The 72089-nt window shown below is 43.8% G+C and overlaps 1 protein-coding gene across 2 annotated transcripts; it reads left to right on the top strand.

The window, feature by feature from the left end:
* The first annotated feature begins 9255 nt into the window (after positions 1-9255).
* LOC142746664 (von Willebrand factor A domain-containing protein 5A-like) lies at positions 9256-53580 on the top strand. 2 transcript variants are annotated; one of them, XM_075854932.1, is made up of 18 exons: positions 9256-9668; positions 33415-33482; positions 34573-34775; positions 35263-35485; positions 36330-36499; positions 37866-37980; positions 38431-38600; positions 39218-39306; positions 40655-40799; positions 41266-41345; positions 41831-41945; positions 42562-42720; positions 43031-43134; positions 47896-48098; positions 48199-48369; positions 50654-50799; positions 52496-52622; positions 53245-53580. In XM_075854932.1, the coding sequence occupies exons 2-18, from the start codon at positions 33428-33430 to the stop codon at positions 53322-53324; spliced, it is 2355 nt and encodes a 784-aa protein (XP_075711047.1). In that variant the 5' UTR covers positions 9256-9668; positions 33415-33427; the 3' UTR covers positions 53325-53580. The 2 variants fall into 2 exon arrangements, with proteins under 2 accessions (XP_075711047.1, XP_075711046.1); XM_075854931.1 differs by lacking the exon at positions 9256-9668 and adding an exon at positions 15777-16034.
* Positions 53581-72089: the final 18509 nt, after the last annotated feature.

A 72089-nucleotide genomic window follows, 5' to 3' on the forward strand; every position in this document is an offset into this window, starting at 1 on the left:
GTGTGCGACCTGTGCATTTGCACAGGGCGCATCACTTGAGCAGGTGGAAGGGGACGCTGCGCTGGCTCCCTTCCCCTGCTTGTTTCAGAAGCGTCCGGGTCCGGCGACTCAGCAGCCTCCTTTCCGCCCGGGCGCTTCTTCACTCTGGCGGCTGCTAGCGTCGACACCGGGCATGAGGGTGCCCTCGCCGGGCCGCCCCATGGGCGGCGGCCAGTGGCGGATTAAGTAGACTATGGGCCCTGGGCTGTTACCCAAACTTGGGCCCCCCTTCTCCCCCGCCGAGCCGTAACACTACCTTTTTGTGCAAGCATTAACAGATGGGTGTTACGATTCCCCTTGTCAAAGGGCTGTGTCCCTACATACTGACAGTCTCCAACCATCGCTGACAGTATCACACTGTGCAGGGACACATCCTCCTAACAAGGAGAATGGTAACACATTTGTCTATCAGTCCTGGACTGCACAAAGACTTTTAGTGAAACACAAGGATTTCCTATAATAAGCATGTCAGGAGAGATGACAGATTCTCCAGAAATCTAGTGACTCACATGTGACGACTCCTCAGATTCTGGTAACTTTTTTCCTCTTTTCTTCTCCATCCGGTCCAGACTTCATGACGACTTCTCCCGGCCATGACCCATTTCTGCAGAATTTGCCACTTAGATGTCTTCTGTTGCTCACTTTTCCAACATTTCTACACCTATAAACGAAAACAAAATGATCATGGTGCCACACACTGTGCCTCTAAATATAATAGCACCAAACACTGCGCCCCTGAATATAATTGTGTCAAACACTGTATAGTAAAGTACCACGTGTACAAAGGCCCCTGTATATAGCGTCGCACACACATCCCCCTGTAAATAGCGTCACACACACATCCCCCTGTAGATAGCGTCACACATCCCCCTGTAGATAGCGTCACACACACAGCCCCCTGTAGATAGCGTCACACACACAGCCCCCTGTAGATAGCACCACACACACACACATCCCCTGTATATAGCGTCACACACATCCCTCTGTATATAGCGTCACACACACAGCCCCTGTATATAGCGTCACACACACAGCCCCCTGTATATAGCATCACACACACAGCCCCCTGTATATAGCGTCACACACACACACAGCCACTGTATATAGCATCACACACACAGCCCCCTTTATATAGCGTCACACACACAGCCCCCTGTATATAGCGTCACACACACACACAGCCCATGTATATAGCATCACACACACAGCCCCATGTATATAGCGTCCCACACACATCCCCCTGTATATAGCATCTGCAGCATCCCAGAAGATACCCTTCTGGTTCCCTGTTATTTGTATGTCATGCATTGTATGTGTTTTACATGTCTTTATTATTTTTCACACAGTGTGCTGTTCACCAGCTGAAGAGAAGGATGAAGGTATCAGTGGGGAGCCACTAGAGGGTGCATTGTACATCTAGCATTGTTTGAAAAGGGGGTGGAGCCTGGCGACTGCCCTAGAGCCTCACTCTGACTCTGTCTCACAGTCTACACAGAGGAGTCGGGTCGTGTCTGTGAGGAGACAGACATGTCTGCTAGCTGCTCTGACACAGCAGATTAATACAATCCTTTCAACTGGCAACAGGTCTCAGCACCTGCAGCCCAATGCAAGAGGAGGAACAGTAAGGAGATTGTAACCAGCATATCATCTCTATCATCACCACAGCAAGTATTATTTAGCTGAAAAGCTGTCTGTCTGTTTCTGAGGAGAAGTCTATATAATATTGGGCCTCAGAACTCCTGCTGGCGCTGTTACCGGTTCTGCCGCACGCCACAATTAATATAAGAAGTGTCTATCAAGTCACTCAACTACAACCCTCATCACTGAGAAAAGTGAGTTCATTTATTACACACGCTGCTGGAAAAGTGAATGATTTCTAGATATAGCTGGACAATTGAAACCCTCATTGGTCACCCACTGGTCCCTTCTTCCCCTCAACTGTTGAAGTGGACAGAAGATAACGTGCCTCCATTTTGGAAGACTGTATAAAGTTCTTCAGTAAACGTGAGTTATTCAAATCCCCTGTGTCGTCTGGTCCCTGCACTGCATAACATCAAGGGCACCCCACATACCACCTTGCCAGGCGCACACATACTACTACCACCATCACGGGAGTTGCTACGGGGGAAAAGACTATCACCACCATCATCCATAGTGCAGCCCCCCTGTCACTGTGCCAGCCCGAGAAGGAGCGAGGGAGGAGAGGTAGAGATTCCTACAGATACCTCAGGCCATACACCGTGCACTTCACTACTGCTCCCATCCTCCTGGGAAGCTCTTCCTCGTGGTTGCTGCATATGAACTTTGGCGTCACGAACAGGATACGTTTAAATCTCATGTGGGCCCCAAACCAGAGAGACTTTGTCCCAAAGCCCTGGTCCCCACCGTACAAAGCTGCAACCGCAGCTGCAAGAGACTATTTCAGCCCCAAAAGGGGTTAAAATCACTGTTTCCCGGCAGTTCCAGCCCAAAAGGGGTTAATCTGCCATTTTACCTCACAAACTGCTGCGTCACAGTTCCATTTACCCGCTCCAGACAGGTTAACCTGCGGCGCCAGTCTAGCGCCACCATCTGGATGATTATAGGAACTCACAATATCCAGCACAGGCAAGAGGGAACGGCCGAAAACTGCTAGGCGCCGCCATCTTGGATGAGTGAAGCCTCTGCACGGCACCTCCACCGCGGATCCCCTGCAACCAGCAACTCTCCCAAAAACATCACAGGAGAGCAACGGAACAGCCCGGTAACAAAGTACAGCCCAGAGGGAAGCAACAGCATACCATCGGTGAGTCCCGATTCAATTGGCCATCAAGTTAACCCCTGCTGTACCACCACCGGTGCCCAATAAAAAGCCCGGGAGCATCCTGGACATCACTCCGGACCCAATAAAAAGTCCGGGAGCACCTTTAACAAGACCCCCGACTCAGTTAAAAGTCCGGGAGCGCCAATAATAGACATTGGAAAAATTTAAAGGGACAGTAACAATGTCGGACTCAAGTGACACGGAAGAGCCCGGTCTCAGCACGGTCACTACACCGGCCATGACAGAAAGAACAACACCTGCTGCAGCACCCTGCATCATACAGCTGTCCATGCCCTACTATGCAGGGGCCCCATGGCTGCCCCACTACAAAGGTGAACCACACACCTTAAAAGACTTTAGAAAAAAGATGCTTGCCATGTTCCGCCTCTACCCCATTCCAGAAGAACAGAAGGTAGAGATTTTAATGGGACAACTACAAGATGTGGCCCTAAAAGAAGTGGAGTCCTGGCCACGTATCCAAAAGAAGGCTGTGGATCAGATCCTGGTCCAGCTACGTACCACCTTTGAGCCCAAATCCATCTCTGAGCTCAGGATGAGGTTCATGGACAGAGTTCAGCAACCAGGTGAGACACTCCGAAATTTTGCTCTTTCCTTACAGGAGACCATGAGGGCCATGATACAAGCCGACCCCCATGAGGCTGAAAAAGCAGACAGAATCCTGAGGGAGCAGTTCATTGAAGGAGTCGCCTCAGATTCCATGAGTCATCAACTACAAATGATGTCCGTCCAGAACCCTGACAGCACCTTCCATGAGTTTAAAGAACTGGCCATAGAGGTACTAGAAAGAAGGCCCAGAAGAAGAACAGTCAGGGCTACCACCCCTCTTAAAGAGGCAGAAGAGGAACCTGCCCCGGTAGCACCACATCCAACACCTTGCAAGCCCATCCCCTACCAGGCTACACAGGCTCAAATCACAGCTGGAGGAGATCAGTACCAAGATCAACTGAAACTCATTGCCAAAAGCCTGGAGCAAGTCTGCCAACGACTGGAGAATCTAGAAGCTAGCTCTCCAGTAAAATGGGAGCTGCCAACATCTAGAGACAGTTATCCAAATAGTCCTAGCAAGGGCTACCGCAATAGTCCCAACAAAACGTCGACAGATCGCTTTGATGAACATGGGAGACCTGCCTGCAGACACTGCCATAAGATAGGTCACCAAGAACGTCAATGCTGGGCGTTAAACGGACGTCTCCCGAGGCAGAGGACCATTCCTCGGGAGGAGAAATAATAGGTCCCAAAGATCTAAAATGGCTGCCACGGTTTGTCGGACCTCGTCCAGAAGTTACCATCCGCATCAATGGAGTACCATTTGCTGCCCTGCTGGATACGGGATCCCAAGTGACAACCATCCAGCAGGCCGCCTTTGAACAACACTGGAGTAGCGAGATCCTGATGCAACCTCCAGAAGCCTGGTTAGACGTCATCGCTACCAACGGCCAGTCCCTACCTCTGCACGGGTACTGGGAGCCTACTGTCCAAGTGGGAGGAGTGCACTTACCTCAGCAAGGAGTCCTCGTGATCAAAGTTAAAGATCAAGGACAACCCACAGTAATTCTGGGAATGAACATCCTAAAGCACTGCTATGGAGAAATGCTAGAGGCCCTACGACAATCCGTCCCCACGGCTTCCCAGGCTGCCCAGAAGGTAATACACAAGACCATCCGTGTACTGGCTGCCCAACGGCGATTCACCAATGCCAGAGGAGAGATCTGCAGAGCTCGCATCAAGGACCACCATCCAGTAACCCTAAAACCTGGCACAGAAACACTGCTATGGTGTCGGGCCCGTTCAGGCCTACAAGGACTTGACTACCAAGCCCTAGTGGAACCAATACCACTAGATGAACATCCAATGGTTATGGCTGCCCGAAGTTTAGTGACTGTGGTCGAAGGGAAAGTACCCATCCGTCTTCTCAACTTAGGAGACCATTCAGTAACCCTGAGGAAGTACTACCCTGTAGCACAGCTGTCCCAACTCAGTGTGCAAGACCTGGTGGACATTCCAACTGTCACCGCTAAACAGGCTGCACAGCAACTAAAGACGTCAGAAGAAGCACCAGTAACACCCTGGTGGGGAGAAATCCATGTGGGAACTGCAACAACACCTGCCTACCAGATCCAAGGAGTACTTGAATTGGCTCAGGATAACCATGAAGCCTTCAGTAAGCATCCTCTGGACCATGGGAGAGCAAAAGACATTGAGCACACTATTCCCACTGGTACTCATCCTCCCATTAAGGAAAGACACAGGCCTATACCACCTGCCCTATACCAAGACGTGAAGCAGATGGTCCACGACATGAAAGAGGCTAAAGTCATCCAAGAAAGTCACAGCCCCTGGGCTGCACCACTAGTTCTTGTCAGGAAGAAAGATGGCAACCTTCGCTTCTGTGTGGATTACAGAAAAATTAATAACATTACCCACAAGGATGCCTATCCTCTTCCAAGGATTGAAGAATCTCTGACAGCCCTGGGATCAGCTGCCTACTTCTCTACACTGGATCTCACAAGTGGTTACTGGCAAGTACCAATGTCTCCAGCTGATAGGGAGAAGACAGCCTTCACCACCTCAATGGGCTTATTCGAGTTCAATTGCATGCCCTTCGGACTGTGCAATGCTCCTGGAACATTCCAAAGGCTGATGGAAAGATGCCTAGGTCACAGGAACTTTGAGACTGTGCTCCTATACCTGGATGACGTCATAGTCTACTCCAAGTCCTATGAAGATCATCTCAAGCATCTAGCTGAAGTGTTCCAGGTCCTAACCAAAAATGGCTTAAAAATCAAACCCTCCAAGTGTCACCTCCTCCAACCTCAAGTCCAGTACTTGGGACATATAGTGAGCGCAGAAGGCATAAAGCCAGATCCTGAGAAGATAGCTGCTGTCCACAGTTGGCCTACACCTACCACTGTGAAGGAAGTAAGAAGCTTTCTCGGATTTGCCGGGTACTACAGGAGATTCATTCCTCATTTTGCCCGCATCGCTGAACCGCTACAAGAACTCTTGAGGGGGCACCCTAAAGAACACTTGAAGAGGAGAATTCCCATTAACTGGAAAGAAGAACAAGAAATTGCCTTCCAGTTACTAAAAAGATTATTGACTGAACCACCCATTCTGGGCTACCCAGATTACAGCCTGCCCTTCCATCTTTACACAGATGCAAGCAACCAAGGACTTGGTGCAGTGCTGGCCCAACAACAAGGAGACAAAGAAAGAGTGATCGCCTATGCAAGTAGAGCACTCAAAGGAGCTGAAAGAAACGATCAGAACTATAGTTCCTTCAAGCTGGAGTTCCTTGCATTGGTCTGGGCCGTCACAGAGAAGTTTAAGGACTACCTTGCCGCTTCTTCCTTCACTGTCTTCACAGATAACAACCCGCTAGCACACCTGAACACCGCAAGGCTGGGAGCCTTAGAACAGAGATGGGCTTCACGATTAGCAAATTACAACTTCGTGGTCAAATACAGAACAGGCAAGTCCAACATCAATGCGGATGCCTTGTCCCGCCTGCCTACAGGAGAAGACCCGGAGAATCCTGATGATGACAACCACAAAGAGGAAGTAGAGATGCCTGCATTCTACAACCGCTTTGCAGATCCTGATGCTATCAACAACAAAACCCAGGTACATTGTTCTTCCCAACAGGCCAAGAAGCAGTCACCAGAACAAGAACAATGGGCCCTGTTGCAAGCTGAGAGCAGAGTGATTGGAGATATCCTAGACTACCTGGATACCAAAAAAATACCCATTAGAATCCGCCAAGGCAACACAAACCCAGAACTACTTCGCCTTTGGAGACAAAGGAAACGTCTCTTTGAAGAGAATGGTCTGCTGCTGAGGAGAGTGCTGGATCCCATCACCAGTAATCGGCTGCACCAAATTGTCATCCCAAGGAGAGATGCCAAAGTTGTCCTTGAGGCATACCACAACAAGTCTGGACACTTTGGAGTTCAAAAGACAGAAGCTACAATTCGCAGAAGATTCTATTGGATCGGAATTAGAGGTGATGTCGAGAAATGGTGTCAAGAATGTACTGCTTGTGCCTTAGCAAGAGGAGAGAAGCCAAACCAAAAGGCCCCTCTGCATCCTATCGTGAGTCATCGACCGCTGGAGATCGTGGCCATCGACCATGTGAAAATGGAGCCAAGTAGAACAGGATACACCTATGCCATGACCATCATCGACCATTACACCAAATTCACAGTCGCAGTACCAGTAAAGGACTTGACAGCAAAGACCACCGCTGCAGTCTTCCTAAAAACTTTCCTTCTACCCTATGGCTGTCCTGAGAAGATCTTGACAGATAGAGGTTCTGCATTTGAATCCCAACTATTTCAGGAACTTTGTCAGCTGTACAACTGTAAGAAACTAAGAACAACCGCTTACCATCCCCAAGGAAATGGGTTGTGTGAGAAGATGAACCAGATTCTGATTGAGATGCTCAGAACTTTACCGCCTCATCAGAGAGCTGTCTGGCCAAATCATTTGCCTGAGTTGGTGTACATCTACAACAACACTATGCAAGCCTCCACAGGTTACACCCCATACTTCCTATTGTTCGGAAGACAAGGAAAGCTGCCTTCAGACATTTCATTGAATGTGTCCGTTCCAGATGACTTGAACCCTCTACCAACCACAGAGTGGGTGAGTGAACACCAAAGACGCATGGCTGATGCAAATGAAATTGTTGAAGCTAGGATGGAAGAAGCGAGAAAGAAGCAACAACATGATTATGACCAACATGCTAATGCTAAACCCTTTCAAGTTGGAGACCTTGTCTGGTTGAAAAACTTTCAAAGAACCAGCAAATTGGACACTAAGTGGGAAAGAATCCCTTATACCATCAAGGCTGTCCCATACCAAGGAACAGATATCTATGAGATCCAAAGAGATGGTAAACAACCGCAAATTGTCCACCGTAACAGGCTTAAACTGTGCCTACAAGATCAACAGTTGCCTACCATTGAACAGGAAATATCAATTGGAGAACCAGTTGCAATTGATCTACCAGAAGTAACTGAAGCTATTGAAGCAACAACTACTGAGTCCTCAACTCAAGAGCAACACTTGGACATAAAGAACCCACTGAGTTGGTGGTTTACCCCAATTTTGTCATTCCTTGCACCTGATCCTACACCTACAGTGTCTACAACTCACACAGAGGACAGATCACATCATGTACCTGCTGTTGTTGTACCTGAACCTGTCAGGAGATCAGAGAGAACCACTAAAGGAGTGAAACCAGTTCGCTATAGGGATTGAATATAATTGCAAGTAGGGAACAAGAAAGACTCTTATGTTCTAGAGCCCCTTCTTCATTTCTTCATTTATTCCTATCCAAGTTAGGCCGAAGCCTACCAACCCTTGTTACGTTCAAGAGGGAATATCCCCATAGACTCTGACGTACCAGAGCCCCTCATATCCTAAGTGCCATAAACTGTTGGACACTGCCGCTCATCTTGACTTGAGACTTCTGCCCCTCATCTTCCAACTGTTACAGAAGAAATCTTCGCCCCTATTCCCCCTTCGAGAGTCAAGAATACAGGAATACAATGTTATTAAGATGTTTGCATTTCATGTTAACCCTTTTTACATCTTTTAGGCTGTTTATATACAAGAAAACGACGAGGACGTCTTGTCTTAAGTCCGGGAGTATGCAGCATCCCAGAAGATACCCTTCTGGTTCCCTGTTATTTGTATGTCATGCATTGTATGTGTTTTACATGTCTTTATTATTTTTCACACAGTGTGCTGTTCACCAGCTGAAGAGAAGGATGAAGGTATCAGTGGGGAGCCACTAGAGGGTGCATTGTACATCTAGCATTGTTTGAAAAGGGGGTGGAGCCTGGCGACTGCCCTAGAGCCTCACTCTGACTCTGTCTCAGGGTATGTTCACACGGCCTATTTACGGACGTAATTCGGGCGTTTTGGCCCCGAATTACGTCTGAAAATAGCGCCTCAATAGCGCTGACAAACATCTGCCCATTGAAAGCAATGGGCAGACGTTTGTCTGTTCACACGAGGCGTATATTTACGCGCCGCTGTCAAATGACGGCGCGTAACTAGACGCCCGCGTCAAAGAAGTGACCTGTCACTTCTTTGGCCGTAATTGGAGCCGCTATTCATTGACTCCAATGAATAGCAGCGCTAATTACGGCCGTAATTGACGCGGCGTTCAAGCGCCTGCACATGCCGGTACGGCTGAAATTACGGGGATGTTTTCAGGCTGAAACATCCCCGTAATTTCAGCCGTTACGGACCCCCGCCGTGTGAACATACCCTCACAGTCTACACAGAGGAGTCGGGTCGTGTCTGTGAGGAGACAGACATGTCTGCTAGCTGCTCTGACACAGCAGATTAATACAATCCTTTCAACTGGCAACAGGTCTCAGCACCTGCAGCCCAATGCAAGAGGAGGAACAGTAAGGAGATTGTAACCAGCATATCATCTCTATCATCACCACAGCAAGTATTATTTAGCTGAAAAGCTGTCTGTCTGTTTCTGAGGAGAAGTCTATATAATATTGGGCCTCAGAACTCCTGCTGGCGCTGTTACCGGTTCTGCCGCACGCCACAATTAATATAAGAAGTGTCTATCAAGTCACTCAACTACAACCCTCATCACTGAGAAAAGTGAGTTCATTTATTACACACGCTGCTGGAAAAGTGAATGATTTCTAGATATAGCTGGACAATTGAAACCCTCATTGGTCACCCACTGGTCCCTTCTTCCCCTCAACTGTTGAAGTGGACAGAAGATAACGTGCCTCCATTTTGGAAGACTGTATAAAGTTCTTCAGTAAACGTGAGTTATTCAAATCCCCTGTGTCGTCTGGTCCCTGCACTGCATAACATCAAGGGCACCCCACATACCACCTTGCCAGGCGCACACATACTACTACCACCATCACGGGAGTTGCTACGGGGGAAAAGACTATCACCACCATCATCCATAGTGCAGCCCCCCTGTCACTGTGCCAGCCCGAGAAGGAGCGAGGGAGGAGAGGTAGAGATTCCTACAGATACCTCAGGCCATACACCGTGCACTTCACTACTGCTCCCATCCTCCTGGGAAGCTCTTCCTCGTGGTTTCTGCACATCCCACACACATCCCCCTGTATATAGCGTCCCACACACATCCCCCTGTATATAGCATCCCACACACATCCCCCTGTATATAGCATCACACACATCCCCCTGTATATAGCATCACACACACAGCCCCTGTAGATAGCATCACACACAGCAGTGATGAAGGGAGGGAGTGAGTTATGGAGGAATGAAGGGAGGGATGAACAGATGGAGGGAGTGAGTGATGAAGGGATGGGGGTTTGGAAAAGCACTCACCAGCCTGGAGCTCTGTGTAAAAACTTGACTGGTGGGCGGGCCTTCTTCCCTGCAGATATTCTGCTCCTTCACTGTGATAGACGGACCTGATTGGTGGGCGGGGTCACATGGGCACGACGTCATCAAAGGCCCTTTAGCCTTCAATTCGGAGCACATTTATGTAGAGAGGTAACTTTCACTATCCCGGCTAAGCCCGCCCCGAATTGGTCTGCCTGCACCTTCTCTCTGCAGTGACAGTTAGCAGCGCAAGTGCGCTGCATAGTTGCAATGGGCCCCCTGAGTGCCTCGGGCCCCAGGCGACCGCCCGAAAGGCCCATATGATGATCCGCCATTGGCGGCGGCGGCACCACAAGCAACCACTGTGGCTGCTACAGCAGTAGCGACGGCACTATAGTAAAGCATGGAGGTATCTCCCTGCTCGGCTATCTACTAGCGCCACTGTAGCTCCCTGAAGTAGCGGAATCCCTGTGTGGCCGGGGATTCCGCTCCTGGAGCGCTCCGCTTGATTTCTCTGTCCATATATGATCAGTGTAATCAGGGGAAACTCCTGTAGCGGAATCCCCGTCCACAGGGTTGCCGACTCTGTGACCAGGGATTCCACTCCAGGAGAAGTCAATGACGTCACTGTCCATAAATGGACACAGATGACAGGAGCTTCTCCTTGAGTGGAATCCCTGGTCACAATGTCGGCAATGCTGTGGACGGGGATTCTGCTTCAGGAGTTGCCCATAATGTCACTGTCCCATATATGGACAGAGACATCAAGCGGAGCGCTCCAGGAGCTGAATCCCCGGCCACACGGGGATTCCGCTCCTTCAGGGAGCTACAGTCGTGCTATGTACAGGAAGGGGTGGGGGTGCTATCTAGATGGGGGCTGTGTGGCACTACCTACAAGAGGGCTGTGGGCTGTATGGCATTACCAACAAGGGGGCTGTGGGCTGTGTGGCACTACCAACAAGGGGGCAGTGTGGCACTAGCTACAAGGGGGCTGTGTGGCACTACCTACCAGGGCGCTGTGTGGACCTACCTACAAGAGGGCAGTGTGGCACTACCTACCAGGGCGCTGTGTGGCACTACCTACCAGGGGGCTGTGTGGCACTACCTACCTGGGTGCGGTGTGGCACTACCTACAGGGGGCTGTGTGGCACTAACTACAGGGGGCTGTGTGGCACTAACTACAGGGGGCTGTGTGGCACTCCCTACAGGGGGCTGTGTGGCACTCCCTACTGGGGGCTATCTGGCAGTCTCTACTGGGGGCTGTGTGGCACTCCCTACAGGGGGCTGTGTGGCACTCCCTACAGGGGGCTGTGTGGCACTCCCTACCAGGGGGCTGTGTGGCACTATCTACAAGGGGCTGTGTGGCACTATCTACAAGGGGGCTGTGTGGCACTATCTACAAGAGGGCTGTGTGGCGCGGTCTACAAGGGGGCTGTGTGGCGCTGTCTACAAGGGAGCTGTGTGGCGCTATCTACAAGGGGGCTGTGTGGCGCTATCTACAAGGGGGCTATGTGGCGCTATCTACAAGGAGCTGTGTGGCGCTATCTACAAGGGGGCTGTGTGGCGCTATCTACAAGGGGGCTGTGTGTCTCTATCTACAAGGGGGCTGAGTGCCTCGGGCCCCGGGCGACCGCCCGAAAGGCCCATATGATGATCCGCCATTGGCGGCGGCGGCACCACAAGCAACCACTGTGGCTGCTACAGCAGTAGCGACGGCACTATAGTAAAGCATGGAGGTGTCTCCCTGCTCGGCTATCTACTAGCGCCACTGTAGCTCCCTGAAGTAGCGGAATCCCTGTGTGGCCGGGGATTCCGCTCCTGGAGCGCTCCGCTTGATTTCTCTGTCCATATATGATCAGTGTAATCAGGGGAAACTCCTGTAGCGGAATCCCCGTCCACAGGGTTGCCGACTCTGTGACCAGGGATTCCACTCCAGGAGAAGTCAATAACGTCACTGTCCATAAATGGACACAGACGACAGGAGCTTCTCCTTGAGTGGAATCCCTGGTCACAATGTCGGCAATGCTGTGGACGGGGATTCTGCTTCAGGAGTTGCCCATAATGTCACTGTCCCATATATGGACAGAGACATCAAGCGGAGCGCTCCAGGAGCTGAATCCCCGGCCACACGGGGATTCCGCTCCTTCAGGGAGCTACAGTCGTGCTATGTACAGGAAGGGGTGGGGGTGCTATCTAGATGGGGGCTGTGTGGCACTACCTACAAGGGGGCTGTGGGCTGTATGGCATTACCAACAAGGGGGCAGTGTGGCACTAGCTACAAGGGGGCTGTGTGGCACTACCTACCAGGGCGCTGTGTGGCACTACCTACAAGAGGGCAGTGTGGCACTACCTACCAGGGCGCTGTGTGGCACTACCTACCAGGGGGCTGTGTGGCACTACCTACCTGGATGCGGTGTGGCACTACCTACAGGGGGCTGTGTGGCACTAACTACAGGGGGCTGTGTGGCACTCCCTACAGGGGGCTGTGTGGCACTCCCTACAGGGGGCTATCTGGCAGTCTCTACTGGGGGCTGTGTGGCACTCCCTACAGGGGGCTGTGTGGCACTCCCTACCAGGGGGCTGTGTGGCACTATCTACAAGGGGCTGTGTGGCACTATCTACAAGGGGGCTGTGTGGCACTATCTACAAGAGGGCTGTGTGGCGCGGTCTACAAGGGGGCTGTGTGGCGCTGTCTACAAGGGAGCTGTGTGGCGCTATCTACAAGGGGGCTGTGTGGCGCTATCTACAAGGGGGCTATGTGGCGCTATCTACAAGGAGCTGTGTGGCGCTATCTACAAGGGGGCTGTGTGGCGCTATCTACAAGGGGGCTGTGTGTCTCTATCTACAAGGGGGCTGTGTGGCGCTATCTACAAGGGGGCTGTGTGGCACTATCTACAAGGGGGCTTTGTGGCGCTATGTATAAGGGGGCTGTGTGGAACTATCCACAAGGGGGCCATGGGGCACTACCTAGAAGGGGCTGTGTGGCACTATCTACAGGGAATCTGTGAGTGGTGGGCTGATGGTCATTTTACTGTGAGTGGGGGGCTGATGGTAATTTTACTGTGAGGGGGGCTGATGGTCATTTTACTGTGAGTGGCGGGCTGATGGTCATTTTACTGTGAGTGGGGGGCTGATGGTTATATTACTGTGAGTGGGGGGCTGATGATCATTTTACTGTAAGTGGGGGGCTGATGGTTTTCAAGTGGTTTACACCTCTCACCTCCAATTGAAAACGCTGTGTGAACATAGTGTTTGTAGTGCTTGTTTTTAGCCGTTTTATGAATTTCTCTAAACAATTTTTGGTATGGGTGCCCTGAGGAAATTTTATTTTTCCAGTGCTGCCTCGAGTCCGAAAAGTTTGGGAAACTCTGTACTAGGCTACAGGATCACGCTGGCCTACGCAAGGATCCCATGGCGGAGCAGCTCAGTTCGTCGTGGGAACGGGCCTAGGCGAGTACAATTTTTGTTTTTGTTTGGGGGCACTGTCTACAAGGGGGATGTGGGGGGGGGCTGTATGGCACGATCTACAAGGAGGAGGTGGGGAATTATGGCACTGTCTACAGGGAGGCTCTATGGCAAAATCTACAGGGGGCACTATACTCTGTGGGGGCCACTAAGTGGACATTCTAATGTGTAGGGGTACTACAGAGGGCATAATATTGTGGGCACAATTAGAGGTCAAAATACTGTGTCCTTGAAAGTGCTGTAATATATTATATTATTAAATATTATTATTATACTGTATGGGGGCACTAAAGGGGCATTATAAAAAATTTTAAGGGGTATTTTTTTTTTAATGATGGCGATGGGGTGCCGAAAGATCATTTTGCACCGGGCGCCATCTATCCTAAGGCCGGCCCTGAGTATAATGCCCCCACACAGAGGCATATTAATTATTTATTTCTGTTACAGCACCAACATATTCCACAGTATGTTCTTGGGAGGAAACCCACACAAACACGGGGAGAACATACAAACTCCATGCAGATGTTGTCTTTGGTTGGATTTGAACCTGGGAACCCAAATACAGTTCACATGCTGCTGATCAAAAAATTGCACCGTATGTCAATTTCTGAGCGTTTTTTCCGCTTATTATTTACGCAGCGTGTGAATGAGATTTGTTCCAATCTCATCTACTTTCCTGCTACTGTACTATGCTGCGGATTTTCCGCTACAAAATCTGTTGTGGAAAATCTGCAGTATTTACGCTACGTGTGAATTTACCCTTAGGCCTCATGCACACTAATGTGTTTTTGCGGCCGCAACTCACCCGCAAATCTGCAGGTGAATTGCGGACCCATTCATTTCTAAGGGCCCATGCTCACGACCGTGGTTTCCATGGTCCGTGCATTGGCCCGGAGCCCGTCCCGATAGGACATGTCATTATACGGGCCGCATTTGCAGTCCGGGCTCATTGAAATCAATGTGTGCACAGTCCGTGATTTGCGGGCGGCCCGCGAATAACACTCTGTGGCCGTCCGTGCCGCAATTACAGGCCGTGCACAAGGCTATGTTCGAGTGTATGAGGCCTTAAGCTACAGCTGCAGTCCGAATAAATACATTGATTTGCGTACAATCTTGTGCACTGCAGCTGTCACTCAAGAGCTCAAATAAATCAGTAGCTACAAAAATTCTAGGTGTAGCCTGGACTTTAGGCCTTGTTCGCACGGTGTAGATTTGCTGCATATTCGGATGAATTTTTTAAGCCAAAACTAGAATTGGATCCACAAGAGAACAGACCCTTTAAGGCTTTCCTTTAGGCCTTATTCACACGAACGTATAATACGTCCGTGCTACGCGCGTGGAATTCACGCGCGTCGCACGGACCTATGTTACTGAATGGGGCCGTTCAGACTGTCAGTAAATTTCACGCAGTGTATGTCCGCTGCATTAAACGCATGACATGTCCTATCTTTGGCCGTGTTTCGCTCTGCACACACCCATTGAAGTCAATGAGTGCATGCAAATCGCGCTCGGCACGCGGAAGCACTTCCGGGTGCCGCGCGTGATTCGCTCAACAGCAGTAAAACAATGAATGAAAACAGAAAAGCACCACATGCTTTTCTGTTTGTAAACATAAAACCAGAGTGTCATCATGATGCCGGCTGCATGAAAATCACGCAGCCATGCACCATATGCTGATGACACACGGACCTTTTGCGCGCGCAAAACACAGCGTTTTTTGCACGTGCAAAACAGACACGTCTGTGTGAATAAGGCCTTAGATATAGATTTCTTCTCTTCAGGTTCCGTTACTGGTTTTGGCTTAAAAAAATACATGCAAAATCTGCACTGTGTGAACAAGGCATTATGGCTCCTTTTTAATACTAATGTCTTGTTCACACAGTGAAGGGTTTACATGTATTTTTTTTTCAAGTCAAAACTATTATTAGATCCAGGAGAGCAGACCTATAAGTCCTTCCTTTACACATTTCTTATCTTTAGGTTCCATTCCTGATTTTGGCTTCATAAAAATACATGCAAAATCTGCACTGTGTGTACAAGGCCTAAATCTGCTCCAGTGTATTCCGTTCGACTGCAGCTTGATAGTTAAAATTGGAAAATCTCTACAAAAGTCTGTGTGTTGCTCTGGCCTGGACTTCCTTCTGGATTACAACCAGCTGAGTGCAAGGGAATAATTACAAGACAAGAAGAAGATCCTTTTTAACCACTTAATGCCTGAAGCAGTATAATAAGTGCTGCGACTCCCAGACACACCCAGCTCTGTGATCAGCTGCATTGTACACACCCGCCTTCCAGCATATGACCTTATATACTGTGCGGACATCTATCCTCTCCCAGCAGAGCAGATCCTGAGCAGCACAAGGTAAGGATAGAGGCAGGAGATAGATCTTGTATGTCAATCATGCTTGTCTGTCTTTATAGTCACAAAATATCCTTTACAGACATAGCAGAGCTGAATTTGTCTTTGAATTGTTTCTTTTATGCATTGTGATGGTCTAATGTAAGTAATGTTACAGAAAAACTGCTAAGTCTGTGTACAGATAATGTAGTAGTTACCTGCAGTCCCATGTAAAATCACAAAATGCAGTAGGTGTTCTATACATGTTATCACAGGCCGTATTTAATCCTAGAGACGTCCACATACAGAGCTAGACCCCTTGGGTGATGTGGTCCCGTGCCTTAGGGACAGGATGTTCTTGCACCTTTTTGGCTGTGTTTGAGTATATGGGTTTTACACCTGAGGGCCCAGTGCAGAAGTTAATACAATCATGTACCAATATTATTTAGGGGGTAAGGTGTGTTTTAGGCAAAGGAAATCTATTCCTGCAAAATCACTTTAAATAGGAGTTTGCACCAGTTTTGGGAGTGTGCTGGTTTTCCTAAATGAGGCCTTATTGCCCAAGCAGCAGTGTCAAACCGTGTTTAAATAAGTGGGCCATAAATTGTATGTATGACAGAGAAAATAGTGCCGACATACTGCCCTATAGTTAGGGCTTATTCAGATGAACGTATAATATGTCCGTGCAACGTGTGATTTTTCACGCGCCTCGCACGGACCTATGTTAGTCAATGGGGCAGTTCAGACTTTCCGTGATTTTCATGCAGCGTATGTCTGCGGCGTAAAACTCAGGACATGTCCTATATTTGCCTGTTTTTCACGCACTCATTGAAGTCAATGGGTGCATGAAAACCGCACACGGCACATGGAAGCACTTGTGTGCCGTGCGTGATGCGCGCTACAGTAGTCAAAACTATGAATGAAAACAGAAAAGCACCACGTGCTTTTCTGTTTACAAACATAAAAACAGTGTCATAATGGCGGCTGCGTGAAAATCACGCAGCCACGCATCATATACTGCTGACACACGGAGCTGTAATGGACTTTTTGCGTGCGCAAAACTCACACGCTCGTGTGAATCCGGCCTTAATGTTATGTCGCTATTGGGAGGTGTGAGTGGAGATCCACACGCATACTAACCGTTACAACGTAGGGTGTGCTGCTGCTGCGTAACTACTTGGCCCCAATTTAAAATCTAGAACCGGGCCCCCAACCATCAAGTCTTTAACCCCAGTTCTTGGCCCAAAGAATGGATTCTCACACTGCGTGTTTTTTTTTTGTTTTTTTGTTTTTTAATGAGACTTTAAATGCATTTAAAAAAATAGCATGTGGTGGAGGCCTAAAGAGGAGCAGCCTGCGCTCTTGTGTAGTATAGAGCGGACTCTGGTAGGAGCATGACTAAGAGAACATGCACTGTCCCTCCACGCTGCCTCTGGAGAATGCCAAGCTGCTGAATGCCGTATGCTGCCCAGCATGCACCTTCTGCCGGCGGGGTTAGCTAGCCTGTCTGGGCCCTGGCATACCTCAGCTATGCTCTGTCTTCTCCTGCGTCTAGGACGGTGGCTGTAAGCAAACTTTGTATGTTTTTTTTTTTTTTTTTTTTTTAAATCCTGTCTTGTGCTCTGTAGAATGGCAGTATGCATTTACTTGTTTCAATGGATGCCTGATCTCTAGGCCGTATTCACATGATGAGCGTGTTCAGTCTGTGATACACTGACCGTATGCTGGTAGTATTTCCCGGACTGAACCACTGCAGGGAGCCGGGCTCCTAGCGTCATAGTTATCTATGATTATCTAGAAAGGCACTCACTGAAAGCTGTGTAAAGTCCTTTTTATTGTGATCTTAGTAGGTATCAAAGCGGGAGGGAAAAACCGCAGGACTGCACACAAGTCAACAGCGAGCTTCATCGGCCTTGTCAAAAAGCTGTTATCTAATAGAGATGTCATTTTTACGTGCTGCTAGACTGTCAAACGTACTGCATAATGGCCAGCAGATTAGAATCTATCCTGATTTCTCACAAACTACTACCAAAAAAAAAAAAAAAAAAAAATTTAACAAAATCAAGGCTCACTTGAGAAGATCAGAAGCTAACCCCTTAAAGGGGTTGTCAACTACCGGGCAACTGATGATCTATCCACTGGATAAGTCATCCGTATATCATCGGTGCTTGTCCGACACCCATGACCCTGCACCGTTCGGTTGCTCCATTTGCCTGCGGGCACTGGATGTTGCACATCATGAGATGTACGGAGCCAGAAGCAGTTGGCTCTGTGCACTGCAGCTCGGCCACTATTCCGTGGCCGGAGCCAACTACTATTTTTTATTTTTTTTCTAAATCTGACATGTTAGGCTCTATTCACACGACAGGGTGTCTCGTGTCGGCCGATTAAAAACGGCAGTTTTGCATCCGTTCCGGGCAGTTTTTTTTTTTTGTTTTTTTTTTTTACCTGTTTTGCATCCATTTTTTTCCTGCCTGTTTTAAAATTGGATTAATTTCATTTGTACATTTTCTGCCACACACTGCCCTCTGTAGATAATGCTTCACCCTACCCTCTGTAGATAATGATGCACACTGCCCTCTATAGATAATGCCACTCAGCCCCCCCCCCCCTTGCAGGTAGTGCCACACAGCTGCCCCCCCCCCCCCCCTTGCAGGTAGTGCCACACAGGAACCTTTTACATAGCCCCCCCCCCCCCCCCCCCCATGTCAGGGACTTCTCCTGGAGCAGAAACACCCGGGGTCGGGGATTTCGCTTCAAAAGTGCCTGACGTCAATGTGTCCATATATGGACAGTATAATCTGACCTCTCCTGAAGCGGCATCCCCGGCCACAGCGTTGCCGAAGCAGTGGCTGGGGATTCCGCTCCTACAGGGAGCAAAAAAATACCCTCCTCCTCCTCACATGCACTTCGCACTGTGAGGAGGCGAGAGCGCGAGCGACGGAAGACACAGCCGCCACTCGGGACACATTCCAGTGATGGCCGTGTATTACCCAGCTCTATAGACTTCTATGGAAGAACGGCCGAAAATAGGGCATGTCCCATTTTTTTTGACAGCCGGGTTTCCCGGGCCATCAAAAAATCGGTAGTGTTAATAGCCCTATTTGGGGTCTATTGTTCCTACTGCAGCCGCGTGACGTTTGTTTTTTTGTTTTTTTTTTAACAGCCGTGTCACGGCTGGAAAACCCTGTCGTGTGAATAGGGCCTTAGTTTGTGGTAATAACTTTGGAATTATTTCATTTATCCAAGCGATTCTGAGATTGTACTTCATGTTAGTGGTAAAATTTTGTATATACATTGTTTGTGAAACACAAATTTAGAGACTGCAAAAATGTGCATTTTTCTAAATTTTAAATGTATCTGCTTGGAACCACACTGGTTGCTAGTTCACATTTCCCATATGTCCTAGTTTGTTTGCATAATTTTTTGACTATTTTTCCAGGACGTTACAAGGCTTAACTTCAGCAGCAATTTCTCACATTTTCAAGAGCATTTATAAACCTTTTTCTTGGGTTCTGTAGTGACTTTGTGGGGCCTATATATTAGAAAAGCTCCATAAATAACCCCCTTCTAAACTGCACCCCCTCTAAACAGCATTTAGAAAGTCTCAACCCTTTATGCGCTTCACAGGAATTAAAGAAAAGTAGAGGTGACCTGTACAATTTTTTTATTTTTTTTTTTTTTTTCTTTTACTGAAGAAACGTAACTCCTTATTTATTGCCCAGATTCTGCAGTTTTTAGAAATATCCCACATGTGACCCTAGTGACTGCAACACAGGCCTCAGGAGCAACTAGTGAATTTTGGGGTCTTTTTTATTAGGTTTTGTTTTAGGCATCACATCAGGTTTGGCGAGGTCTTGTGGTGCCAAAACCAAGGAAACCACTCCAAGAAGACCCCATTTTGGAGACTACAGTCCCAAGGCATTAATCTAGGGCTATAGTGAGCACTTTGACTCCGCAGGTTTTTTTTACTGAGATCATTGGAATTAAGCAGTGAAAATTTTTCATTTTCACAAGTGATAAAAGGGAAAAAAACTCCATCATTTTAGGTAATTTCTCCCACCCATTAAAAGGTATGTGGTCCTAAACTGCTGTTTGAGCACATGGCAGCGCTCAGAAGGGAAGGAATGCCATTTGGCCTCTGGAGCGCAGATTTTGCTGGATTGGTGTTGAGGCTCTATGTTAAATGTGCAAAACCCCTGAGGTACCAGACTACAGTGAAAAGCCCTGAAGTGACCCCCATTTTGGAAACTACACCCCTCGAGGCATTTATCACTTGCCAGGGCTTAGGAGTGAGTACCATGCACATTTGAGGTGTATTTTGGTGATGTTTTTTTTCATAACATTGGCACACTACTACATGGCTCTGAGGTCAAACAATAAAACAAACCCCCCCCCCCCCCCCATTTTGGTAACTACACACCTTAACCAGTTCAGGACCGGGCTATTTTGAGCCTTCAGGACCAGACATCGTTTAGCCCTTTGTAGCCCTCGTTAGTTAAATGGCTATAACTTTTTTATTTGTTGGGCTAACTACGTGATTTTTGCGACGTTTTTTCCGTAGACAATGCAGGTTTCATTTTTTTTTTATCGTTTTTATACACTTTTTTGCTATTTTAGAATTTTTATTCAAAGTTTGAAAATAATAGTAAAAAAATAAGCTTTTTTACGTTTCAGCTATTTTTTTTTGGTAACATAGTTTTACCCTAAAATAGAACTTTTATTTGTGATCGCCATTGTCTACCGTCAATTTTAATATATTGCATGTCTATATTAGAGTAATTGGATCAGCGCTAGCGTTACAACAATGATTGGCGGGGGGAACTGTTTTTTCTGGGTGGGTATTTTATGTGTATTTAATTTTTTTTTGCACTTTACTTTACTATTTTTTTATTACTATGGTCTGTCCCTCAAAGGTCAAAAGAGACCTTTGGGGAACTTTATATATTTTTTTTTTTCTTTTACACCATGTTTTTCCACTGTAACTGGAGCTGCACAGCAGCCCCAGTTACAGGGGAAATCAGCCCTCTCATAGTGACGATTGTCACTAATAGGGCTGTGCTGGGTCTTGTAAGACCCAGCAGCAGTCTGTAAGTAACGGCACCCGGCGATCATGTGACCAGTCACATGATCACCGGGAGGAATAGAGACAGCGGCGCGGCCGCTGCCTCTATTCCTATACACAGCGTTCATTGAGCGCTGTGTAAAAAGACATAAGCAGCTAAAGCTGCTTCTATCTTCTCCTCAGGGTCCCCGGCAGTCACTGACAGCCGGAGACCCGACATTCAGCTGCCCGATCGCGCGGGCAGCAAGTTAAAACCCGAGCCGTAAAAAGTCTATAGCTCGGGTTTTAAGGACCCTGACCGCAGGCCGTAAATATACAGCCAGCGGTCGGGAACCAGTTAAAGGGAACCGGTCACCAGCATTTCACCTATTAACCGGTTAAGAACTAGGCTGTTTTACAGCTAAATGACCAGAGCAAATGTCACAATTTTGCTATGCGCTTCTTTAGATGACTATAACTCTGCAGTTCATTTTTGAATTTTACACTCTTTATAAAGGACAGATAGGGCTTTGTTTTAGTGGCATTTGTCAGTATACATCATTTTATTTTTTATTTTTTTCCTCAAGTGGGCAAAATTGGGAAAAAAATGCAAGAATTTAGCAATTGCGTCAGTTTATGCTAGCATTTTTCACACACAGTATGGACCACGGCCAAAATTAATCTCCTTTCACAGTCTTCCACTTCTCCCGTGCATGGGGATACCAAATATGTGTGCCTTATTCACTGTGCGGGCATGTGCCAGGGCTTGGCATAAAAGGAGGCTTTTTGGTCCAGGAATCTTGCATTTGATTTTATAGCCGCATACTGTTTTCTGGGGGGTGTAATGCTGCTGAAAGATTAGAATCACCCCATAAATGACTTCATTCACACAAGTAGACCCCACAAGGTTTCCTTCAAGGGGTTTATCATATTTTTAGACCCAGTTTTCTTCTGAAAGTTTCTTGAATAAGATGGAACAAAATAAAATTAGCTTTTTTTTTTTTTTAGCAAATGCGTCAGTTTATGCTAGCTTTTTCACACACGGTATAGACCACGGACAAAATTAATCTCCTTTCACATTCTTCCACTTCTCCTGAGCATGGGGATACCAAATATGTGTGCCTTATTATCACATAGAGATGTAGGAGGGCGGACGATAGAAGAAGCTTATTTCACAAATCGTTTTTTTTTTCAAAGCTGGTTTTACAAAACTCAACAGAGTTTCTATAACACTTCCAAAATATCTGCTCTTGAAGCAGAAATCCCAAAATATTCATCTAGGGGTATAATGGGTTTTCTAAAATAAGAAATTGCAGGTTTATGCAAATGGAGCTCTCCAGCAGATGAACTTTAGAAAATAAGCAAACATGACATCCACCCCCCCCCCCCCCCCCACCCATTCCCTCCCTCACCCTTGGAGTAAAATCAGGGGAAAAATAAAAAAGTAATGTAGGGCAAATATATTTAACAAATTAACTAAAATCTAATAATGAGGGACAGAAATATCGGGAATCTTTGCGGTGCCCGTATTTTCTGCAGACGCGGCACTTTTTCTGGGGGTTGCTTCTGGTTGGTGTTGGGGGAATCCGACTGAAGTGTCTTTCAGTCAGTCGCGTGACATCCTCAGACTGGGGGCATTCTCGGGTGTCCTGAACATCAAATATGAGGCCTTCAATAATTTTCTCCTGGAAATCCAGGTATGTGTCTCTGCCTCTGTTTTTTTTGTAGAGCACGAATGAGTTGTGGATGGCCACCTGTAACAAATAAATGGCCACTTTTTTGTACCAGGTTTTTGTTTTTCGCTTTACTAAATAGGGCTGTAAAACCTGGTCGCTTAAATCCACCCCCCCATGTACTTGTTATATTCGGACACGCTCACTGGTTTGTGCTTGTCCGATGTTGCCCCCCCTTCCCTCACTGCCACTGTTCCTGCGGTATGAATCGTTCTTAGCACATACACGTCTTTGCGATCCCTGAACTTGACCGCCAGCAATTCCTCAGATGCATAAGCACAGGAGTCCCCCTTTACCATGCGCTTCCCCACTAATTGCTGTGGAAAACCAATTCTGTTTTTGCGCATGGTACCACATGCCCCAGTCCTTGCAGCATGCAAATGCCTAAACAGGGGCACACTAGAATAAAAATTGTCGCAGTACAGGTGGTACCCCTTGTGAAGCAGAGGCTGCATTATCTCCCACACGATCTTACTGCTGGTGGAAAGATCAGGGGGGCATCCAGGAACATTTATTGTGCGGTCCCGTCCTTCATAAATCCTGAAGGCGGTGGTATATCCTGACCCGCTTTCACACAATTTGTAGAGCTTAACGCCATATCTTGCCCTTTTGGAAGGTAGATATTGGCAAGAGCTAAGTCTGCCATGAAAGTTGAGGAGGGATTCGTCCCCACTTACATTCTGCTCAGGGGTGTAGAGTTGCAGAAATAAATTATTCAGGGAATTTATTAGCGGTCTAATTTTGAACAACCGATCCCGGTTTGCATCGGTACTTGGGGGGGGGGGGGGGCCTGTGCGTTGTCTTTGAAGTGGAGGAACCTCATTATTGTCTCATAACGAGACCTGGGCATTACTGCAGAATATACTGGGGTGGCTTGGGCGGGTCTTGTTGACCAGTAAGACCTAATGGAGGGCTTTTTGGCAATACCCATATTTAGGGTGAGCCCCAAATTTTTTTTTTTTTTTAAATTCCTGCAAATTGGTGGGCGTCCAATCTCTGGCATGGGTGGATGACGGTTTCTGCCTTATATATTGAGTGGCATATAAATTTGTTTCGTGGACAATCTGATTTAGGATGTCGTCCGTTATAAATAAATGGAAGTAATCCATTTGGACAAAATTTGTATTGTCCACGGTTATGCCAGGAGTGGCAGTAAATCTGTGGATTCTAGGCCCAAATGATGGGGCAGGTGCCCATACAAGAGCCTGGACTGGAGGGACCAGGCTGTCCCGTGCTACAGCGCTACTTGGCCCTGCGCTTTCATGTTCTGCAGTTTCAACTGCATCAGGGACAACGTCCCCTGAGGATGAACCTGAAGTGATGCTATCATCGTCACTGCCCAAAACCGGTTCCATCTCTGATGCGGTCTCCGACTCAGACCACAGCATGGCGTATGCCTCCTCGGCGCTAAACAACTTCCTCGCCATAACGTCACTAACACTAACTAAACAAATGTAATTTTTTTTTATATTTTTTTTTTTTTATGAAACACACAAACTAACTGGTATATATATCTACACTACCGCTAACAAAAATAAACCGCTATTGATATATATATATATTATATACTCCCTACCTGCCTATTCTAATAGAATAAAAGAAAGGTAGATGGATGGATAGATTGTATAGATAGATAGCAATCTATACAGAGAATGTTTTATAGTGTAACTATTTTTTTTCACTAATCTTCTGGCAGCAATTCTCTCGAGTCTATTCTCCTCAAACTGAAACAATGTTTGAGGAGAACAAAAGAGGCAGGACATTTACTGCCAGAAAAGTAAAAATAAAACAAATGTGGTCGCTGTGATAAGTTTTCACAGTGACATGTTCAGGGACCATCAGATTGGTCCCTGATACTCTGCCCAGTGCCCAGAGCTGTTGGTAACAGCGTGGACACAGGGCTGTGTGCATGCGATCGCGTGCGCACTGTTTTATACGTAGAAATGCATGTGATCGCTGTGATTGGTTGTCACAGCGATCACATGTTCAAGGGCCAAAAGATTGGCCCCTGACATTCTGCCCAGTGCCCATGGCTGTTAGCAACAGCCAGGGCATAGAGCTGTGTGCATGCGATCGCGCGTGCACAGTCTCTGAAGTGCCGCCGTAATTAGTCTATACGGCGGACTTCAGAGACCCTGACCGCTGGCCGTATATATATATATATATATATATACACATACACATACGCATACACACACAGCCAGCGGTCGGGAACCTGTTAAACCATTTAATACCTGGTGATAGTGGGTGAAAAAAAAATTCTACATAGAATTTGTCTGCTTTATTGCTCATATGGGTTGGTGGCGGTCTGGTATGAGGTGGGAGGTGTACTACTTCCTCACTGCACAAAAGATGGCTAACAATTCAATTCCTGTTATGCACTCGCCCCTCTTGAAGAATACTATGCCGTGAACGCCCAGAAAAACAGCAGAAATTACGGAAGCAGAACGCCTCCAAACGTCTGCCTATTGACTTCAATGGGAAAAACTGCATTTCGTTTCAATGGGGTGTTTTTTTTTTGTTTTTTTTTCTTACAAAAACGGCACGTAAAAAAACGCCCCCTAAAAAGTGCGTGTCACTACTTGAGCCGTTTTCATTGGGTCAATAGAAAAACGCATCAAAAGACACTTGATGCTGAAAATCAGAGGCTGTCTTCCCTTGAAAACCGCTCTGTATTTTACAGCCGTTCTTTGTTTTAGCATGTGAACATAGCCTAATAGTGTCTTGTTTGAGCAGAATGTATTGGGGTATGTTCACACGACGTAATTCAGGTGTTTTTACGCCTGAAAAGATGGCTCCATTACACCTGCAAACATCTGCCCATTGCTTGCAATGGGCCTTACGATGTTCTGTGCAGACGAGCTGTCATTTTATGCGTCGCTGTCAAAATACAGCGCGTAAAATGACAGCTCATCAAGAGGTGCAGGACACTACTTGCGACGTTTTCTCATAGACTATTGAAAACACCTCCAAAAACGGCCGTGAAAAACGCGAGTTGCTCAAACGTCTGAAAATCAGGAGCTGTTTTCCCTTGAAAACCTCTCCGTATTTTGAGACGTTTGACTCTGCGTGTGAACATACCCTAAGGGTTTGTCCATACAACTGAATTGCTGCAGAAAATTTCAGCAGCAATTCCGCAGAAACTAGCTGGAAAAACCACACCATCTTCTGTTTTTTTTTTTTTTTTTTCTCTCCAGAAAATAGTGCGGAATTTGCGGAGGAGAGTTTATGCCAACTATTTCTTGCCTAGTACAGTGTGCGTATCTCCATATGAGTTATTTTCACTTTGTTTTAACCCGTTAGTGACCGCCAATACACCTTTTAACGGCGGCCACTAACGGGCTTTATTCTGATGCATATGCCTTTTTACGCCACTGCCTCAGGATAAAGTAAACAGAGCAGGGAGCCGTCAAATCTCCCTGCTCTCAGCTGCTAGAGGCAGCTGAGGGCTGGGAGCGTCCCTGCTCTGCCAGGTGAGATCGATATTCGTATCGATCTCACCTGTTTAACCCTTCAGATGCGGTGCGCAATAGCGTGCACCGCATCTGAGTGGTTTTGGAGAGAGGGAGGGAGCTCCCTCTCTCTCCCGACACCCGGCGATACGATCGCCGAGTGTCTGTGTCTCTAATGGCAGCCGGGGGCCTAATAAAGGCCCCCAGGTCTGCCTGGAGTGAATGCCTGCTAGATCATGCCGCAGGCATGACCTAGCGGATGCCTGTCCGTTTTAAAACGGACAGGCAGTAATACACTAACACCGAAAAAGGCCATACTTACAAATGGACACAGCCAGGCCAGAAATGCTGATGAAAGGGCGAGCAGGTGCTTTAAATAATAATAGCCACTCCCACTAGTCTTGAGGGGAGTGGTGTGTGGTGCATGGGATGTGTAGTAAGAAATAATAAATGAATAGTGTGTGCAAGTGTAATACTCACTTGCACCCCATTATCCATTTATTTCTATTGAGGCACTTCATTTATTACTGCCCCCTATATTTCACTTATAGTATTACACTTGCACACACACTATTCATTTATTTCTTACTACACATCCCATGCACCACACACCACTCCCCTCAAGACTAGTGGGAGTGGCTATTATTATTTAAAGCACCTGCTCGCCCTTTCATCAGCATTTCTGGCCTGGCTGTGTCCATTTGTAAGTATGGCCTTTTTCGGTGTTTTTGTATATGTCCCTGTGTTTTTATCGGTTCTGTTTGTGCATCAGGAACGTTCTGTTCCAGTTTAGGAGTTAGGGACTCGCAAGTCTGGGGATCCTTGTCGTGGATTGCGAGCTTGCGTCCTTTTGGCCAAAATGATTACCAATACCCCAGGTATTTTTCATTATGTATATTCGCTTCTCTTGGACACAGCCGGGTCTCTGATGCTGGGAGAGCATGGTGGGTTGTTGTTTGGCATAGCAAGCAGGGTAGCCCGCTCTATGAATTATCAAGGCGTCACAAATAGGCTTCTACCTGGCTATACACGTTGTGCCTCATGACGTACACACTATCCCTCCATGTTTCACTCACTTGCACCCCATTATCCATTTATTTCTATTGAGGCACTTCATTTATTACTGCCCCCTATATTTCACTTATAGTATTACACTTGCACACACACTATTCATTTATTTCTTACTACACATCCCATGCACCACACACCACTCCCCTCAAGACTAGTGGGAGTGGCTATTATTATTTAAAGCACCTGCTCGCCCTTTCATCAGCATTTCTGGCCTGGCAGTAATACACTGCAATACAAAAGTATTGCAGTGTATTATAATAGCGATCGGAGAATCGCATATTATAGTCCCCTAGTGGGACTAGTAAAATAGTTTAATAAAGTTAATTAAAAAATATTTTTTTAAAAACCCAGCTTTTCCCCATACATAATGCTTTACTATTAAAACACCAAAATAAAGTAAAAAAGTTACACATATTTGGTATCGCCGCGTCCATAACGACCCCGACTATAAATCTATTACATTATTTAACCCGCACGGTGAACGCCATAAAAAATGTAATAAAAAACTATGGAAAAATTGCTGTTTTCTGTGAATCCTGACTTAAAAAAAATGTGATAAAAAGAGATCAAAAAGTCACATCTACTCAAAAATGGTACCAATAAAAACTACAAGTCTTCCCGCAAAAAAAAAGCCCTTATACGACCGCATCGGCGAAAAAATAAAAACTTTACGGCTCTTCAAATATGGAGACACAAAAACACATAATTTTGAAAAAAAAGCGTTTTAACTGTGTAAAAGTAGTAAATTATACAAAAACTATATAAATTTGGTATCGTTGCAATCGTAACAATCCGCTGAATAGTTATTGTGTTATTTATATCACACGGTAAACGCCGTTTATTTAAGACGCGAAAAAGTGTGGCGCAATTTCAGGTTTTTTTTCTATTCTCCCGCCCCCCCCCCCCAAAAAAAAAGTTAATAAAACGTAATCAATAAATATGTCCCCCAAAATGGTGCTATTAAAAAGTACAACTTGTCCCGCAAAAAACAAGACCTTATACGGCTATGTCGACGCAAAAATAAAAAGGTTATAGCTCTTGGAATGCGACGATGGAAAAACGTAAAAAATGGCTTGGTCATTAAGGTCTAAAATAGGCTGGTCATTAAGGGGTTAATTTAGCTTTCTTTGGAGCCTTCCGTATCAGCGAGCTGCTACCTTCTTTTTTAGAGGGCGGCAGGTGGTTTACAAGACTCAGATGTCATGGTAAATAACACAGCCCACATACGGGTACGTCGTTCAAAAACCTGACCGTTTTGGGTATGGGGTTTGGATACCTTTACGAGCAGTCCCGGGTACAGTTCATTCACTCATGGCCTATTGTCACATTCGCCCTCAACTCCTGCAATTTTTAATATGTCTAGATGGGACTAGAGCCATTTTTACACTATGCCTAGTGCTGTGTGTTGTGCCTCCAACAGTTTGGCACTCATTCACTTAGAATCGTGGCAGCCACTGAGGCAGGACTTACAGATGCCGAGGTTCAGCGAATAGGACTGGCGCTCGGCATGTTTTGCAAGATACATACGCCCTGATCTGTTATAATTTTATAACACTTATTTGTTCACTTCCTACCTGTTAATTGTTCACATTCAAGCGGTTATGCCTCGGTTCCTTTTATTTAGATCACCAAAAGCCCACGGTATGGATGCTTGGGTATTCCTATATATTTTGGGCGGCAAAGAGCCGAATGGAGGCCGTGTGTTTGGTTTCCGTGATGTTGGCGTTTCCTGGAGAGGAATCCAGGGTTTGAGGTGGTGTCAAGTGCTGCCTGAGGTCGTAAATCTCAGTAGAGGGGGTCACAGGCCCAGTCTTGGCGGTTTACAAGATGGTGTGGAGCAGGCACTCTTTTTGCTGGGTGGGGGGGGTCGGAACCCTGTGTAGGTGTACAAGGGCTCCTTCGTGGCGGTTTTTGAGATTTCGAAGGTGTGATGAGCTACGAGGGCGGACTTGCCAGTCGGGAATCCCGCGGCCGGCGTAACGCTTCATAGCTATACGTATAATACTGGTTTGCCGCTAAGCGGTTTTGTTGAGAAATGTAATTAAAGCTGTGGCCGATCACCATCCAGCAAAAAAATTAAGTGTGTTGTGGTAGTTATTTAGTAAATTGGGCAAAGATGCCCCTCAGTTAGATGTGCTAATACCATGTTTGCAGTCAGAAGCCTGACGCTAATGTGAACACGCCCTAAAGGACCTGCCAGCTCTCCTTGCTTCTGCTTTTGTAAATCCTTGTATTCATAAAATCATGCTGGAGCATCTTCTCTTAGAATTCTGTGTCGTGTTGTTCCTTTTATTCCTCCTGGAAGTAAAATATATTGTAAACGTACCCTTTGTCAATGTGGTGTGCCCTTATACATTTTGGCACTGATTGGACAGTATCAGACTGTATATTGACACAGCCCATTTACAAGTCGTATGGTAGGGTGCAGTCTTCCGTACATTTCCACATTGTATCTTTTTTTTTTTTTTTTTTTACCCACCTAGGGGGCCTACATTTGCTATGTCTCCTCCTTCTCCTTCCACATATTCTTTGGGGTACACATACCCCTGATGCAACACCCCCCCCCCCCCACCAGTTTTTATTGACCACCTCAAGGCTGTGAGCTCTTCCACACAAACTCCCCTCTTTCAATCCCCTCTGCCAGGGCCAAACTCCATAAGTCCATTCCCAACCTCATTTAAATGCCCACCTTCCTGTCTCCAAAAACAACCTTCCCCGGACTCCAGATCCCTGTGCCTAACAACCACTCCCCCGTTCCTTGCAACAAATGCAGAAATTGCCCTATTCACCTTAATTCGGGCCTTCGTAATCCTGTCAACAGAGCGTGCATAACACCATGTTTTTCTAGGCACTATTTCAGACAATACTGTGACTAAGCCGGGGTGCAAAGCCCATAAGCACAACAAGTTATGCTTCACGTCTCTCACTAAGTCATGAAATGGGCGCACCCCCAAATCGTTCTCACCCACATGCAGCACCAGGATCTCAGGAACCAGCTCCAGCTGCGCATAAATCTGAAATTCGGATAAAACCCTGTTCCAAACCTTACCTTGGTATCCAAAATTGACGACCATCAGGGCAGACATCGGCCCTCAGGGCACCCCAATGCACATAGGTATGCCCTAATATCCACACTAGACAAGGGCATGAACTGTTCTGAGAAAAACAGACACGCACTTGTTTGAGTTAAAATGCTTATGAGTGGTGCTTGCTTGGCTTGCAACAACCAGCCATGACTAACTGCATTAGATTAGATGCAGGCAAACATAAGTGCGGAACCTGTTAGACTCCCATTTCCCAATGCGCCGCACCCCAGTGTCATCCAACCCCCATCGAACAGCCTCTGTCGCCGCACCAATGCGGAAAGAATGTGAGGAGTAATCGTCAGGACACCCCAACCGCAGACAAACCTCTTTTAAACACCGCACTAAACAACCTAGAAAGAAGACCCATCCCCGTGACTAAGCAAAGGAAGTCCCGCTAAATCGACTTGTATCCCTAACTCGTTCATGCAATGAGCTGAACACATTGCCAACCCCACAAGAGCAAACCCTATTCGCTTACCCCGACCAGATTGATCCGTTTTCGACCGTCGCAAAACTAGCTCCACTCTATCGTCCAACACCTCCACGTCCTCTGTCCGAAGGCCGCCCGCACGCGACACACTCGGTGAAAAAAATTCGGCAGCTCGGCCGCAACACTGAGCCGCTCCACCAGCCCCTCAAACGACGCCATCACCGCAGAAGAAAACAGGTAAAAATGCGGCACTCGACTTGATTTAGCTGCTCTTCTTCCTGTGCAATGAGGAAAAAGCAGGAAGAACTGCCTACACCCCACTCCTCCCTCTACTCTAATACTCCCCTACCACAAGATTAACCCCCTCATCACCTCCCTCCTATACCTGTCATGGTGGCCGCCCCTTACTACATTTAGGGTGGCAGTGCGGCCTCTCCTATATGTTCTGACCAATGCTGGTAGTGTAAAAACCAGAAAAGATAGTGCCCCGGCTATTATAGCAAGAGTGCAGCTCTGTCATAACAACTCCTGGGGGTGATCGTGTGGGCACATCTTCTGTGCCAATGCGATCAAAACGATGTATCATGTCCTATTGGATGTAAAATGTAATTTGAATTGCTCCATTTGTGGGAAGGGGTTAATGGAACTGGTTACCTTAGATTCCATGTAGTGTGGTTTTTTTTTTATTCACAGGTTTCCCATTAAAATCAATCTGTCTGTAATGAACTTATAGACAGAAGTGTAATAAATAGCTGAGTGGTGTCATAGCAAAACTTGTAAGGCCGCCCCAATCTGCAGTGACCTGACCACCGTCAAGTATTCAAGACCTAAAAGGTTATAATGTCTTTATAGACTGCCACCCAAAGCCCAGCGGTCTCTTCATGTCTCTTACATTGTAACGAGCCCATAAGCAGTGTGGGTAGGAATGTTTCCATTCACTGAGAGCAAGGTGAAATAAGTTGTGCCACTTATCATTGTACCATTTATTTACATAAAATAGTGAGGACTGTTGTGAGTTTTGGGCCTTTTGATGTGGGGGTAAAGCTGCTTTTGTTTTCTGTACTTATTCCCAAAATCTATTGGGCGAACCTGGATTTTGGTGTACAAAGCTTGTCTGACAGGCGTCACTTTGCTGCAGGTTTGGCAGCCAATAATATCTCTCTAGCCCAGAAAAACCACAAGCCAGGACGATGTAAAGAGGGTGGGAAATGTCATGGTGATCAGGAGGAGCAAACAAATATCCATGCTTATACAAATCAGGTCATGTTGCAAGGTCTCGTATTATCCTCAAACACCCTCTAGACCAATAAAAAAAACTCCTACCGCAAAGCAGCCTCAGCTAAAATGGAAGACTTCTACCACTGCTTTAGGCCTTGTTCACACTGCACTAAAACTACTTGTAAACGCGTTTTTTTGGTAGCGTTTTTAGGACTCCCATTGCCTGAGAATTAGGCAAGTTTTACACACCAAGGATTGACCTGATGCTGTTTTTTACAAGCCACGTTTTTAAACACACAAAGTCTTATGCACTACAATGCGTTTTTCCATTGATGGCATGTCATTGTTACGGTCTGGATCTGCAGATTCCCCAATGCTGGTGAGTTGTGCGTGGTGGTTTTTTTTGTTACCTTTTCTTGCCACTCTTTCATAAAACCCCACTTTGTGGAGTGTATCTTCTAGTGGTCCCATGGGCAGATACTACTTCTATTACCAATGTAGATTTTTGGAGCTTCTTCAGCGTTCTCGTTGGTGCCTTTGCACCTCAGATGACCTCCTTGCTTGGTATGTGAGTCTTGGAGGGTGTTCTTCTCTTGTCAGGTTTGACATTGTGCCATATTTTCATTTTGTTATAATGGATTTAAGAGTGCACAGGGTTGGGTTGTTTAAAAAAATAAAAATTCTCCACAGCTTTTGTTTGACCTGTTTGGAGAGCTTGTTGCTTGCTTAGTGTTATTGTAGACTCAGGTCTTTCAGAATAGGTGTATTTATACTGACGTGACCGATCACGAGTCACTGACTACACACAGGGACCACGTTCAACTATTTGACTTCTGAAGCGAATTGGTTTGACCAGACCTCATTGAGGGCTTTCATAGCGAAGGGGGTGGATACATATGTAATTACAAAAAAATAAAAATAAAATGTACAGTATATTTATTTTATTGATTGTAACGATTTGGACTGTTTTTTTTTTAATAGTTTCATTAGAAGATACAATTGTATCTGGTCTAGGCAATGCTGAGATCCATACATAGTAGCAAACGATCACAGGTTCATGTTTCTGCTGTATTTATATCTGTATGGTTTGCAGCCTCTGAATGAAGTTTTTTAATTCAATGACTGCAAACTGGCTTTGAATTTCTCATAGATGTACAAATTTTAGTCGGTTACATTGTAGAAATTTTCATTTATTAACAAAAAAAAATCTGAAAGTTGCATGATGGTGTGAGCAGTGTCACCCACCAGAAGGTGGCAAAGACTACTCACATCATTATTGGAGGTAGACTTTAACATCAGATTGTGGCTTACCTTTCCGCTCCTGTGAAGGAACAAATGGATGTGTGATTTTATTCCATTTTACATTCTAGGTCTTCTGGAGCCATGCCGTCTGAGATCACGAATTGTTGTGGCCTCCTCACAAATGAGAAAATGCCAAGTGAGTCTGGTGATTTCTACCATGTATTGAATATATGGTCAATGTTCTAACCATGTTTCTGATATGGGGGCCTATGAGTTGGAACACTTGCCAACAGAATGAAGGGATACCAAACAGCTGTGTCCCTTATGGAGATCTCTGAAAACCAGATTAAGGATCCAATACGCATGGTGGTCTTCACCGTCCCATCCACTTTACTGCGAGCTAAAACACAAAAGGGAACAAATCTTCATGGTCACTTTACCTTCGATGCACTTACCTGCAGCACTAGTTACATCCGGAGTTAGTTAGGTTGATCAAGATGCAATATAAAGGATGAGTCAGAAATGAGCAAACATGGCTGTATTCAAGAAACATTCAGGATAGTTGACTGGGTAGCGTAGCCTAGATCAGCTACACCCGTTGGTCTAATATGCAATGAGATCAATCTAACAAAAAACATAAGTAACTTTGTAAATACATTACTTACTGTATACTGATTTTGTGTTACAACCTGTATTCTACTCTAGAACTGCAGTCACTACTCTGCAGGCTATTAGAAACAGTCAGCAAGTATGTGGACAGACACCCACCTCCACCCCCTAACAGCTGAGCTCCTATAATTGGGGGGGGGGGGGGGGCGTGCACTTTGTACAGCAGTTTGCTGTAGGAAGTGCTGTGCCTGGTGTAAAGCAGACTCTTTCCAGACTGAATCACCAGATCTGTGCAGATACTCACTGCATCAGACTGGGGTTCCTTGGGCCCACCAGAGGATTCTTTTGAGGGCCCACCGTCCATCTATATGGAACATGTCGTCTTTCATTTCATCATAATCCTTATCATTGTACACATAGGACATATCATCAATAAGGTCTAATAGGTACTTTGGGAATCATCCCATAATAAATAGACCCTAGTGGCAAGTGATAGCCTCAAATGTCACCTCCAAATGAGGTTGTCTTCTGCTGGACCTCTAAGGAGCATTATTGTGTTAGAACATGGGCCCCCTGGAGGTTTCTCTGATATACCAGTCCGACCCTAGGCACAGAATTGTCTGAGCACGACCTGCTTATTCTAAGTTCCTGTTGAAAATTCTTCTCCCGTTTTCCAGTTCCACTCCAGGGGATCTCGGTTGACATTCAGGTGAAGTGTTTTGTGGCTGATGTGTCTGCAACACTCAAGTACAAGAATAAGGAGGAGAAGGCGGTGGAGGCAATCTTTGTATTTCCCATGGATGAAGACTCTGCGGTCTACAGTTTTGAGGCCACAGTGGAGGGGAAGACCATTGTAGCCGATCTCCAAGAGAAGAAACAGGTAAGTGATATTGATGTGTCACTTCTCAACTCTGAGGACATGGGTGTGATATGTTCACTAGGAAAATTTCTCATACAGTGTGAGGATTCCAAAGTGTAGTCAGTCACCATAAATGTCACACTTCTTATTGAGCTCTATGGGCTGTCCATGTAATGTACAGATGTGCCAGGTCCTCCACGGTGGGTGAGAGGTGTGCTTTGTTGCCCCTTCAGCTAATTAATGGGGGTCCCAACAGGAGTTTCCTTGATTAACTCTATAATGGGATATAACTTTTTATACTTTAAAGCAGACCACCACCTTTAAGGTTAAAAGGCTATGGATTGAAAAAGCTGAAGCATAAAATCAGTTTGATCCCTTATGATTAACATTAATGGGAAAACAACATCTAATAATTTTTTTTGGGCCATATTGAGTTTAAAGGGAGTTTCCCCACTACTACAGCAGCCGCTCAGTCATGCTGATATATTGGTTTATCTGTAACCCTTAGGCTCACAAAACCTATGCTGAGGCAATTAGCCAAGGCCAGCAAGCCTTTCTCCTGGAGGAGGATGAGAGTTCTGGTGACATCTTCAGCTGCAGTGTGGGGAATCTTCTCCCTGGTCAGGAAGCTGATGTGACCCTGAGCTTTGTTCAAGAGCTGCAAGTCGAAGCAGATGGAGCTGTGCGTTTTGTCTTACCTGCTATTCTCAACCCTCGCTACACACCAGAAGGTGAAGCTAAACTTATCTTTATTAAAGTACCTAGTTAAAGTGTAGCTAAACGTTTGAGAAACTTCTGACCGGTCATAGACATGTCAGAAGTTTGGATTGGTGGGGGTCAGAGCACTGAGACCCCCCACCAATCGCTAGAACGAAGCAGCTGAAGTGCTCGTGTGAGCGCTCAGCCGCTTTGTGTCTGTCCGTCTTTTTCCGAAAATAAATGTATCTGTGTACGGACTCAATAGAAAGTCTATGAGCCCGTACTCCGATACATCAGCTTTCTGGAAAAAGCCGAACCAACACGAAGCGGCTGAGCGCTCACACAAGCACCGCTTCGTTCTAGCGATTGGTGGGGGTCTCCGTGCTCTGACCCCCACCAATCCAAACTTCTGACATATCAAACGTTTAGCTATACTTTAAATACAATACAAGATGAAGAGAATCTACAAACCTACGATAAGAATAGAACAGTGTAGCTCCCTGAGATGGTAACACTAATACTACACCCCAAGGGTGTACAATATTTATAATCTGAAAGTGCCGGGTGGCGTCTACTAATATAAAGTACAAGGATGTTCAGTGCATAGATAAATATAGCAGCAAATCTAGTGATCGTCCCGTGTTACGATGGGTATGTAATGCCTCTTTGAATTTTAATGAAATACAAAACCTGCATCCACCCAAACACAAACATGCATTTTGGCACTAACTGCCTTCGTCCAGGGGTGATGTTTGCATACTCAATATTTAGACACATGCTGACCAATCATCTGGTTGATGTCCAGGTGGTCATTTGTTAGCGTCTTGCTCTCATTATGTCCTGGTTATCTAATTTTATTTTTATTTTTCCCTATAGGACAAACGAAAAATGTGACTGCGACTCTACCAGAGCTGTCAATTAGTCAGATCCCATACACCCTGAGTCTGACAGCTAGATTTCAGTCTGCATACGGTATAATGAAGATTGAGTCTAGCTGTGACATCACACCTCTGAAATACACCAATGATGACAAAACTGAGGCTGAGGTGAGGTTATAATAAAGAACAAATCTCAACGGATATTGATAAAATAATGGCAGTGGCCTGTAGGCGGCTTTGTAATTCTTTTTTTTAATTTGGCTATTAATGTGTTGCCAATATTTTCCGCTTATCCTTGGCGTCTTCTTCCTTTATAAATGTTCATTTAAAGCACACTGCCACCCGAATGATAAAGAATAGGGCTTTTAAAGACTATGTACACCTCATACCTTATTTTATTTTTTGTCTGCAACTTTCTCATTTGAATTTTTTTTTTACTTTTTGAGCTACAGCTGCTCTATATACAGAACTGCTGTATCTAGCGCTGAAACCTGAATCTGTCAGGTCTGCGGCACTAACTGGTTCAGTGACAGCAGGCCCTGTGTGTCTCCAATACAATAGATGACCTCTTGATCCTGCGTTCAAAGTTCATAACTTGGATGTGATGGCTATCACTATGCCATCCATCCGGCTGACCTGACCGATTCAGGTTTCAGCGCAAGATACAGCTGCTCTGCATACAGGACACAAAGCAGCTGTATCTCAAAGCAAAAACTATTTTTCATAAAATCTCACTGATACACATTTCAAAGGTGTACATAGCCTTTAACTAGCGCTAAGTATTACCTGTGCTACAGAAGGCAGAGATATGGGGTTCTATATGCAGGGGCTTTGCCTTGAAAGACTGGTTATAGCTGTTCTTGTGCCACTCGTCACAACTTCATTTATTTCACTGGTTAACAATTTAATGACTCTACAGGACTAAAGATGTATTCACACACTGCAGTTTTTCTGCAGGCTTTTACCGTGCTGCAAATTGCACTAAAAAATCCATTTTTTTTTTTTTTACCTCAATTAGCAAGATCGCAGAAAAGGGGATGTGTTTTTTTATGCAGTTTTCGGCTGCACTGTGTGAATACACCCTAATGAAACATAAACAGAGTCCAACCAACCAGGAACAATGCATCGGCACTACAGATAATCCAAATCACACTGAACTGATTAAGATGTATGATGGCGGATAGGCTCACGCAGGTCTTGGCTGCTAATTACTGTGGAAATGGTGTTTATAATAGCCATAGCATAAGTGGAAGACACAACCCCTTTCTCATTGTCTGAAAGGTATTGCACAATTTGTAGCCTACATAAAAAATTTCGTTTTTATACTCTGTTGCCATGAGGTCAGAGATGGTACAAAAAAATATGAATAGTGCAAAATACAAGTGTAAAAATCAATAGGGTTATTAGCACATTGAGTTTGCTCCCGATCAGTCCTGCATACTAAAGTTTAGGGCTCCTATAACCTAAATACTAGAACATACATAATAATCTGTTTTCACGAACAAAACTCCTATCCCTGCTCCTTGTCCTGTAGGTGGCGCTTGCTAAAGGACATAAGTTTGACCGAGATGTCGAGCTTCTTGCCTACTTCTCTGAGGTGAACAAGCCAAGTGTTACTCTGGAGGAGAGCATTCCCGACTCTGAAACAGGTTAGCCAATCAGAATGCGATATCTGAGATATGAAGAGCGGTTTGCTGGACGCTCACTTTGTAGAGCTGCTTTAGCTGTCCCTGTACTGTATATGTAGAGGAAACATGGTGGACACAAGACTTCGTTTTTCCCTTGTTTAAATAGTGGTTCAATAGGATAAAAAAAGTTTTGGGCTAGAGTTCCCTCCAAGTTACTGACCACACAGGGATGGCTAAAGCCGCATTACCTTGCAAACTGCTCCTCCTATCTAAGGTTCCTGGACGCTTGTAAATTTGACCTGGAGGGTCATATTTGCAAAGATAGCAGCTTAAAAAAATGTGTATTTCCAAAACTTCAGTGACGCCATGAACGGTGGTGAACATGTGCTCCTCTTTATTTCCACATTAATTTGTGAAAATGTCTGTACCTCAAACCATGAAATGACTCATTACCTGGTTCTTTTCCTAAAGGTTCCTTCATGGGTGATGCCGCCGTTATGTTAAATTTCTATCCTGGATTCCCAGAGACCCAAGAACAGTCCTCCTGTGGAGAGTTTATCTTTGTGGTGGACCGGTCTGGGAGTATGGAGTGTCCAATGAATTCAGAGCCAAACGCCCCACAACGTATTCAGAGTGCTAAGGTCAGTGTGCGTGACTACCAACCATGATAGGAAAATATTTAAAATTCTCCCTGTTTTTGGGTTTTCTGCTAGCCATTGAATGGGAACATTAAGGTCATGTGCACACGTTCGGGATTTAGGTGTGGATTCCATGGCTAAATCCATTCTAAATATTCTGACCTTCCACATCCAATGCCAGTGGGTTTTTGTCACTACCTTCACATGCGCTGGGAAAAAAAAATCTAGGTTGAGTTTTTTTAAAATCTGCCGCATAATCATTCTAATCATGTTAATAGTTTGCAAAGGTTCCGCACGGAAAAGCTGTGGATTAGTCCCATTGATTTACAGTAGGGCTAATCTACACGCAGAGCCGCTGGCCCATGAAGTCCAAAAAAACAGATTTTAATGTCCGATCTGCTTATGCTGAAATCTGGTCCTTGCGTATTACGTCTCACAGCAGAGGGTTTGCTTCAATTGTATTAAGCCTGGACAATATTCTGTGAGCTAAACAGTATGGACTCCAGACTGGTCTAATTCTACCTGTACTGATGCAATGTAGCAAGCTTACAGAACAGGGAATTTTTTTTGTGCTGTCAATGTATTCACGAATTTTTCTTTATTTATTTGACCATCTCCAGGAGACCCTGGTTCTTTTATTGAAGAGTATGCCCCTTGGATGTTTCTTCAATATCTATGGTTTTGGATCCCAGTTTGAGTCTTTCTTCCCGTAAGTAAAGCTTTGATACAAGATCTTTCGGGTAATGCTTCGAGCTGAAGTCTTTACAGCCCGAGCAGGATACCAATATTATTTTCTGATCCCCTCCATCAGTAGGACTACCTTCGCCTTATTTTGTTGGGCTGCAATGTCCACACCCCTCTTCCACAAGTGCGAGAGTAGCACCAGAAATCAAATTCTGACTTTTGGGCCCTCTTGTGACTTTTCTACGCTAGAAAACTGGCATATAAAGGTAGATAAATTACCCCCTGTGTCTTTCATTGAAATCAAAAGGGTGGTGATTTTCAAACCTCAACTGGGTGAAAATGGGGTAGTGTGAGCAGAATCTAAGCAGGTACATGTTTAATCGGGGCCTATGCCACATGTGAGGATGGCAAAGCCATAGCAGCTAGTGTAGTCCACTCCAGGAGCACCTTCTGGACCTTACCAGTATATAAATGTTGTAGACACACGTGATATGACAAATCAATTCTGCCTCTCCAAGAGAAGTCCAGTTGCAGCAATGATTTGTTACACGTTTAGTCTTTGTCAATGGGAACTTTTTACACTGGTTGGGGTTGAAGACTACTCCCAGTCCCAACTTCAGTCTTGCACAGTAGGTCTGCTGAGTGGCTCCTGCCCTGCTTGGCAACTCTGCTTTCAACAGGCCTCAGCGGCTTCCAACCTACTTGGCACTGCTTATTTACGGGCAAAAAATCAGAAGCCGAACGTCTCCAAAAATCTGCCCATGGAAAAAACTGCATTCTGTTCAGACAGGGTGTCTTTGTTTTTTACACGGCAGTTTTGAAAAACGGCTGCTTAAAAGAGGCCCGTGAAAAACCATGTCACTACTGTCGTTTTTTTCATCTTCTCTATAGGAAAAACAGCTAAATGCGAGTTTGCTTAAACATCTGAAAATCGGGAGTGGTTTTCGCTTGAAAACAGCTCCATTTCCGGCTTTTTTTTTTTTTTTTTCTGACCATACCCTTACACTCAATCTGGGTGGTCAACTGCACCGATAATTAAACCCACATCTCCATAATCCCCCTACTGTAGCAAAAAAGCAGCCTAAGTATCTCTGATCACCAGTAAAACGTCCAACCATTGGCACCAATACTCATATTTTTTTTTATATACCATCTGTTAAGGCTCCACCCTCCAAGATGCACAACTCTTGAGGCTTCCCACAAAATGGCACCTGGTAATGACACTGCCCAAAGCCAGTAATACTTAATACCCATAGAGGTTACCTTACAATAACCATTTTTACCCCCAGAGAAAGCCCTCCCCATCCGCTCACACAATCACCTGTAATTACATGAACTTAATACAATTACACAAGCTTTGTTGTTCCCCCTAGGGAGAGCATGGAATACACACAACAGTCACTGGATGATGCTATTGAGAAGGTCACGCAAATGCAAGCAGACCTGGGAGGAACGGAGATCCTTGAGCCATTAAAAAAAATTTACGAAACTGCAGGAAGACCCAAACACCCCCGGCAGGTAATTGCATACCAGAATATGGCATCTAGAACTGCTTCCTAAAAGAAAGAAGCTGAAAGTAACTTCCTGTCCTAACATGCTGGCTACCTGCAGCCACCACTATTGGCAGGTTACTGTATGCAGAGGATTTGGAGCAGTGTTTCAGCATAGCTCAACTGCTGTAGAGATTTATTATATAATTGGCACAGAAGCTGCTACTATGGGGAAAAAATAAAAAACTGATTACAGGGAACACAACTGTTCATATTGCAACAAAAGGTGTTCTGTAATACAATGTCACCTGGCTTTCCTATAGTCCTGAACGGCAAACTAGCCTACGCTAGTTCTGATGTTATACACCAAATTGCTGTAAAACTAAGCGGCTGAATAGCAATTTTTACTAAAGCGAATGACTGAAAGATTCGAGTTTTATCAGGAGAAATACTCATTGCTACATTAGCAATCATTGCATATTCTGTTTCTACAGCTCTTTATCTTCACCGACGGAGAAGTTGGGAACACTAAAGAAGTGATATCCGAAGTTAAGCGAAATTCACACAGTCACAGGTAACGAATAATCAGAGTAGCCCGTATGCTGCAAATTATTATTTTTTCTTTTTCTAGCCGTTGTAAAACAAACTCCCATTGAGCCCTGTGAGTACCTGCTGGGAGTTTGTTTTTATAAGGCCTCATGCACATGGCCGTGCCCGTAATGACTGGAGCACGGCCTCTAAAACGCAAGAGAAAATGTTCTATCTTTTGCAGTACAGTTCTACCGTATGGACACCTATCTGTAGTGATAAGGGAAGGTGTCCGCGGCCAATAGAACCGGGTGGGTCCATAATTGCGGGCTGTATTACGGTCCAAGTACGGAGATTTTTTTTCTATGGTGTTCATGGGGCCTAACTGCTGGAGAGACGTTGGGGATCGCTGCTCTAGACCATTTCTTGGAGCGGTTATGTAATTTGTTGTGGTTAGTCCGTTTTATGCCTTGTATTAAGGATGAACCACATATATACGGATTTCCTTATTTTATTCTTCCTCTCGCTCAGGTGTTTCACATTCGGCATTGGAGAAGGAGCGTCCACTGCACTCATTAAAGGGGTTTCACAGGTGGCAAATGGAACATATGACTTCATCACTGGGAAAGACCGGCTGCAGCCCAAGGTAATTCTCTGGCATTCCCATGCCTGCGGGCACCTTTATAGTTATTGGCAGTATGCCAATCTGAGGAATTAGTATATACATACTGTGTCCAAGTGAATGCTACTAAACGCCAGGTATAATGCTGAAGTTGCAGAACCTCAAATTCTGACTTGTTTATAATTATCCTTGCGCTAATACAAATCCAATCTCCATGTACAGACTTTCTGCTGTGCTTGTGATTTATACACAGCAGACAATCTAAACAAGCCAAGCTGGAATGTAAAGCATGGGGGAGGTATGAGACAGCGGTCAGCCTCAGATGTGTTGTCTATTAGAGATAATTAAAATCCACCTGTAGTTTCATTAAAGCAGGATTTGATTATTGTGGCCTAATGGAGCAGCACTGCAGTATAAACCATGGGGAATGAGTAGAACAGCAGACAGTCTCTGAGAACAGCGGGTTGACTTAATTTTACTTCAAGATCCAATGGACAATGCAGTTGAGCTATAGTTCCTGAATGGTTGTACTCTAATGGAGCAGAACTAAAAGCAGCCAACCTCAACGATGAACTTGTGTGAGAAACTCGACCTCTACTCTAATGTGCAGTCTTACTATTCCTGTGTTCCTGCTTTCCAGGTTCTTAAAGCCTTAAAGTGTGCCTTACAGGCCACCGTGAATGATGTCTCTATAAGCTGGACCCTTCCTCCTGATGTGGAAGTGAATTTGATTTCTCAGACCCCCACTGCTATCTATCGAGGTCAGAGGTCTATCATCTATGCGGTGTTGAAGGGGAAGGTACGTAGGGTATATCTACTTAAGAGGTTTGAGCAGTGATGGGACTAGAAAAGCAGTTTATATTAAAATGAATGTATTGTGGCGGTGATGGTCCAAGGCCATTGAGTTAAACCTGAAGTTCCTCTTCTGGATGGAGCCATACACCTCGATTTCCCCCTCTGCTCCTACAATGCGTCATATGGGCCAGATTTGATCTGATCTAGTTTTGGAGAGGGGAGGGGCGGTGACTACAAGAGCTGCTCGGACACCTAACCTGAGCGTCTGAAATATTAGGAGATATAATAAAATATAATTTTTCTTCTACTTGAAGCTGAATGAGGAGACAGAAGGTGAAGTTTCTCTTCAGTACAAGTTTAAGGACGAGATCTTCACTAACCAATTAAAGTTCCCATTAAAAGCCACCGCCAAGGAAAGGTGAGTGCTGGATGGGGAAACTCTTACAGTAAAGATGCCTGGGTCTTGCAGTAGCATAATGGGTCCTTCATCATCACGCCTGTTAACACCAGGTCCATTGGGTGTCGGTTTTTCCCTTACACCTTTTCCATGACCCTTGGGACAATTATTCCCTTTGTTTGCTAACAAACGGCGCTCCTCTGTAGATTGGAGTCTGGCACATGTTAATGCTACCCCAAGGGCCCCATAGCTGTATGATCTGCCTCTATGATGTGTACACCCTTGATTTGTAGAATCTATATGGATTTCTATTTATTCGTTTTGCAATTTTCATTTTTTTAACAATTTGAGCCCAAAGAACTGGTAGCATTGCTAAATAAATTCATGTAGGTATCACAAATAGTCTTGGTTTGCAGTATGAATCTGTGCGGTCTATAGTCAGTCACGCCTCACTATACAAGAATTAAAGTGTAGCTAAATGTTCGACAAACTTCTTACATGTCAGAAGTTTGTATTGGTGGTGGTCCGAGCACTGAGACCCCCACCAATCGCTAGAACGAAGCAGCTGAGTTAGTGTGAGCGCTCAGCTGCTTCGTTTCTGTTCGGCTTTTTCCGGAAAGCCGATGTACCGGAGTACAGGCTCATACTTTCTATTGAGTCCGTACACTGATACATCTATTTCCGGATAAAGCGGAACAAATGAAGCAGCTGAACGCTCACACAAACTCTTCAGCTGCTTCGTTCTAGCGATTGGTGGGGGTCTCGGTGCTTGGACCACCACCAATACAAACTTCTGACATGTCCCTATGACATGTCAGAAGTTTCTCAAATGTTTAGCTACACTTTAAGCTTTATTTAAGTTCTGCCACATAATATACTTTGTTTGAATTCCTCACCGTTTTTAAGATTTCTGCTTGCTGTCAGTGAGTCGTGACATCAGCCTGCATCCCAGAATAGGGGAGAGATTAATGCTGCTGCATATAGCTCAGATCTCCACTAGTGCAATGTAACAAACCCTTCAGCTGTGTGAGCAAGACTAGGTCAAAAGCAGTCAAATTTAAAAACCAGAATGTCCTCATTCAACTATGGGTTCTTGGTCTTTGATTGTGAGCTATTAAAGGTTTTTTGTTTTTTTTAATTCCCCTTTGTTTTTCTAGGTCTGCTTGCTGTCAGTGAATGACCACGGGGTTTACATTAAGGCACATGACCGTAATTACAGGCACAGCCGGCCGCATTTATGGGTCGTGCTCCTATTCTAAAGTATGGGAGCACGGTCTGTATTATTCACTGTTCAATGGTAAATAAGTGGTTTTCCCTTGGATAAGGTGTTACATATATTTCACGGAGTGGATACCAATGGGAATTTATTAGTTACAACATAACCTTCAATATGAGATTTGTTTAAGGGCGGATTCAGACTAACGTGATTTTCGTCCGTGCAGCCCGCGTGGTATTCACGCGGGTCGCACGGACCTAAACAAGTATATGGGGCAGTGCAGACAGTCTGAGTTTTGCACAGCATGAGTCCGATGCGTAAAACTCACGACATGTTCTATATTTAGGCATTTTTCGCGCATCACGCACCCATTGAAGTCAATGGGTGCGTGAAAATCATGCATGCCCCACGGAAGCACTTCCGTGGGACGTGCGTTATTCGCGCAACAGCGCTAAGAGTGAATGTAAACAAAAGCACCACGTGCTTTTCTGTTTACAAACATCCAAACGGAGTGTCATAATGGCGGCTGCGCGAAAAGCACGCAGTCACACATCCATATGAACATGACACATGGAGCTGACGCTGCTGCCATGCGCGCAAAACGCCTGAATCCGCCCTAACTCTTCAGCAATTTATGATGTTACAATTGTATCTATATGGATACTTCACTAGTGCTTGCGCACTTTACATTGACACATGTAATAGGTTTGGATAGGGCAAGGATGCGTTAACATTTTAATGGTTAATACCATTGTAATTTTATTATGAGTTTTTTTTTGTTATGTACTTTTACTCGTATTTTAATTTTTATATTTTTATGATGAGTATTCTCTCCAAGTTGGGACAGGTAACCCCCCTTGTCAGGAAGCTAGCACTCTCCCTGTCGATCTACAACAGTTGTTTGTCGCTAGGCAGGGAGAGTTTTGATGGCACGAGGGTTACACAGGTAAAACTGCAGCAGCTGCTGACACCACATTCAGTACCTGGCAATCACGGTGCTCTGAAATAGTGCTAGCTTCTTGACAAGGGGTTTCCGGTCCCAACTTGGAGATAATAATAATCATAAAAATATAAATACACAACTCCAAATAAAAATATTACATTTTAATGGTTAATACCATCCCATTCTAATAACACATCCTTGCCCTATCCAAACCTATTACATGTGTATGTAAAGTGCGCAAGCACTAGTGAAGTATCTAAATAGATACAATTGTATCATCATAAATTGCTGAAGAGTTAAACAAATCCAATATTGAAGGTTACATTGTAACTAATAAATTCCCATTGGTATCCACTCTGTGAAATATATGGAGCAGTCTGCAAATAAATAAAAAAAAGTTTTTATATAACCGAAAAACACAGCATGGATCTGAATAGCCCAACAGAAGTACCCTGCGGCTGTCAGCAAGCAAGAAATTAATTGATGTAATATGAGCTAGATCCTGGGGCGTGTACCCACATAAGCATCCAAAACATAAATATATAACCTACAAAAGAAGATGCCTGAAGACTAGAAGTAAATGAAATTGAGAAAATACTTTATTGAAAAACAACATATAGACGTACAAGAATAAACGAATCCATAAACCAACAGGTTAAAAGGACATACAAGCCATGCAGCTCATGAGGTAAGTAATGTATGAATATATATGCATGAAAAAATGCCGGGTAATGGACACTATCGCTATAACACTTATCACTATGACAAATGAACTCCTACCCAACACAGTTAGTATCAACATAGAGTAAAGAAAAACATAATGAAATTATTATTTAAGCAGGTATGTGTGAACAAGGCAGAACACATAGCTAATGAATGAACGAATTGTGATGGGAGAACGTACCCATAATAAGTCCAGGACTGGATGCACAGCAGTATGTCCACCCCAACGCGCGTTTCGGCGCTAATGCCTTCGACGACCCCCCAGACGAAGGCATTAGCGCCGAAACGCGCGTTGGGGTGGACATACTGCTGTGCATCCAGTCCTGGACTTATTATGGGTACGTTCTCCCATCACAATTCGTTCATTCATTAGCTATGTGTTCTTTCTGCCTTGTTCACACATACCTGCTTAAATAATCATTTCATTATGTTTTTCTTTACTCTATGTTGATACTAACTGTGTTGGGTAGGAGTTCATTTGTCATAGTGATAAGTGTTATAGCGATAGTGTCCATTACCCGGCATTTTTTCATGCATATATATTCATACATTACTTACCTCATGAGCTGCATGGCTTGTATGTCCTTTTAACCTGTTGGTTTATGGATTCGTTTTTTATTCTTGTACGTCTATATGTTGTTTTTCAATAAAGTATTTTCTCAATTTCATTTACTTCTAGTCTTCAGGCATCTTCTTTTGTAGGTTATATAAAAAAAAGTTTTTTGTTTTTTTTTTTTTCCAGGAAAGTTTCTTTGGCACTGACACCTTCCCGTATGTATACGGGAAGGTGTCTGTCGGCCATAGAAATTAATGGGTCCATAATTACGGCGATTTTAGGATTGTGTGCATGGGGCCTTAGGGTATGTTCACACGCCCTATTTATGGATGTAATTCAGGTGTATTACGCCTGAAAAAAACTCCTCCAGTGTTGGCAAACATCTGCCCATTGAATTTAATGGGTCTTGCAGTGTTCTGTGCAGACGGGCTCTATTTTTTATTTTATTTTTTAAATATATATGCCGCTGTCAAAAGATGGCGCATAAAAAGAATGTAATTGGAGCTGTTTTTCATTGACTTCATTGAAAAACCGCTTCAATTACATCCGTAATGGACGCCGTGAAAAACGCGAGTACATGCAATTACGTCTGAAATTCAGGAGCTGTTTTTGCCTGAAAACCGCTCCATAATTTCAGACGTAATTGGTGTTGCCGTGTAAACATAACCTTACAGGCAGCAAACATGTACACTTCTATTCCTGCTCTCAGCTGAGAAGTGAATATACTGGTCTCTAGTTTAGGCGAAGCTCTAAGATAAATGCAGCAGCACATCTTTCTAGTAGCTTGTGAGGTAAACCACCTGGACTTCCGACTGATGCATTGTCTAGACTGAATAAAACTATCTGTTTCCCAGCTGAGGGCAGGGCTAGGTATGGACTGGTTTTCAGCCTGTGAATTTAAACACTCTTTCACTGATGGCGAATGGTAAGGCTTCAATTTGCCAACTGCTAGCAGAGATCTTGAAACTTGCAAATGGTAACTTCTTTGGGCTGTTTTGCTAGGAGAGCAACCTGGCCTCAGACAACATAGTCTGACAGATCTGCTTTAAGTGCAGGACAGGTGCGTGACAATCACATGATTTGTATTTATACCACTAGGATCTCTGTGATTTCTCCTTGCATCTTCTCACCAGTTGAAATGTGGACCACAAAACAGCATTGGTCCCTATTCGTTCCACTGCAGAAGACCTGTCATAGGAGCACTGCATGATGCATTGCAGTCATGTGTCAATATTGAAGTTTCCAAATCTTTTCCTATGGGCGCAGCTGACCTGTAACATAGGATAACACTACACTTCTTCTAGAGTTGTCACCTAGCCCATGCTCTTGTATTCCCTCCTTCAGACCCACCATCCACCGATTGGCAGCTAAGAACCTAATTTCCCAGCTGGAGAGGGAACTGGACTCTGAGGAGGTGAAGAAGAGAATCCTGGAGACCAGTCTACAGTCTGGAGTCATCTCTTCTCTTACAGCCTTTGTAGCTGTCAACAAGGACTCAAAGGCCCCTGTGGAAGGTCCTCCTGTGCAAAGATTCAGCCCTCCTGTTGGTAAGGGTCAAAAGCTTAGTGGTTTTCAGTCGCTGCACAGTACATGTGTCAATGGAGGATAAATCGGTGACGTGGGTTTCTTTTTCTGTTCCTTTTTCAGCAATGGCCTGCGGCATGGCTTGTCCAAAAATGATGACATGCTATTTCTCAGCCCCGGTGGCAATGCCTGACATGCTGTATTCACCAGGGGCAGCATACTCTGTGGAACTGGCAGAGGACGCTAGAGAACAGATTGAGGCTCTTTCCATAACGGATGAAGCGCAACAAATTGGTAAATCTGACACCTGGGGCGTTGTGATCTGGAACTATACACTTCGTTGTCTTACCACTTGAATTGAGATAATTGGTTCGGATTAGTAAAGTGAATCATTTTAAAAGGGTTGTATTAGATTAAACAAAATGACAGCCTGTTGGCAAGTGTGGTATTGCAGCTCGGCCCCATTAACCTCAAAGGGGCTGAGCACCAACCACACAGCCTGTGGACAAGACACTGTTTCTGGGTGGTGAGCAGCCATGTTTTTCTAAGCTTGTACAACCCTAGAAGTATGTGATCAGGATTGGGGTGGAAATGGACTTGTGAAGAGGAGTCTGCTTCAACATGAAGATTTCATTCTTGAATTCTAACAAAGATTCTCTAGAATTCTGTTGTATTTATCCCTCAATAGAGTGGTGTGAGGGCTTATTTTTTTGTGGGAGCAGTTGTAGTTTCTTTTGGTTCCATATTTACTGGGAAACTGAAAAGTTCTTTGCGTGCTGAAGCTGGAAAAAAACTGATTCCTCAATTGTTCTTTGGGTTTTGTTTTTATGGCTTTCACCGTGCGGTAAAAACAACTTATCTTTATTCTGTGGCTCAATACGATTACGGTGCTACCAAATTTATATAGGTTTTTTTTTAATTTTACTACTTTTTATTGATAAGCTTTTTGTTAAAAATATTCCTTCCCAACATTCTGAGAGCCGTAACTTTAATTTTTTTGTATTTCTTATTTTTCCACAGATTGTGAGGGCTTATTTTTTTTGCAGGACCAGCTGTAGTTTTTATCGGTTATTTTTTAATTTTTAATGCTATATTGTAATATTTCAGACTTTTACAGACAAGTGATAGCAATTTTTTTTTTTTTTTTAAACGCCCTTTATTAGCCGCCCTAGGGGACTTGAACCAGCAATCATTAGTATTGCAGTATATATTCCTTTTTATACAGGCTTCTGCTAAGCCTGGGCAGTGCTTAGCAGAGGCAGAGTGAGGGCAGCCCCGGGGGCCTTCATTAGGCCCCTGGGCTGCAAGAACTGTCGTCACCCCCGCCCCAGTCTCCCTGCAGGGAAGGAGGTGGTGAGCTGTCGGAGGGGGCCGCCCCCTCTTTTCAACGCCTCAGATGCTGCGGTCACTATTGACCGCAGCATTTGAGGGGTTAAACAGCCAGTAACAGCGCAATCCCTGTTCACAGCTGTCCGCTGTAAAATACAGCCGACACCCGCAGCATATGGAGCGTGCTCCAAACATGGACCCCCTGCACCCAGACGTAATGGCACATCTGGGTGCGCGAAGGGGTTAAAAAGCAGAAGACCTGTCTTATACAAATGCTTTGCTTTTTGAGATAGATGGTCTGTATAGAAACTACAGAGCAGCTGTATCTTTCGCTAAATTCTGTTCCCGCCAGGTCTGCAGGACTGACTATTTCAGTGAAAGCGGGTCCTAACTTTGACATGTAGGATCCACCTGTTATCACATCTGACACCCAGGACCCGCTGACACTGAACCTGTCGGGTTCGCAGGACTGACTGATTCAGGTCATAGCAAATGATACAGCTGCACTGTATAGAGAATAAAAAGCAGCTGTATCTATGAATGTTTTTTAGAAAAATTCTTTTTTTTTTTTAAGTTGCACTCATCACACTGACATTTTTAAAAAAATAAATAAATGCCGTTCAGACTTTAAGGTTGTATTCACGTGGGGCAATTTGATGCCATGCATCCAGAAACCGCTCTGAGAACTCACAGGGCACTATGAATACATGCTAATCGGTGTAAACTAGAGGTGTGTGTGTTTGTTTTTTTTTTTTTTTTTAGTGCAGTCACATACTGCAGAAGTTTCTGCGTCTGAAAATCCACTTCATTCATCTGAATGGAACTTTGAGAATTCCATGCACCTGCTGCAAAAACAGATATGAATTCAGTTGCAGCAATTTCTGTGGCCTTTAGGCCTCATGCCCACTTCTGTTTTCTACAGGGTTCTATCCATTTATTTTTATTTTTTTAAACGGATGGCACACAGACACTTCTACGGGGCCATGCACGCTTCCGTTGTGTTGACGGAACCATGTGGCTGTTCTGACAAATAGAACGAGTTCTTGACGTAAGAGTCTTGGCCATTCCATTCATGTGGTCTGTTGCGGTCAGCGTTTCACGGATCTGTCATTAGTAACCGGACAACAGGCAACAAATGTGTGCATGAGGCCTTAATGTAACAAACATAATTTTTTTTTATTTTTTTTGGGGAGTTTGTCACATTTACCCCACTGTTTCAATGACTGAACTATTTTATCATTCATGACAGATGATGGCTCTGCTGAAAAGGTGGAAACCCCCGCTCTCTTCAGGCTGATTTCATTGCAGAATGCAGATGGGTCCTGGAAACCCAGCACTGAACTGGCATCCATTCTGGGAACCTCAGAAGACTTCAAAGAAAGCTGCCCTGATTCGGTAACTGGGAAAATAGTACCGTAGTGGCCACCTATGCATCTGCTATGGGGCTTATGAAAAGTGAGGGGCGGGCTAGCGCCATCTACCTGATCTGTTCCGAAGGCTTACTCTGATATTGCTCCAAATGTGTAATCAACAAGTGGGGGCAGACAGGTCACTACTCTGCCCCTTTCCTACAGGGTGTATACAGGAGGGGGCAATAAGGATTGGGTAATCTTGGTTTGAGTTGATGGCATAAACTAACTGGGCCAAATGTAGTTTTTGTTATGGGTCCCTTAAGTTCCTTGTACACAACAGACAGCTGGTCTATTGTTGGACTATAATGGGGAGAATCATCGAGACCCCAGAGGACTAAACAATAAACAATATTTTTATGTTCCTTCCATGGACTTTATAACTTGCCGTTGTCACGGTCTGTATAACCAACATCAGTTCGGCCTTATAAAGGAGACCAAATATGGATTAGTAAATAAGTTGCGTGTTTGGTAGGGTCCACGTCTGGAGCGATTCTCATGGCAGTTTCCATATTTTTACTGTGTACAGTCCAGCTATTTTTTTTTTCTTTTACAGGTATTTAAATTTGAAGAAACCTAAATCGTTGGTTCATGTTAACGTTCTAAATATAAAGCTAGTGTTGGCATTAGACCAAAATTAGAAATCTGAAATGGCTTGATTCCCGCTGACAACCAATATGGCTGCCATTACAGCTAGCTGCATAGCATGTAATTAAAATCTAATGATGACCTTAGTTGTGACCATAAGGGGTTAAGAATGGCCTGTCTTAATTCTCCTGACTAGAGCCTAATGTTTTTCAAATCTGACAAGTCCCTTTATGTGATTTTAACTTTCTTTTTTTTTTAAATGTTTTTACTTAAAGTGATTCTGAGACTTTCTTGTGTCATTGTCCTTTTAGTGCTAAAATTAGGCTAATTTCCTGTATGTATAATTTTATGTTGCGTTGCTTTTTGTTTTTTGCGTTCAGTTCTTAAGTGGCTTCAAGGGCCTATATATCAGAAATCCTTATATAAATCACCCCATTTAAAAACTGCACCCACAAAGTATTTAAAACCTCATTTGGTTGGTGAGTTTGTTAACCAGGTGTCTTACAAGGATTACCGCAAAGTGGAGGTGAAATGTTAAAAAAAAAAAAAACATAATAATATGTTAAGGTAGCTTATTAGGCTCTTGCGTGGCAGAACAGGATACGTTTGCCATAGCAACCTATCAGGACCCTGCAATCAAAAGTCAGTCACTATTGGCTGAGATTAAAACTAGCTGAAATCTGCTGCTGATGGTGCGGGCTCAGCTTCCGAGTCAACCATGGTTCCAACATCCTGGTGCAAATTGTGAAAACCCCTTGTGAAAATCTACTTATTCCAGAAACGGTGCCACTCTTGTCCAAGTGTTTCTAGTATTGCAGCTCAGCCCCATTCAAGCAGATAAAGCTGATCTGCAATACCACACACAAGCCATGGACGAGTGTAGCACTGTCTCGAAAAAGTAAACTGCTTTCTAACTTTGTCAATTAAGTTGTCTAATCAAAAACTGCTTTTAGATCTAGTCCAGTTGATTTCCTGTAACATCTTGTTTGATTGGATTCTACAAAATGATGATCACTAAGACCCTACATCACTAGTGATTGTGAAATACAGATCAACACGTCAAATAAAAGTAATGTGATTTTGCTTTTTTACAGGAACTGGATCCTTCCGTGTGGGCAACAATTCTGGCCTTGATCTGGCTTCACAGTTCCTGTTTGGAGCAGAGGGATGAATGGGAGTTACTTGAGCTGAAGGCCATTACCTTCGTGAAGGCGAAAGCTGGTAAGTATCCAGCAAGTGAAGCTGACATATCAATGGTTGTGCAGCCACTGGCTGGATTGTCTGTTATTGGGTATACCAATGGAAAAATACATGGCAAAATAACAATTTTTGCTTGACCAAAAAAAAACTGGCTCCCCTTTTGGATATTTGGCCCATCCGCCCCTCCAAGCTCCCTATAGTGGGGACTTCTGACTTCCAGAATTGTATCAGTTAACGCTGTCTAAGGGGATTTAGAGCTCTTATAGCTGCCAGGGCTTTGTATTATAAATAAAAACTATGTATTAAAAAATGAATCCTAACTTTCACGTCCTAAACAAAAAACAAGTGTGCAGGCTTACTCTATAGGGTAGTCATGATGAGATCATTATGACCTTTTCAGTCCATATCAGATCCTCTATTGGAGAGCGTCAAATGTAAAAATGGGTTGTCCAGATTATACATTAAAAGGTAGTTCCACAGGACCAGGAAGAGTTATCGTGGTTACGCTTTCTGCCTAGGACCTTACTTTCAACCGTTCTATGAAACGTAAATTCAAATTAATTTAGATCTTCAGATATATATTTTTAATGAAGGTGACTATGGAATAAGCATTGGATGACTTGTTTATTATTGACTGTTCCAGGTTCTTCTCTGGATGAATCTATCAAAGCTGGAATTAAGTTGTTGAAATCTTCTGTGGATCCCAAAGTGTTTGGTTTCTGACTGGTTACGGAGGAATAAGCCTCTTGGATGACCCTGGCCAAGCTGTCCTCCTGAATAATGGTCTTATGTGGAGTCTCTGCAGCCATTTATACCTCCTATACTGTCCTTCAGGACTTTACCCAGGGCTATATTCTTTTTGTGCGGGCTGTAAGATCTGCTTTTTCTATCTACTGGAACTTTTTTGAAATTAAAGGCATTATCTGTCCAGTTAAAGTAAATCTATGGTTGCGCAAATAAAATCAGAATCCCCCATAAACAGATGTGTTGTATCTTTTTCATTCCCCTGCCTTTTGTAACTTAAGGTTTCAGCTCTGATATAACATTTGGGTGCTCTCAACCAATCTGCTGTCCACCTGTGGTCGTCGCCCCATCTTAGGGTATGTTCACACTGCTTTTATTTTCAGCCGGTTTTCGGGCCATAAACGCCCCGAAAAACTGCTAAAAATACTGAGGCTGAACGCCTCCAAACATCTGCCCATTGATATTAATAAAACTATTGTTCCCACAGTTTTTTTGTTTTTTTTACGTGGCAGCGTAAAAAAACATCCCATAAAAAGGTGCATGGAGCAGTTTTTCATAGTGTCAATAGAAAAACAGCCGCAAAAACACTGCTACAGAGGCTCTGTCACCACATTATAAGTGGCCAATCTTCTACATAATGTGATCGGCGCTGTAATGTCGATTACAGCAGTATCTTTAATTTCATCAAATAGTTTTTCTGAGTTATGACCTATTTTAGCTTTATGCTAATGACTTTCTTAATGCCCAACTGGGCGTGTTTTACTTTTTGACCAATCTAAGTTTCTGTATGTGGTAAGATTATGATTTTTTCCGTAGAAGTAGTTTTATGAACAACTCCTAGAACTGTTTCTTTAAGAAACTACAACAGCCAGGGGCGTAACCACGGAAAACTGGGCCCCATAGCAAACTTTTGACTGGGCCTCTCTCGTGCGCAACAAACGCCTGCCTCCTCTTTCTTCTCCGACCGCTGGAGGAGGCTACGGCTGTTGCTGTACACAGTGCAGAGAGGAGGGGAGGAGATCGTTCAAGGACTATGGAGGTTGTGCTGCATACAATCTAAGGAATGCTGCACATCCTCTATTGACTTGTATTTACCTGAAAGTCAGTGGCTTCCAGCTCCCTTCAAACTCTACGCCTCTGCTACATACGTCAGGATGCTGATGTCAGGACATGGTGTGCTAGGCGGATTGGACAGTGTCCGACTACAAGGGAAGTTGTTCCTCCTAGAAATTTATGACGAAATTGACCAGGGCAAGACACAACACAGAGTTTTGAGAAAAGATGCTCCAGAATAGTTTCATGGGGGATACAAGTATTTACCTGTCAGCTCTTAATGTGTGTTTTTGTACACTTTGCGTTTGTGTGTGCACATACACTTAAACGTCTGAAAATACGGCATTGTTTTCAGGGGAAAACCGCTTCTGATTTTCAGCCTTTTTTTTTTTTATTTTTATTTTTTTAAATCCGTCGTGTTTTTCACTGCAGTTTTTGGAACTGGTTTTCTATAGTCTATGAAAAACGGATGCAGTGCATGCACTTCTTCGCAGCTGTAATTCTATAAATCCAATAACAGTCATTTTGATTTATATTTTATAAATATTTATTTCCAGTACATCCCTCATGACAGCGCTACAGGAGGTTGCCCTATTGACCTCTGTAGGGACAGGAAGACAGAGGTTAAAAGGCACAACCCACTTGCCAGTGTTCCTGTCCCCACAGGGTCAGGAGCAGAGACGTTGCTCCTGTATTACTGCAGGAAAGACTCGGGCAGGGGGCAAGATCGGGGGGTCCATGCACTCCCCCTTCTCTTCCCCCTAAAGCCCAGGCTAACACCCCTCGAACGAGGGGTCCCTTAGCTCCCACCCTGAGACACCTACCGGAGGAATCCTAGGCAGGGTTCAGCTAGTGTGTGGGGGCTGGGGATTCCCAAGCAGGCTTTGGCCTGGCCGCGGACCAGGCGGGGACCGGCAGCTCCATAAACGTGGACGCACCGGCAGGGATCCTCGCGCCGCATAGCAAGCCTCAGTCGCCGGCTATGGCGGCTGCACTCAAAAGGAAAAACGAATAGCAGACCGGAAATGACGTCGGGCTACTTCCGGTTCGCGGCCGTCTTGGAAGGTGGGAAATTCAAAACGCCCGCATTTAAAGGGACAGGCACAGGTATGTAGTTAGAGCTGATAACTCTAACTTGGATTATTTTTGTGGATTGCATATGGCATTGCCTGTTACCTGTCGTGGTATGTAACTTCCTCTTCCTGATGGAACTCCAGATATGTCCCAGGGTCACGTGAGTCTCACCCTTGGGGTAAGGGTTATGACTCCTTATGTATGCACACCATACTTTACCTACCTTCTGTTTTCTCTAGGATAAAGATTCCTCTCAGACAAACTGATAAAAAGGTTAAAAAATGTGCGACTTGTGCAAAAAAATTGCCAGTCACATAGGAAACAATTGTGTCAGGATTGTATTGCAAAAATACTAAAGGAGGAACAACCAACGTTCATGTCTGAACTTAGAGCTATGATTCGTGAAGAAGTGGGTCAGTCAGTAGCCTCCCTCGCCCCTCCTCAAACTCCCTCCCACTCCTGGGCAAAAAGACCACGGATGGAAGTGGATCAAAAATATTGTCCTCCCTCTCAGGGGTCTGACTCGGAGCAGGAGTGTTATTACCTATCGGAGGGTGAGTTAGAAGAAGGAGAGGAACTCTTGCCTTCAACTTCTTCCACTCAAGAGAAAAAAATTTTCTTCTCTTCCGAGATGTCTGATACCTTAATTCAAGCAAAACGGGAAACCATGGATATTCCCGAAGTAGACCAACCACATACCATCCAGGATGAGATGTTTGGAGGTCTAACGGAAAAGAAAATCTCAAAAGAATGGTGACAACTGAATGGGAAGATTCAGAAAAAAGGCTCTTCATTTCAAGAGATTTTAAAAACAGACTTTTCTTTGATCCAGAAGACACTAAACCTTGGGATGAGATCCCAAAAGTAGATGTCCCAGTAGCCAGGATTGCTAAAAAAAAAAAGCAATCCCATTTGAAGATTCCTCGCAGTTGAAGGACGCCATGGACCGAAAGGCAGACAGGCTACTGAAAAGAATGTGGGAATCTTCCTCTGATTTGATCTCCACTAATATCGTGGCCACATCAGTAGCAAGAGCAATGTTTATATGGTTAAACCAGCTGGAGACCCATTTGATGATGAAGACATCACGACAAGATCTATTAGAATCTCTACCCTTACTAAAAATGGCAACCGGATTCTTGGTAGACGCTTCAGCAGAATCTATTAGATTTGCTGCCAGGAATGCTGCTAGAAGAACATTATGGCTCAAAATGTGGTCAAGAGATACGAAGTCCAAGAACAAATTGTGTTCTATCCTGTTTACAGGGTCTCTGATGTTCGGTCCTCTCCTCGATAACATGCTGGAGAATGCAGCAGATAGGAAAAAGGGGTTTCCTGAAGAGAAACCAAAAAAAAAACCCTCAGTTTGGGAGGTTTCGCCAACAGAGGGATCCTACCTTACAGAACTACAGCGGGAAAGGGAAGCCCGGTCGCTGGAGTTACCCCAAAGGAAAAAGGGGTCGAGGATATCTCCTTAACCCAAGTAATTCATTCCAGCCCTCAAAGCAATGACGCCAAGAGCATAGGAAGAAGACTCCTACAATTTTATCCCAAATGGTCGAGAATAACCCAGAACCCCAGGGTTCTAAAGATCATAGAAGAAGGATACAAAATAGAATTTTCCTCCATTCCTCCAGAGAAATTTCTAATAACCCAGTCCAAGCAAAAGACCTTCATCGGATCCTTATCCGGGACGTCCAGAAACTACTCAAATTGAGAGCCAGTTCCCCACAACGAAATATGCAAAGGCCACTATTCAGAAAAACAAACGGTTCCTACAGGACAATAATCAACCTGAAGGTCCTAAACAAATGGGTGAAATATCGAAAATTCAAGATGGAGTCTATCAGATCGACTATTCCTCTAATAAGGGAAGAGGCATCAATGTGTACGATCGTTTTAAAGGATGCGTATTATCACGTTCCTATCCTCCCCGCGTACCAGAGATTCCTCAGATTCGCAATTCAGGACGTCCTTCCATTCTCCACTTCCAGTTTGTCTGCCTCCCTTTCGGCATTTCCTCCGCCCACAGAATTAAAAAAATAATAATTATGGCAGAGATCATGGCATTCGTAAGAAGTCAGGGCATAGTAATTATCCCATATCTAGACGACTTCTTGTTGACGGCAGATACTCCGTCTATCTTAGACAGTCATCGGTTAAAGGTTCTTTCCCTACTACAGGAATTGGGATGGATAATCAACTTTCAGAAGTCGAGTCTTCCTCCCCAAAAACAGAAGGTCTTCTTAGGAGTACTGCTAGACTCCTCCCTTCAACATTCCTTCCTCCCAAGAGAGAAACACATACTCCTACTGGCAGAAGTAAGGAAATTTTGGGGGAAAGACGCCTGTTCCATAAGGGAATGTATGCGAATGTTGGGAATGATGACGTCTTGCATCCAATCTATTCCATGGAGCCAATTTCACTCCAGACCCTTACAGAATCTGATCTTGTCCCAGTGGGATCGAAAACAGAACTCCCTGAATTCAAATTTCCGAGACTGTGAAATCATCCCTCCTGTGGTGGCTCTGCACAAATAACATAGACAAGGGAGTCCCTGGAGAATGGTCCCTAAACAGGGAAGTCTTTCTGTCCTTAACACGAAGGTGGGGTTATCCACAAATAGACCTGTTTGCCACGAGGAAAAACTCCCAAGTAGAGACATTCTTCTCCCTAAATCTCAGAGACAACCCATTGGGAGTAGATGCATTGTCCCAACCCTGGGGCATGGATCTGGTCTATGCCTTTCCTCCGTTTCCTCTAATACCAATGGTATTAAGAAAAATCCAGGAAGATTTGACAAAGCCCATCATTATTCTTCCCTATTGGCCAAAAAGAAGTTGGTTTCCAATCGTAAAATACCTAGCGTTGGAAGACCCTATCATGCTCCCAGTCAGGGAGAATCTTCTCTCCCAGGGTCCCTTATTCTTTCAGGGAATAGAAACTCTGAAATTGTCAGCCTGGATCCTGAAAGGCAGATCTTGAGGAACCACGGTCTGTCAGATGAGGTAATTTCAACTATCTTATGTCATAATGAAGTTACCTCAAAAATCTATCAAAAAATTTGGAAGAAATTCTGTTCCTGGTATGGAGACCCAGGACCAGACCCCTTTTCTCCCAACATCGCGAAAATCCTAGATTTTTTACAATCGGGATTCAAAAAAGGGCTTAGTCCTAGTACCTTTAAAAGTACAGATTTCAGCCTTAGGAAAATTTTTTTAATACTCCCCTGGCTGACCATCGGTGGATCAGAAGATTCACTCAAGCGGTCTCTAAACTGAAACCTTCCCTAAAGAAATCAGTTCCTACCTGGGATTTGAATGTGGTGTTAACGACTCTTTGTGAGCCCCCCTTTGAGCCGCTCGACACAATTAGTATGCACTTTTTAACTCTAAAAGCTGCATTCTTAGTCGCTATTACTTCAGCAAGAAGGATTGGAGAAATCCAATCTCTGTCAGTCATAGAACCGTACCTAAAAGTACAAGAGGATAAGATCATCCTAAAGCTGGATCCTTCCTTTATTCCAAAGGTATCTACTGCTTTCCATAGAGAACAAGAAATAATTCTACCTTCCTTTTATCCAGATCCAAAAAACCAACAAGAAGAAAAATTCCATTGCCTGGATGTCAGGCGAACAATTCTTCAGTATCTGGATAGAACCGCCTCCTGGAGACGAGATAAAAATCTATTTGTCCTATTTGGGGGAAAGAATAGAGGGAAGAAAGCCTCAAAAGGCTCTCTAGCGAGATGGGTAAAAACTACCATACAAGAAGCCTACAAGTCCCAAGGACTATGTGCCCCACAAAGGCATCAGAGCCCATTCAACGAGGGCAGTTTCGGCATCCTGGGCAGAAAGAAGAGAAGCCTCTATGGACCAAATCTGCAGAGCTGCCACTTGGTCAAGCCATCATACGTTTTGCAGACATTATAGGCTTGATGTTCTGTCCGATACGGATTTAAGTTTTGGACGGAAAGTCCTTCAATCCGTAGTCCCGCCCTGAGCATTATAATCTGGTATTGCTCCTGTAGTGCGGTCATGAGGGATGTACTGGAAAATAGGAATTAGACCTACCGGTAATTGTATTTCCAGGAATCCATCATGACAGCACCCTTACATTCCCTCCCTTATTGAATTCTGATTTGTGCAATTAACATGTCAGTTATTATCCCTAGAAATAAAATAGGGTTGCATCCATCCTGGTGTAGTAATTGAAAAACACTGGCAAGTGGGTGGTGGGAGGGGCCTTTTAACCTCTCTGTCTTCCTGTCCCTACAGAGGTCAATAGGGCAACCTCCTGTAGTGCTGTCCTGATGGATTCCTGGAAATACAATTACCGGTAGGTCTAATTCCTATTTTTATATTGTTAGATGTATTAGATATGCTTTTAATCTTCTCTTAAATGAATGTATTCCCCATCTAAGATAGGGTAAAGATGACATTATCTGGCATTCCAAACTGATGAGTACCAGGATTCATATATATATATATATATATATATATATATATATATATATAATCTTGCAGCACTCCAAATGTGAAAAAATTTATTTTATTCAGCCAACAAACCGCAATGTTTCTGTCCAACAATAGGACCTTTATCAAGCGTAGTGACACAGTGATAGCAGTTTATATAGAGCAAAAAGCATTTACATAATTAATCTAATTTAAAATACAAAAAGTGCATAGTGCAAAAAATACATTGTATCCATGTGTTATACTGTGTCAAATACAATAAAAAATTGATACATAAAGAGCAAGTACATATATTATAAACAACAATACAACATAACAAATATACAAAATTACATGATTATGGCATAATCATATATGCGCCAGTTGTGTCAGAACTAATCGGTAGTTCCACTCACAAATCAGAGCTTCAGGACCTTCTTGATGAAAATCACCATCAGGTTGTGTGTGTCACGATGATCATTCCACACCACGTTGGAGTGAGTGAGTGAGTTGCCGACATCCGGTTAAGAGACCGGAAGTCCTACGTTGCTATGCAACAAGATGCTCCAAGAGCGTAGTGACGACAACATACGCTCCGCCCCGTAAAAATTGCGAGCCGAGCGTCCCCGTCCCCCCCCCCATTGTCAAGCAACCACAAACCAATGAACCCTATCTCCTTGAAGGGGTAAGCTTTATAACATGATTGTTTATGATCTAATGTGTAGTACCAACCAGGGAAAGAGATCAAAACAAAATATGCTCCTCGGGATAATCGGTGTAGAAATGATCCACATAGAAATGTGTGTGTGGACAGATTAAAATCACCAAAGATCCATACGCGGGTGTACTAGATCCCTGGACACACTGCTGTGGTCAAAGGGTTCCAGCCCCCAGGATCTACAGGATTGAATCAATTGCATTTTCATGCATATAGGTTGTCCAAAAGATCACAAACGTGTAACGGACGTGCGTATATTGATGCAGTAACCATTCCGATATTTATATTGCTTAAAATGTGTGTACCTGGATAACAAACCCAATATCTCATTACTGATTATTCCCAATGGAGACAAGAAATCAATATATAAAAAAAAATACCTTTTATTATATAGGTTGGGACTAAACAAAACAAAGAACTTTACAATTTCATTCGAAAAGATAGTGATGACATTATTGGTGTACATGATGAAACAATGGTCCTGAAGTTCTGCTGGGATCTACAATGATACAAAACCGATATATTAGTATCAAATTCTTAATAAAAAGTAATATAATTAAAACGTGTCACCAAAAATGACCAATGAGGACATATATATGAGAATCTGTTGGGAAGAAAAGGGGGACAAAGCGTCACATCGTAATCCTATCTACATTTAACTCTACATTGAGTCCATTAGGTCTCAATGTACTCAATGAGAATATTCATCTCATGTAATGGCATGTGTCTATCACCAACAATATTTCATGGTGGCATATGATCGAGGATCATAAATTTTAGATCCCTCTTGGTGTCCTTTCTCAGATAAGTGTTTTGCATCAGGCAAATCCAATTTTTTTCTTCCTAATTGAGAATCTATGTTTGTTTAAACGAGTTTTAAAAGTACAGGTAGTTTCACCTACACATACTAATTGGCAAGAGCACCATAGTGCATAGACGACCCAATCAGAATCACAAGTAAATGTGTGTCTGATATTAAATGTTTTCACAGTCTGAGGATGTATAAAAATGCTACTCCTGCACATGTATGTACAGTTAACACAATTATGGCATGGAAAATTACACACTTTCAGTGGTTTTAATAAAGATTGCAAAGCATTTTTACAGCATTCTTTTACTTTACTCCTCACCAGTCTATCCCGAAGATTTTGTGATAGTCTATACGACATGAATGGTTTGTTATTCAATTCATCAATGTGTTCATAGCCATCTTTAATAATAGACCAATGTTTTTTCATTATCCTGGATATGTCCCCACTTAATTCATTGTATGTGGAGATAAATGGGATATGGTCTATGTTGTTTTAAGGAGTCTTTTCCTCGGTATGTCACAAATCTTGTTTTTATGTGATGATATTAATGATTTGGGATATCCTCTCCAAAAAATTGGAAGTCATGCTATCCAATGATTTAGTCAGATCATCATGATCATCAGTAATCCATTTGACCCTAATCATCTGCCTGTAGGGTAATGATCTAATCATATTTTTCGGATAGCCGCTCTCATATCTTAATGTATTGCGATCAGTATCTTTCGTGTGTAATTTAGTGTTCAAAGTATTGTTACTAATCATCACTTACATCCAAAAATTGAATCGACTCTGTAGAGTATACCATGGTAAATTGAATGTCCTTCAATTGAATGTCATGTAATTTTGTATATTTGCTATGTTGTATTGTTTATAATATATGTATATGCACTTTCACTTTATGTATCAATTTTTTATTGTATTTGATACCGTATAGCACATGGATACAATGTATTTTATGCACTATGCACTTTATTTGTATTTTAATTAGATTAATTATGTAAATGCTTTTTGCTCTATATAAACTGCTATCACTCAGTGTGTCAATATGCTTGATAAAGGTCCTATTATTGGACAAACATCGCTGTTTGTTGGCTGAATAAAATCAAAATTTTTTTCACATTTGGAGTGCTGCAAGTGTTCTACTTTTGTATTCTGCTCTTTTCTCAGATCGGGATGACTTGCTTGGCACCTATACATCTACACTTAGATAGATAAAACAGAAAGCAGCAGCACTCACTATCTAAGAGTGATGGGTTTGATCTCACAGTTGGAGGCCCCAGCGAGATCTCATCAAAACCCACCTAATCTGAAACTAGCGTGGAATTTCCCTTTGGAGGAAAGGGGCGACGGGACTGGTGGGTAAGCTACTACCTTGCTATTCAACCGCCCTCTCTCTGTGGGGTAAGTCACTTTTGAATCTGTTGGGCAGCAGAGAATCTCCGTGAATTTGTCTGTGATGCTGTACGTGTTATATGTGCGTGCTTTCTGTATGCTAAGTGTATGATTGAAATATGAGGGGAATAGCTGTTTGTCTCTTTGATAATTTGGTAATGATGTATACAGGTGTATGCTTCTGTTAATGTATGATATGAAACATAGTCAGTGAAATGGTCCTCTTCAGTACAGTGTTAAAAGGGATTATACCACCACATCTTCTAGTACTAGGCTCCCCAGAACTGCTAGTAATCCTCACATTAAGAGTGAATGGTAAATCTTGCGGTGCATAGCTGAACTTTAGAAAAGGTGGGAGGGAAACAGAGGGAGTAGATGTTGTGGTACTACAAGACTCAGTTTCTTGCGTTCGCCTCATCCTGATTGGTCCTCCCACAGTTGCCTTATCACTTTTTGAAGAGATTTGGTTACACAGCTCATTCAGCTATGTCTATTCTTATCCCCCTTCCCCCTCCCCTTCTGACAGTCTGGGAATGTCTTTGTTCAGCGTCGTCTGTATCTTTGTTGTAAAGTAATCGTTTTAAGTGGGTATTTGCATTTGTAAATGTAAAATATTTTGGTTAAACCAGAATAAGGTCATTCATTTGTATGTAACATTTAATTGTCAAATGTTTGTAAGGTAAAAATTGATCCCCAGAATGAATAGCTGCTGCAGTGTGTTCTTGTTGTGTATTATATCTGTGTTTAAAATATTGATTCCAGAAAGTCGGGTAGCCATCCTAAAGGAAATTAAAAAAAATAAAAGGTTCCAGGTCAATGGAAATTTAGGTTAAAATTTCCAGGATAGGGGAATTTTTAAAGGGGAACTTATGGTGAATTACTTCCAGGAATAGACCTCAAGAATTAGGGCTCGTTACCCTAATAAGTAGAGGTCTGGATTAAAATTAGCTCCCTAAATAGAAAATTAGGTTCTAAGGGCCAGGGAAAGGCGAGGAGAACCAGGGCTATGGATATGAGACCACAGAAGGGAGGATGGGCAGTAGAAGGAATATGGGTTTGGAGGAAAGTAAAGGGGAAGGAAGTGATGCTGTAAATGAGAGGGACAAACTTGATTAGAAGTGTCAGAGAAGGTAAGGAAAAGTAAAGGGAAAAATGTTGTAGTAGAGCCAGATATAAAACACAAGGTCAGAAATCAGAAAAAAAAACCACTGCAGTTAGAAATACAGCTGGAGATAAATCTACCAGTATGATAATCGCCCCCCCCCCCCCATTGATACCTCAGACACCTGAACCTCCACTTCCCCAGGACGGGTAAGGGTTATATCCCCACCCTAACCCTATCTCAGGTATCAATATGGGAAAGACTATAAGGGAAGGATCCTGATTGTATCCAGATGCCTACAGAGGGTTGGAGCGGAGTACCCCATAGATAGACAATGTAATCCTATGAATACCTTCTTTTGTTCTAAATTAAGAAATGCCAAACCACTAGGGGTTAATTAATGTTGGGGTGCTTGCTCTCATGGACCCAACCTGAGCATCTGGCTATGACAAGTAAATTGCCAGATGCTACGGAATTGAGGGACAAATTGATGGGAGGAGTACACCGGACTGTATTCTCATACCTGTGGAACAAACAATTTTGGTCCTCAGAGCATTAGAAGAGCAGGAAGTAAGACGGAAAAGGGCAAATAAACCCCAGCCCATCATGATTAATCTAGTCACAGACACCCAGAGCAATGCCAGACTGTGAAGAAGTAAATGGTCGTGTTTCGTGTGTAATGTTTTTATGTTTGTAACCTTTGTTGTGATATCTGAGTTTCCAGGGTTTACAAAACCGTGTGACTGCTTCTTATTCCTTTATTACTTGCTTTCCTCATTAGGCTGGCCACCTAATGCTCTATTCTTTCTCTCCTTTATGTTTTGTCACCTGGGAACAATGTACCAAAACTAAGGAAATACTCCCATCAATATGAGCCGATATGTTAAACTATTAGTGTTTCTGAGTAACTATTTCATTTACCTGCACTAGTGCAGCTGCAGCAGGTTATACTCTGTGCGTATAAGAGACCGGCCTGCAGCGACTCTAGTCTGTAATAGTGAAATCTGCATGGGATTGTGGGAGTTTTGTTGTTATGAAAGATCTCATGAAACAGCAATCAGTGGTAGATGAGAGTGGAGACTGAGAGGTGTGATGTTAACATGATGGGAGTCTATGGAATTGCAACATCCTGATGTTTAAGGATTTTGTTGTACAAATTATTGATTTTTCAAACTTAAATTCAGGTTGTACCAGACTAAGGGTATGATGACTAGGAAAAAGACAGACAAATTTCACTTGACAGCTGAGATGATGTGTGGTGAGCTGATAACACTTCAGCAGCTAAAGGAGGAAATTTTTAGCTACATCAGCCTCAGCCATAACAGATTACATGAAACCCTTTAACCTATTTTGTCATGAGGCAAAGGAACATGCACAAAGTGTCCTTACACAACAACATGGGTCAAAACAAACACCATTGGGGTACTACACTGTACATCACAGGCCCTGTGATCAAAGGGGCACTGTCATGCATCAGAGCAGTAGCAGCAGCAGAACTTTAACCCCTTCCCTCTTTAGCCACTTCTGACCTTCCTGACCGAGCCTCATTTTTCAAATCTGATATGTTTCACTTTATGTGGTAATAACTCCGGAATGCTTTTACCTATCCAAGCGATTCTGAGATTGTTTGTTTTCTCGTGACACATTGGACTTTATGTTACTGGCAAAATTTGCTCGATATGTTCAGTATTTAATTGTGAAAAACACCAAAATTTAGCGAAAAATTTGCATTTTTCTCAACTTAAATGTATCTGCTTGTAAGACAGGCAGTTATAACACACAAAATTGTTGCTAATTAACATCCCCCATATGTCTACATTAGATTGGCATCGTATTTTGAACATCTTTTTATTTTTCTAGGACGTTACAAGGCTTTGAACTTTAGCAGCAATTTCTGACATTTTCAAGAAAATTTCAAAAGGCTATTGCCAGTTCAGTTGTGAAGTGGCTTTGAGGTCCTTACATATTAGAAACCCCCAAAAAGTCACCCCATTTTAAAACTTCACCCCTCAAAGTATTCAAAACAGCATTTAGAAAATGTCTTAACCCTTTAGACTTTTCACAGGAATTAAAGCAAAGTAGAGGTGAAATTTACAAATTTCATATTTTTTTGCAGAAATTAATTTCTAATCCAATTTTCTTTATAACACAAAGTTTTACCAGAGAAATGCAACTCAATATTTATTGCCCAGGTTCTGCAGTTTTCGTAAATATCCCACATGTGGCCCTAGCGTGCTACTGGACTGTAGCACCGGCCTCAGAAGCAAAAGAGCACCTAGTGGATTTTGGGGCCTTATTTTTATTACAATATATTTTAGGCACCATGTCAGGTTTGAAGGGCTCTTGCGGTGCCAAAACAGTGGAAATCTCCCAAAAGTGACCCCATTTGGGAAACTACACACCTTAAGGAAATTATCTAGAGGTGGAGTGAGCATTTTGACCGCACAGGTTTTTTACAGAAATTATTGGAAGTAGGCTGTGAAAATTAATATCTACATTTTGTCAGCATTTTTTTTTTCTCATTTCCACAAGGACTAAAGGAGAAAAAGCACCACTAAATTTGTAAAGCAATTTCTCCCGAGTAAAACAATACCCCACATGTGGTAATAAACGGCTGTTTGGACACACGGCAGGGCTTAGAAGGCATGGAGCACCATTTGGTTTTTGGAGTTCACGTTTAGCAGGAATGGTTTGCGGAGGAAATGTCACATTTACAAAGCCCCTGAGGGGACAAAACAGTGGAAAACCCCCACAAGTGATCCCATTTTGGAAACTACACCCATTGAGGAAATTATCTAGGGGTATAGTGAAAATTTTGACTGCACAGGTTTTTTACAGAAATTATTGGAAGTAGGCCCTGAAAATAAAAATCGACATATTTTTTTCAAAGAAAATGTAGGTTTAGCTAATTTTTTCTCATTTCCACAAGGACTGAAGGAGAAAAAGCACCGCAAAATTTGTAAAGCAATTTCTCCTGATTAAAACAATACCCCAAATTTGGTCATAAACGGCTGTTTGGACACACGGCGGGGCTTAGAAGTGAAAGCGCGCTATTTGGCTTTTGGAGATCACATTTAGCAGGAATGGTTTGCGGAGGCCATGTCACATTTGCAAAGACCCTGAGGGGACAAAACTATGAAAATTCCCAAAAAGTGATTCCATTTAGAAAACTACAAACCTTGAGGAATTCATCTAGGGGTGTAGAAAGCATTTATACCCCATAGATGTTTCATAGAATTTATTAGAATTGGGCAGTGAAAATAAAAACAATCCTTTTTCTTCAATAAAACGTAGCTTTGGCACAAAATTTTTCATTTTCTCAACAAATAAAGGAAAAAAAAGAACCCAACATTTGTAAAGCAATTTCTCCCGAGTACGGCAATACCCCATATGTGGTCAGAAACTGCTATTTGGGCACACGGCAGGGCTCAGAAGGGAACGAGCGCCATTTGGAGTGCAGATTTTGCTGGATTGGTTTCTGGGCGCCTGTGGTACCAATACAGTGGAAACCCCCCAGAAGTGACCCCATTTTGGAAACTACACCCCTCAATGCATTTACCTAGTGGTGTAGTGAGCATGTTAACCCCGCAGGTGTTTTGTAGAAATTAGTGTGCACTCCATGTTGCAGAGTGAAAATTTGATTTTTTTTCCCATATATATGCCAATATGTGGTGCCCGGCTTGTGCCACCATAACAAGACAGCCCTCTAATTATTATGCAGTGTTTCCCAGTTTTAGAAACACCCTACATGTGGCCCTAATCTTTTGCCTGGACATAAGACAGGGCTCAGGAGTGAGAGAGTACCATGTGAAATTGAGGCCTAATTTGGTGATTTACAAAGTATTGGTTCACAATTGCAGAGGCTCTGATGTGAAATAATAAAAAGAAACCCCTGAGAAGTGACCCCATTTGGAAACTGCACCCCTCAAGGCATTTATTAAGGGGTGTAGTGAGCATTTCACCCCACAGGTCTTTTCCATAAATGAATGCGCTGCGGATGGTGCAAATTAAAAATGTATATTTTTCCCTAGATATGCCATTTCAGTGGCAAATATGTAATGCCCAGCTTATGCCACTGGAGACACACACCCCAAAAATTGTTAAAAGGGTTCTCCCGGGTATGACGATGCCATATATGTGGAAGGAAACTGCTGTTAGGGCACGCTGTAGGGTTCAGAGCGGAGGGAGCGCCATTTGGCTTTTGGAGAGCGGATATTGCTCGGTAGTAGATTTTTTGAGTATTGCTGGTGTTTCCGTTTATAATGTGGGGGTACATGTAAGCTGGGCAGAGTATATCAGGGGCATAGTCAGGTGGTATAATAATGGGGTAAAAAAACAATAAAATGATCCATAGATGTGTGTTACGCTCTGAAGCAATCCTTTCTGCACAGGCCGGTGTCGCACTGATATATGGCATCCTTTCTTATGCCCCTTTTGGTCCACACTCCGCACCTTTGCAGTTTGGGGAATTTTGCTGGGAAAGTGTTGTCCTGGTATAATACGGGCGCTTCCAGCGGACATGTTTGGGCCCTCCCTTTCCTGGTTCCCTAATTTTTGGTCCATGATAAATCGCCTCTTCAAACAGAAGGAATGTTCCTCTCGGGCACAACTGCATATTGTTTATTTCCTGACTTATTGGAGCCATAACTAATTTTATTTTTTCATAGACGTAGTGGTATGAGGGCTTTTTTTTGCGGGACGAGCTGTAGTTATTATTGGTACCATTTTGGGGTACATGCGACTTTTTGATCACCTTTTACCCTATTTTTTGTGAGGCCAGGTAAACAAAAAAACGCAATTCTGGCACAGTTTTATTTAGTTTTTTTTATACATCGTTCACCAAGTGTTATAAATTACATGTTAACTTTATTCTGTGGGTCAGTACGATTCCGGCGATACCTATTTTATAGGACTTTTTTATGTTTTGCAACTTTTTGCACAATAAAACTACTTTTGTAAAAATAATGTATTTTTTCTGTCGCCAAGTTGTGAGAACCATAACTTTTTCATTTTTTTGTCGACGCAGCTGTATGAGGGCTTGTTTATTGCGAGACGAGCTATAGTTTTTATAGGTACCATTTTTGGAATACATGCGACTTTTTGATCATTTTTTATTCCAATATTTATAGGTCAAAGTGACAAAAAAACAGAAACTCTGGTATAGTTTTTTACGTTTTTTTTTTTTATGCGTTTCACCGCGTGCAATAAATAATATCATATTTTGATACCTCAGGTCGTTACGGTCGTGGCGATACCAAATACATATGGTTTATTATTTTTTTTCAATAATAAAAGGACTTGATAAAACGCAATCCCCCTTTTACTCTTATTTTATTACTTGCAACTTTTATTGTTTTCAATCTTATTTTTTTCACTTTTTTTTTATACTTTTTTTACACTTTTTCTCACGTTCCACTAGGGGACTTGAAGGTCCAGCTGTCAGATAAAAAAAATTCTAATACATTGCACTACCTACGTAGTGCAATGTCTTAGATCTGTCAGTTATTCACTGACAGCAAGCCAATTAGGCTTCCGTAATGGCAGAGCAGGAGACCATTGTGTCTCCTGTTGCCATAGCAGCAGTCGCCAGTCCCGATTGCCTGTCAGGGCTGGCGATCTGCTAGTAACCGCTACGATGCAGCAATCGCTTTCGATTGCTGCATCGAAGGGGTTAATGGCAGGGATCGGAGCTAGCTCCAGTTCCTGCCATTACAGGTGGATGTCAGCTGTAACATACAGCTGACTTCCACCGCTGATGACGCCGGATCAGCTCCTGACCCGGCGCCATGTTGCCGGCGGCTACGGAAGCCGATCAGGCTCCGCCGCCGGGCGGATCTTGACCGGTTTCCATGCTAGGCAGACCAGGAGGCCAGTATTGGGCCTCCGGTTGCCATTGCAGCCACCGGAACCCCGGCAATTTCATTGCTGGGGTTCCGATGAGCTGCAAACACCTTAAGTGCAGCGATCGCGTTTGAGCGCTGCACTTAAGGGGTTAATGGCGGGGATCGACGCTAATTTCGGTCCCCGCCATTACAGTCGGATGTCAGCTGTAAGATACAGCTGAGATCCGATGATGATGGCACCGGCAAATGTCGGGAAGGGGTTAAAAGTTAAAGTAGCAGGTATTGTACTTGAGAGCCCTCTCACCATCCAGGTACCACATACAGTGCAGGAAATGTTGTCACAGGCCAGGACAAAACATCTGTCAGCTGCAAGACTTACAAAATACGAGGTAGCATTACTTATATCCCCACCCATCACCATCAAAAGATGCGCAGTCCTGACCTAGCGACATTACTTATGCTTGGTCCAGAAGAGGGGAATGAAGAATGGGAAGAGAGGCTAGAACAGAAAGAAGAGGCCCATGAGAAAGCATTAGATGGAGCAGAACATGAAGCTGATGGTCAGATAAGATTGGAAATTAGGAAGAAAGGTGATAATAAAATACACACAAATTTTTCTTATTTGATGATCCAGATAACATACATTCTATATACAGTACAAGAAAGATATCATACAACCATGGGTAACAAGACTAGTGAACCCTTGTGCCTTTTCCATAATTCCCTAAGACTTGTGGAATTAGAAGATGATGGTACATCATATGAATGGCGCCTTTAAGATTCCGGATGATATTTATATATTGTGTGGTCATAATGCATATAAATGGAAACCTATGGGAGCAGAAGGAACCTGTACATTAGCTAGACTCCAGTCAGCCACTTGGGTATGGGAAGATATGATTTGGTATGTTACTGTAAAGAAAATCAATATGTTGTTCAAGAGGGAAGCTGACCCAAGTAAGGCTAAATCCCTAGTACATGTTCCCTGGCAAGAAAAGTTAGGCCTATCACTCACACTAGTAGGGCTGTCTGTAAGAAATTCACATAATATTGAAAAGCTTGCTGACTTATTTGACAATATTACAGAATATGTTTTTGATGCTTTAAATATAACTAGCACACTTACCAGTCAGCTTATCTTAGTAACTAACCAGCATGCCATAGTCCTGGACTATCTCATACCATCCCAAGGCGGTATGTGTCAGGCCCTGCCTGCTGCCATTATATAGAACTCTCTGGCCTGTTGCAAGTCAAGCATGATATCAAGCAGGCTAAGAAGGAAAAGGAAGAGTTCAGGAAAGTTTAATAACTCTCAGGATGACTGGAATTCAGATTTACTTAGTTGGCTAAACCCAGCTAACTGGATTAAGGGAAAAGGTGGTTCCGTTTATGGAATTTCCCTTGTAGCTTTGTAGTTATTTATTATAGGAATACTTTTTTATTTGATTGTCAAACAAAATTTTTTATGCTGATGACGAAGTGTTGTAATGGTTATAAAAACCCAATGCAGATTAAAGTTGTGTAGAAAAAGGAGAAACATTGGGACATAAAATAACTTCTATATCCTTTCTTCCAGTAACCGTTCACATGCCTCAATTCATCAAGGATGATGGATCGATATACGCCTACTGTGATGGATGAAACCCTTCTCAAGTCGACATATGTGTCCATCGTGGTGTTGTTAGGAAAGAATCAGATAATTAGGGATAGATTTGTGTGGCCAGGAACACCCAACTCTTAGGTAAATGATTTATAGATGATCTGTGGGAAAGGTTCCCAAGGCAAGTTTGATGATCCCACTGCTTATGTGGCTACCCGTGTAATCCGTGATCTACTACAGTTTCAGCTGTAACTCATGATAGGTAGATTCCCCAATCTAATGGCCACAATACTAGGTTAGGAAGGGATAGGAGGATCTGAGGTTTTACCTTCAGAGGATATCGGTTCCCATAGGGATAGAATAGTTGGATGCAGTATTTTGTCAAAAAGAGGGGAACTGTCAGAGTAATTCTAGAAATCTAATAACTGTTATATTTATATTGTATAATTATTTATCAAAATGACTGCATTCATTGTTTGAGCTATGTATTAGATATGTTTTTAATCTTCTCCTAAATGAATGTATTCCCTATCATCTAAGATATCGTAAAGATGACATCACCTGGCATTCCAAACTGAAGAGTACCAGGATTCATATATATTAGGAAGAAAGTCATTACCTTATATGGAAGTATTTTTGGGTGTATGCCTATATGTACTTGGCATCATCTGATTGGTTAATGTGTGTTAAGTGAAGG

Source organism: Rhinoderma darwinii, chromosome 1 (assembly GCF_050947455.1).
Source record: "Rhinoderma darwinii isolate aRhiDar2 chromosome 1, aRhiDar2.hap1, whole genome shotgun sequence".
NCBI classification, from domain to species: domain Eukaryota; kingdom Metazoa; phylum Chordata; class Amphibia; order Anura; family Rhinodermatidae; genus Rhinoderma; species Rhinoderma darwinii.

Excerpts from the sequence above, each read along its gene's own strand:
- LOC142746664 (XM_075854932.1), top strand. The coding sequence starts at position 33,428 with ATGCCGTCTGAGATCACGAATTGTTGTGGCCTCCTCACAAATGAGAAA. Across the intron at positions 36,500-37,865 it reads ATGACAAAACTGAGGCTGAG|GTGGCGCTTGCTAAAGGACA; the intron begins GTGAGGTTATAA and ends CTTGTCCTGTAG. Across the intron at positions 43,135-47,895 it reads AAAGCCACCGCCAAGGAAAG|ACCCACCATCCACCGATTGG; the intron begins GTGAGTGCTGGA and ends TCCCTCCTTCAG.